The sequence below is a fragment of the Xiphias gladius genome, chromosome 3 (assembly GCF_016859285.1).
Source record: "Xiphias gladius isolate SHS-SW01 ecotype Sanya breed wild chromosome 3, ASM1685928v1, whole genome shotgun sequence".
Lineage (NCBI taxonomy): Eukaryota > Metazoa > Chordata > Actinopteri > Istiophoriformes > Xiphiidae > Xiphias > Xiphias gladius.
In genome coordinates, this window is record NC_053402.1 from 18,707,387 (window position 1) to 18,768,334 (window position 60,948).

General features: G+C 40.5%; 3 protein-coding genes and 9 non-coding genes across 15 annotated transcripts; 6 read left to right on the forward strand and 6 right to left on the reverse strand.

The window, feature by feature from the left end:
• Positions 1-4,680: 4,680 nt before the first annotated feature.
• trnac-gca lies at positions 4,681-4,752 on the forward strand. The gene has a single exon. It is a non-coding gene; the product is annotated as a tRNA-Cys (tRNA).
• Positions 4,753-5,439: 687 nt separating this feature from the next.
• On the forward strand, positions 5,440-5,511 carry trnac-gca. Its single transcript has one exon. It is a non-coding gene; the product is annotated as a tRNA-Cys (tRNA).
• A 1,589-nt stretch (positions 5,512-7,100) lies between these two features.
• trnac-gca lies at positions 7,101-7,172 on the forward strand. Its single transcript has one exon. It is a non-coding gene; the product is annotated as a tRNA-Cys (tRNA).
• Positions 7,173-7,869: 697 nt separating this feature from the next.
• Positions 7,870-7,941, forward strand: trnac-gca. The gene has a single exon. It is a non-coding gene; the product is annotated as a tRNA-Cys (tRNA).
• Positions 7,942-9,312: 1,371 nt separating this feature from the next.
• On the reverse strand, positions 9,313-9,384 carry trnac-gca. Its single transcript has one exon. It is a non-coding gene; the product is annotated as a tRNA-Cys (tRNA).
• A 770-nt stretch (positions 9,385-10,154) lies between these two features.
• Positions 10,155-10,226, forward strand: trnac-gca. The gene has a single exon. It is a non-coding gene; the product is annotated as a tRNA-Cys (tRNA).
• Positions 10,227-38,564: 28,338 nt separating this feature from the next.
• Positions 38,565-41,197, reverse strand: rps11 (ribosomal protein S11). The gene is made up of 5 exons (XM_040124228.1): positions 41,065-41,197; positions 40,414-40,554; positions 40,094-40,169; positions 39,285-39,414; positions 38,565-38,765 (listed from the first exon to the last, which is right to left on the reverse strand). The coding sequence occupies exons 1-5, from the start codon at positions 41,077-41,079 to the stop codon at positions 38,642-38,644; spliced, it is 486 nt and encodes a 161-aa protein (XP_039980162.1). The 5' UTR covers positions 41,080-41,197; the 3' UTR covers positions 38,565-38,641.
• On the reverse strand, positions 38,871-38,955 carry LOC120788506. The gene has a single exon (XR_005707245.1). It is a non-coding gene; the product is annotated as a small nucleolar RNA SNORD35 (small nucleolar RNA).
• Positions 39,551-39,635, reverse strand: LOC120788504. Its single transcript, XR_005707243.1, has one exon. It is a non-coding gene; the product is annotated as a small nucleolar RNA SNORD35 (small nucleolar RNA).
• Positions 40,258-40,342, reverse strand: LOC120788505. Its single transcript, XR_005707244.1, has one exon. It is a non-coding gene; the product is annotated as a small nucleolar RNA SNORD35 (small nucleolar RNA).
• Positions 41,198-41,408: 211 nt separating the features above from the next.
• On the forward strand, positions 41,409-44,951 carry LOC120788415 (apoptosis regulator BAX-like). The gene is made up of 6 exons (XM_040124227.1): positions 41,409-41,545; positions 42,246-42,294; positions 42,385-42,543; positions 42,671-42,806; positions 43,314-43,418; positions 43,535-44,951. The coding sequence occupies exons 1-6, from the start codon at positions 41,515-41,517 to the stop codon at positions 43,631-43,633; spliced, it is 579 nt and encodes a 192-aa protein (XP_039980161.1). The 5' UTR covers positions 41,409-41,514; the 3' UTR covers positions 43,634-44,951.
• A 936-nt stretch (positions 44,952-45,887) lies between these two features.
• Positions 45,888-59,544, reverse strand: map3k14a (mitogen-activated protein kinase kinase kinase 14a). 4 transcript variants are annotated; one of them, XM_040124224.1, is made up of 17 exons: positions 54,883-54,995; positions 54,663-54,749; positions 52,607-52,873; positions 52,426-52,507; positions 52,030-52,252; positions 51,301-51,690; positions 51,073-51,207; positions 50,844-50,973; positions 50,287-50,415; positions 48,513-48,617; positions 48,257-48,414; positions 47,995-48,145; positions 47,295-47,618; positions 47,097-47,206; positions 46,695-46,833; positions 46,497-46,597; positions 45,888-46,374 (listed from the first exon to the last, which is right to left on the reverse strand). In XM_040124224.1, exons 3-17 carry the CDS (start codon positions 52,857-52,859, stop codon positions 46,213-46,215), a joined length of 2,592 nt encoding a protein of 863 aa, XP_039980158.1. In that variant the 5' UTR covers positions 52,860-52,873; positions 54,663-54,749; positions 54,883-54,995; the 3' UTR covers positions 45,888-46,212. The 4 variants fall into 4 exon arrangements, with proteins under 4 accessions (XP_039980158.1, XP_039980155.1, XP_039980159.1 ...); XM_040124221.1 differs by lacking the exons at positions 54,663-54,749; positions 54,883-54,995 and adding an exon at positions 59,495-59,544; XM_040124225.1 differs by lacking the exons at positions 54,663-54,749; positions 54,883-54,995 and adding an exon at positions 59,174-59,452.
• Between the last annotated feature and the right edge of the window lie 1,404 nt (positions 59,545-60,948).

A 60,948-nucleotide genomic window follows, 5' to 3' on the forward strand; every position in this document is an offset into this window, starting at 1 on the left:
TTTCACATTATGATCTGCGGTGCTGCTGAACGAGGTCCTAGATCTCCTGCACACCAAACTCAGTATCTTGGATTGTGTTCATAAAAACGTCTTTTTCCCTGTTAATAACTTTCATACACGCAGATCTCATTCCGTCATAGGGTCACGTGAATGTTTCAGGGCAGCAGCCTGAGTGTAAAAGTTATTGTAACGCTACTGTAAAACATCAAACAGGAATTTAGTGAAATCAACCCATCTTTTCATCGTTAACGTAATGTAAATATGCACGTTTTTGCTAACACTTTACGTGTCCCTATTTAGCATTTAAAAACACTACACAAACTTTTAATAAATGATGTATAACATGCTACAGTGTAGTTATAGGCTGATATTAATGTTTACTAATGTGCAATATAACTTCCCCCATGAAAAGAGTACGTACTATATTGTCATTCATCATCTATTTATACACCAGCCTCCACTTACGGATGTACACTGGTGGAATTACAGTTGTTGAAAACTATTTAAAAAACATCTTGTTTGTTTTCTTCAAACTACAAAAAAGTAGTTTGAAGAAAACAAACACGATCGACTCTTGTTGGGTGTCTTTGATACGTGTTAAGATAAGTCGTGGTCGTTTCTTTTTATAATAATGAAAGCAATGCTAACAATGATGAAGGTTAGTATTGGATACCACTTTTCAAATGTGGACGAGCTATAAAAAAGTACCTATGGAATAAGACTACACTCTGAGGATCCGTGGATGAGAGCCGGCCGGTGGGATCTGTCCTCGGCTGTGTTTATTTTCCCATCATGGACACACTAGCTCTGATGGGATTACAGGTCACACCAGAAGTGAGGGCCAGGGGACCGGGCGTCCTCCCCAGAACTCGGCTTCAGTTTCCCTCCTCATGCAACAGTAGAGGAAAGTCTCCAAGGACCACAGCTGAGAATGCTTCAGCTGCTGGAGAAACAAATAAATACAACCCATTTTTATTGATCCGCAGAGAGCGTTCCCACAGGTCTGAGTGGACCTCCTTCAGGTAAACACAATGAACTGGTAAACTAGGTTATGAGACCAAATCTTCTTTTTTCTGCCTTGAATATCGGTGCTGCCACGATATTCTATGGCATCATGCTATGGTGGAGGAGGTCTTCAGATACTTCAATAAAAGTAGCAATACTGCCATTAAGAAAATACTAATTACCAGCAAAATTGATTTATCAGCAAAATGTATCACAAGAAAAAGTGTTCGGAAATAAAAAAAAAACGTTCGCCCTTGTGAGTGTTATACTATATATATTATATAATTGGTTTATTATTATGTATGCATATATGTGTAAGCAGCAGTGTAGTGGAATAGAAGCATGAAGTAGAATGAAATGGAAATATCTCAAATTTGTATTTAAGTACAGTAGTAAGTTACTTTCCACCGCTGGTATCATGACCATTAAAACACTTATGCAACAGTAACAGAATCTCAACAACAATAACAACAATCAACAATAAATATAAAATGTTTTTTATGTCAAATTTGCTGAAATTTTTATTTTTGATTGTTTTCGAAAAAGTGAACGATTTTTCCTTCGTGCGTTGAGAAAAATGCCCCGCATTCGTGCATGCTTAAAAATATCGCAAAGCTGGAAACAGGGCTGAATGTTTCGGAGACACGTGGTTTTCACAGGTTGACAATGAAATGTAGACATGTGAATATAAATGTAAATTTCTGCCATCGTATGTGTGCTGTTTTAATTAATTTATTTATTTATGTTTATTTTTTTATTTTTGCCAAAGCAGCTGGATTCTGTCAAACCGTAAATGGTCAACCAGAAGCTAACATGTCAGGTTACATGTCGAACATAATATCGTCTGCTCAGCCAATACAATCTCTAAACCGTCTTTTATTCTGTGATCGTATGTGAGTCACTCAGAAATATCAGCCTTGTTAAATCGGATCAGTTTTTGTCATATACCAAACTCATTTGTTCAACAACAGTTTGGACTTCTCTACGCTGTAAAAAACCTACTCATTGTAACTGGAAGCTACATATTCACTGGAGACCCTTCAGGTTTATATTTCCATCAAGAGCTCAATAAATTCATGGGAAAAATATTCAACTCAAGCGACCCATAAAGGTTTTGAGTTATTTCCATATCATAATGTAGATGTCAAAAAGGAGGAGGGTGGTGGTTGTATGACCTAAAAAAAAAAAAAAAAGCCATTTTCCCAAACATTCTTTTTTTATCTGAGGCCTGTAGCTACCTTTCGGGGACGTCTAATGGGAGGTCCAGCATACAAAGAAAAGACAGTGGAGTCATTGAAGTACTTCTAAATATTTGCCGTGCCCTCTGATCAGCCTCTTTCTCATCTAAATATGTCAAATGTGTGAGCCGTTGCAGAGGTGGTGTGCATAATGCGATTTGTTTTTCTCTGTAATCACAGGACTTATTCATAAAGAGTAAAATCCGCACGTCAGATTTAGTTTACTTTAGATTTTTTTAGAGGACGCATTGGTAGCGATAAAGTTTAATCTTAATTTCTTGGCTAAATAAACAAACTCTGTGCTTTGAGGCAAGGGAGATTTTTGCTGCGGAGGAGAAAGACACAACACTGCAGATCCAATGAAAACAGGAAACTCACGGCTGGTGGCTGATGTCCTATTTTAAGCCCCCCCCCCCTCCAGTGGTCATAATTGTTCCTTTTCACTCTCCTCTTCATAACCAGGCAAACACAAGCTATTTGCATAACTGTTCAGACCTGCTCGTCACCCCCTGCTCCTGGCCTACTTCCACTCTGTCAGCCTAATAGTTCCCAGCACTCTCTCTTTGTGCCAGCTCTTGCTGTTGTGGGAACATCAAATGACTGACACATTAAATTGGGAGGACTCTAGTCTAGTCTAGTCTTTACACCCTCACAACTGTGGCTCCAAACAGAAAAAAAAAAAAAGAAAAAAGGATTGGACAGCCTGAATTATGAATGACGGGGGAGATTGGCATAGTATCCTATTTGTTGCCTCCTTTCTCACCAGTGCTACAGGGAAGGCTTTCTGTTGTCGAACATGAAGAGGTGCAGAGATACGATCTTTGTGTGTATTACGGTGGAAGAATCGGGCTGTGGGATCTGATACTGTGAAAATGACAGAGCAGTCTGATATGTCAGACTCTCATGGGACGGCAGGCAGAGGGGAGCTGCAGTGAGAGAGACTGTGGTGGGAAACTGCTGAGGTTACACTCCAGAGTTGTGTGGTTATGGGTGTTATGTGGGTGTTACACACATTTTGTAATTTCCTTTTTTTTTCCAGAAGGATATCTATGGAGGACTATTTCTGTCAGTAATGGGAAAAAAAAGATGAAAAATTATTAAATATTTTCATGGTTTGACAAAATTTTGAGATAAAAAATCAAAATCGTTACTCTTGTCTTATGTAGTAATCAAGAATTTAGAGAAACAGCTTCATAAGAAAGGTGTTAAAAAGTAGGAATCATTGAGCTGGGTTATTCTGGAAATATTCAGGAACTAGATAATGTGCTCAGTGGAGCGTAGAACTCCGCCAATGTCAAACAACAAACACCAGAATTCAGGAGGAAAAAAATCATAATACGTGTGACAGCTATAAGTACAGGTGTGAATGCACCCAAGATGCATTGAGATCTGATCATTTGGAGCCAGCCTGGGCTGCATATGGCCACATTCTTTTAGCAGTGTGTAAGCAAACTTGTCCTGATTTTCGTACTCATTCACAAACAAATACAAGTCGTACAAATTGCATAAATGGCCTTATCCACGATGTCCGGAAATTTGAAAAACCCAATAGCGCTATATTACGAGTACGTCAAACATCTTGGGCAATTTGGTTTGTCTGCAACAGGCCAAAGATTGGAACCAATTTGTATTGTTCTGATTTCTTCTTCTTCTTTTAATTTCTGGCAGACTAGGGAGGGGAAGTGCATTGCTAGCCCCCCCATCGGTTAAAAACAACAACACATCTGTCCAAACGGAATTGATGTACATGTTTATTTGCATATAGAGCGAGGAGGTGAGATCCAATCATACGTGGCCACTCAACACGCATCTTAATGCCAGGTATGAACTGACGTAGTTCTTTTAGCAGTGTGTAAGCAAACTTGTCGTGGGCCACAATGAAGGATGCTTACTCAGCTGACGTCTTCTGTGTAAGCGGATTTTCGTTCTCATTCATAAACAAATAAAAGTCGTACAAATTGCATCCTTGATGTGGATGCAATTTGATGTATCTATGTTGTCTGAAAATTTCAAAAACCCAATAGTGATTTATTACAGGTGCTTCAAACATCTTGGGTGATTTGGTTTGTCTGGAACAGGCCAAGGATTGGAACCAATTTGTATTGTTTTGATTTCTTCTTCTTCTTCTCCTTCTTATTTTAATTTCTGGCAGACTAGGCACGGGAAATACATTGCTAGTCCTCCCACCGGTTAAAAACAACAACACATCTGTCCAAACGGAATTGATGTACATGTTTATTTGCATATAGAGCGAGGAGGTGAGATCCAATCATACGTGGCCATTCAACAGGCATCCTAATGCCAGGTATGAGCTGACGTATTTAAAGCTATCTACTTGTGATCAGGTCACCCAGCATGCAGGTTCATGCCTGGTCTGAATAGGGCCTTAGCATCCCCATGTCGTTTGTTTGAATAATCTTAGAACAAAATGTTATAAGGGGGTATAGCTCAGTGGTAGAGCATTTGACTGCAGATCAAGAGGTCTCTGGTTCAACTCCAGATGCCCCCTTGTCTTATGCAGTAGTCAAACATTTGCAGAAACAGCTTCATCAGAAAGGTGTTACAAAGTAGGAATCATTGAGCTGGGTTGTTATGAAAATATTTGGAAAACTAGAAAATGTGCTCAGTAGAGTGTAGACCTCTGTCAAGGCCGATGGCAAACACCAGACTTCAGGGGAAAAGAAGGCATAGTACAGGTGTGAATGCACCCAGGATGCATTGAGATCTGATCACTTGGAGCCAGTCTGGGGTGCATATGGCCACGTTATTTTAGCAGTGTGTAAGCAAACTTGTCCTGGGCCACAATGAAGGATGCCTACTCAACTGACGTCTTCTGTGTAAGTGGATTTTCGTACTCATTCACAAACAAATACAAGTCGTACAAATTGCGTAAACTGGCCTTATCCACGATGTCTGAAAATTTGAAAAACCCAATAGCGATATATTACGAGTACATCAAACCTCTCGGGCAATTTGGTTTGTCTGCAACAGGCCAAAGATTGGAACCAATTTTTATTGTTTTGATTTCTTCTTCTTCTCCTTCTTATTTTAATTTCTGGCAGACTAGGGAGGGGAAATACATTGCTAGTCCCCCCATCGGTTAAAAACAACATTTGATCTTTGCAAACGGAATTTATGTACATGTTTATTTGCATATAGAGAGTTTCTCTGAATAGCCTGAGTGAAGCAAAAGTCAGGGGGTATAGCTCAGTGGTAGAGCATTTGACTGCAGATCAAGAGGTCTCTGGTTCAAATCCAGATGCCCCCTTGTCCTATAGAATAATCAAAAATTTAGACAAACAGCATCATCAGAAAGGTGTTAAAAAGTAGGAATCATTGAGCTGGGTGTTATGAAAATATTTGGAAAACTAGAAAATGTGCTCAGTGGAGTGTAGACCTCTGTCAAGGCCAATGGTAAACACCAGACTTCAGGGCAAAAGAAGGCATAGTACAGGTGTGAATGCACCAAGGATGCATTGAGATCTGATCACTTGGAGCCAGTCTGGGGTGCATATGGCCACATTCTTTTAGCAGGCGATTTGGTTTGTCTGCAACAGGCCAAAGATTAGAGCCAATTTGTATTGTTCTGATTTCTTCTTCTTCTCCTTCTCTTTTAATTTCTGGCAGACTAGGGAGGGGAAGTGCATTGCTAGCCCCCCCATCGGTTAAAAACAACAACACATCTGTCCAAACGGAATTGATGTACATGTTTATTTGCATATAGAGCGAGGAGGTGAGATCCAATCATACGTGGCCACTCAACACGCATCCTAATGCCAGGTATGAACTGACGTATTTAAAGCTCTCTACTTGTGATCGGATAACCCAAGATGCAAGTTAATGCCCGGTCTGAACAGGGCCTTAGCATCCCTATGTGGTTTCTCTGAATTGCATGAGTAAAGTAAAAGTCAGGGGGTATAGCTCAGTGCTCAAAAAAATCAAAATCGTTACATTTTATCACATAATTTTTCATTTTTATCTCATAATTTGACTTGTTAGTGCAACATTTTTACTTAATGAGTAATTTTTATTTAATAAAATTAAAAAGCAATTCAGGTAATTTAAGAATCATCAGTAACAAAATGGAAACGGGCTTCCATAGAGATCTGAGTGTATACAGAATTGTGGGTTTAGTGGAAAAAGCCTCAGTGAAAATAACTGATTTTTCGAATATTTACTGACTGAAATAAGGGCAGATGTTAAATGCAAAAGGACTATCACAATGGCTTAACATCCCCATGTGGTTTCTGTGTATAATCTGCTCCTTTACAAAACTTTTGAGGGTTTCGCTCAGTTGTACAGCATTTCACTGCAGATCAAAAGGTCTCCAGTTCAAATCCATATGCCCCTTTGTTTTATGCAGTAGTCAGACTACACTCAGAGGCAGTCTGGGCCACATATGGCCATGTTCTTTTAGCAGTGTGTAAGCAAACTTATCGTGGGCCACAATGAAGGATGCTTACTCAGCTGACGTCTTCTGTGTAAGCGGATTTTCGTTCTCATTCATAAACAAATAAAAGTCGTACAAATTGCATCCTTGATGTGGATGCAATTTGATGTATCTATGTTGTCTGAAAATTTCAAAAACCCATTAGCGATTTATTACAAGTGCTTCAAACATCTTGGGTGATTTGGTTTGTGTGGAACAGGCCAAGGATTGGAACCAATTTGTATTGTTTTGATTTCTTCTTCTTCTTCTCCTTCTTATTTTAATTTCTGGCAGACTAGGCACGGGAAATACATTGCTAGTCCCCCCACCGGTTAAAAACAACATTTGATCTTTGCAAACGGAATTGATGTACATGTTTATTTGCATATAGAGAGTTTCTCTGAATAGCCTGAGTGAAGTAAAAGTCAGGGGGTATAGCTCAGTGGTAGAGCATTTGACTGCAGATCAAGAGGTCTCTGGTTCAAATCCAGATGCCCCCTTGTCCTATAGAATAATGAAATATTTGCTGAAACAGCTTTATCAGAAAGGTGTTAAAAAGTAGGAATCATTGAGCTGGGTTGTTCTGGAAATTTTCAGGAACCAGATAATGTGCTCAGTGGAGCGTAAAACTCTGCCAATGTCAAACAACATACACCAGAATTCAGGAGGAAAGAAGTCATAGTACGTGTGACAGCTATAAGTACAGGTGTGAATGCACCCAAGATACATTGAGATCTGATCACTTGGAGCCAGTCTGGGCTGCATATGGCCACGTTTTTTTAGCAGTGTGTAAGCAAACTTGTCCTGATTCAGGCGATTTGGTTTGTCTGCAACAGACCAAAGATTAGACCCAATTTGTATTGTTCTGATTTCTTCTTCTTCTCCTTCTCTTTTAATTTCTGGCATACTAGGGAGGGGAAGTGCATTGCTAGCCCCCCCATCGGTTAAAAACAACAACACATCTGTCCAAACGGAATTGATGTACATGTTTATTTGCATATAGAGCGAGGAGGTGAGATCCAATCATACGTGGCCACTCAACAGGCATCCTAATGCCAGGTATGAACTGACGTATTTAAAGCTATCTACTTGTGATCGGATCACCCAGCATGCAGGGTGCAGGTTAATGCCCGGTCTGAACAGGGCCTTAGCATCCCTATGTGGTTTCTCTGAATAGTCTGGGTGGAGTAAAAGTCAGGGGGTATAGCTCAGTGGTAGAGCATTTGACTGCAGATCAAGAGGTCTCTGGTTCAACTCCGGATGCCCCCTTGTCTTATGCAGTAGTCAAACATTTGCAGAAACAGCTTTATAGAAATGTGTTACAAAGTAGGAATCATTGAGCTGGGTTGTTATGAAAATATTTGGAAAACTAGAAAATGTGCTCAGTAGAGTGTAGACCTCTGTCAAGGCCAATGGCAAACAACATACACCAGACTTCAGGGGAAAAGAAGGCATAGTACAGGTGTGAATGCACCCAGGATGCAGAATCAGAACAATACAAATTGGGTCTAATCTTTGGCCTGTTGCAGACAAACCAAATTGCCCGAGATGTTTGACGTACTCGTAATATATCGCTATTGGGTTTTTCAAATTTTTGGACATCGTGGATAAGGCCAGTTTACGCAATTTGTACGACTTGTATTTGTTTGTGAATGAGTACGAAAATCAGGACAAGTTTGCTTACACACTGCTAAAATAATGTGGCCATATGCACCCCAGACTGGCTCCAAGTGATCAGATCTCAATGCATCCTGGGTGCATTCACACCTGTACTATGCCTTCTTTTCCCCTGAAGTCTGGTTCCAGACAAACCAAATGTTGTTTGCCATTGGCCTTGACAGAGGTCTACACTCTACTGAGCACATTTTCTAGTTTTTTTCATTTTTTTTTCATAACAACCCACAACAATGATTCCTTTGTAACAACACATTTCTATAAACTGTTTCTGCAATGTTGTTTGACTACTGCAGCATAAGGCAAGGCATCGAGTTGAACCCAGAGACAGTTGACCTCTTGATCTGCAGTCAAACCACTGACACTGACCCCTGAGACTTCTTTCCCCACACTATTCAGAGAAACACACACAGGGGATGCTAAGGCCCTGTTCAGACCGGCATTGCATCTCTTGTTATATCCGATCACAAGTAGAGAGCTTTAAATACGTCAGTTCATACCTGGCATTAGGATGCGTGTTGAGTGGCCACGTATGATTGGATCTCACCTCCTCGCTCTATATGCAAATAAACATGTACATCAATTCCGTTTGGACAGATGTGTTGTTGTTTTTAACTGATGGGGGGGCTAGCAATGCACTTCCCCTCCCTAGTCTGCCAGAAATTAAAAGAGAAGGAGAAGAAGAAGAAATCAGAACAATACAAATTGGGTCTAATCTTTGGCCTGTTGCAGACAAACCAAGTCGCCTGCTAAAATAATGTGGCTATATGCTCCCCAGACTGGCTCCAAGTGATCAGATCTCAATGCATCCTTGGTGCATCCACACCTGTACTATGCCTTCTTTTGCCCTGAAGTCTGGTGTTTACCATTGGCCTTGACAGAGGTCTACACTCCACTGAGCACATTTTCTAGTGTAGATTCCTACATACAGCTGTTTGTCTACATTTTTGATTATTCTATAGGACAAGGGGGCATCTGGACTTGAACCAGAGACCTCTTGATCTGCAGTCAAATGCTCTACCACTGAGCTATACCCCCTGACTTTTTACTTCACTCAGGCTATTCAGATAAACTCTCTATATGCAAATAAACATGTACATCAATTCCGTTTGCAAAGATCAAATGTTGTTTTTAACCGGTGGGGGGACTAGCAATGTATTTCCCGTGCCTAGTCTGCCAGAAATTAAAATAAGAAGGAGAAGAAGAAGAAATCAAAACAATACAAATTGGTTCCAATCCTTGGCCTGTTCCACACAAACCAAATCACCCAAGATGTTTGAAGCACTTGTAATAAATCGCTAATGGGTTTTTGAAATTTTCAGACAACATAGATACATCAAATTGCATCCACATCAAGGATGCAATTTGTACGACTTTTATTTGTTTATGAATGAGAACGAAAATCCGCTTACACAGAAGACGTCAGCTGAGTAAGCATCCTTCATTGTGGCCCACGATAAGTTTGCTTACACACTGCTAAAAGAACGTGGCCATATGTGGCCCAGACTGCCTCTGAGTGTAGTCTGACTACTGCATAAAACAAAGGGGCATATGGATTTGAACTGGAGACCTTTTGATCTGCAGTGAAATGCTGTACAACTGAGCGAAACCCTCAAAAGTTTTGTAAAGGAGCAGATTATACACAGAAACCACATGGGGATGTTAAGCCATTGTGATAGTCCTTTTGCATTTAACATCTGCCCTTATTTCAGTCAGTAAATATTCGAAAAATCAGTTATTTTCACTGAGGCTTTTTCCACTAAACCCACAATTGTGTATACACACATAATCTTGTACAAAAGTCATGAGGGGGTATAGCTCAGTGGTAGAGCATTTGACTGCAGATCAAGAGGTCTCTGGTTCAAATCCAGATGTCCCCTTGTCTTATGCACTAATCAAAAATTTAGAGAAACAGCTTCATAAGAAAGGTGTTAAAAAGTAGGAATCGTTGTTCTGGAAATATTCAGGAACTAGAGAATGTGTTCAGTGGAACGTGGAACGTAGAACTCCGCCGTTGTCAAACAACAAACACCAGAATTCAGGGGGAAAAAAAAGATATTACAAAGCAAAATCATTGAGCTGCATTGTTATAAAAATATAACAGAAACAAAGAGCGAGTGAAGCAAAGATAACCCATGTTCATCCTGGTAAGACTCGAAACACTTAGACGTGAGGCTAAAAGGTGAAGACATGAGGGGGTTTGGCTGAGTAGTGGAAAATAGCTAAGTACTAGTCAAATACTGTACTTAAGTTCAGTTTTGAGGTACTTGTACTCTACATGAGTACTTCCATTTTGTGATACTTGTATTTGACTACATGTCAGAGGGAAATTTGTACATTTCACCACACAACAGTTAACTACAGTAATAGCTTGAGTTACCTTGTAGATTAACACCTTGAATAGTGAAAACACTGCAAAACTTTTCATCTAACGTTTTTTTTTTTATCGTATTGTTTTTTTTTTCTTTTCTTTTATTGAGTCTTAAATGCTGTTATAGTTTCTTATAACAAGTTATTGGTACTATTACTCATAATGTACTTTATGTCATTTTCTGTTTTTTGACCTTTGGATACTGTGGTTCTATATAGATGTTGCTGTAATGTTTTATGCATGATAACACTGTGTGTTTTTCTTTATTAATTGGCATTTTGCCCTTGTGTCATTTTCTAATCCTTTTCTAATCTTTAGTAAAAAGTTTTCTTCACTTACTAACCTAGATGTCAGTGTGTCTGCATTTGCTCAAGGTGTTTCATTCACTAGTTGAACTAATTTCCATGGGCCTCCGATTGGATAATATGGAAATACTGAGAGCCTTGTCCATATACCTGATGAGGACTGAAACGTTGTAAATTGATAAATATTCCAGCAGTAAGGGACACAAAGTAAAAGTAAAAGAAGGAGTACAAGAGGAGAGGTGAACAAAGCAGAAATAATCCTATAAAGGCAAACTGGTTGAATGCCAAAGCTGTGAAAAAGTAAAAATACACGGTGTGATCTCCAATTCTTGTCACATACAACTTATTGATCATACACAAAGCAAATTGTGCTTTTGTAAAAGCTCCCGCAGAAAGAATTTTGTGATTCCTTCATTTTACATTACTATTGGCTGTGTGACCACAGGTAAAAAGGTGACGGGACTCCTTTGGGTCTCACACTTCAGGGCGTCCTGTTACTCGATCTGTTTAGAAATGACCAAACGTTTGTGGTGTCTCCCAACGGGCAGAAAGGAAACTACCGCAAACATTCCCCATCAGGAAAGGGCCCAATATGTCAGAGATGTTTGTTGCCCCCCTGAGCTTCATCACAATACTCTCCTCTGATACTGCAATATAGGTTAACCATCCCTGCAGTATATACTACATCACATCTGTTGCTATTTAGGATTTTAATGAATGTTTGCTCCGCATCCAGAGGTCTATTACTGGAAAGATTAATTACCCCGTCTCAGTTTCACAGTCTACAAGATTTCAACCTTTTACTTGTTGTTTTTACGACTCATGAGGATTTCAGTTCATGTTTTTGTAATGCGGAGTGGCAAAGTTCAGTCATGGCTTATTGTTTACCAAGTGGGATACAGGGCAACACGATAGGCCAGACAAATTAAGGAGCCATGACAATGAAAAGCAGATGTGACTGTGGCAGATGTGGCAGATGTGTCAGCTAAATGACTTTACTCCCATGTGAAAACAGTGAGAGATAATATAGCTAATCCTGGCTAATTATCGAAGACACTCTGGTAAATGGTCGAACATACAATGGTTAATATAATTTTTTTACCTTCAGGTTCAAATTAGCATCAAATTCTTAATTTTTCTGTTATCCCTAAAGCAATCATTTGAAATTTTGAGAGATACACTTATTCACTTTCTTGCCAAGTTCGGTGAGAAAATCGTTACCACTCTCACGTCTGTACGATAAATATGAAGCTACCACCAGTTTAGCTTAGCCTAGCTTAGCATGATGGTGGCAAACAGAGGGAAATAGCTAGCCTTTGCTCTGTCCAAAGGTACCAAAATCCGCCAACCAGAACCTCTAAGTCTGACTTATTAATAGGTTGAGTACCGTATGAATATTTGTTGCCTTTTAATTTCGACTTGAATTGCTTTTTGTATTTTCTTATTTAATTGTGTTTTACTTTTCCTCTATTAATCTGTACTTTCGTCTCTGTAGTTGTGCTGCTGCAACATCATAATATTCCCCCCTGCAGATCAATAAAGCCTTATGTTTTCTCATTTTTTCTTACCTTATATTTTGTTTGTTTCTTCCGTACAAAAACGAAAGCGTAAAAAGGAAAAATTTGACATTTTTGAGGAACTTAGTGGTCATGTCCAACAAATACTCCATTCTCAAACCCCACTGTTTACACTTCAGTTTCAGGATTACACAAAATAAATATAAAATGTTAATTATTGAGCTTTAGACGTGCTGTGGGTTTCCCCCTGTTTACCTGTCTTTGTGCTAAGCTAAGCTAACCAGCTGCTGGTTCCAGCAACATATTTAATGTACAGATATAGGAGTTGTATGGATCTTCTCCAACTCTTGACATGAAAGTGAATACGCCTCTTTCCCAAAATGTTGAACTATTCCTTTAAAGTCACAAAACTATCTAGCTTTACATTGTAAACCTAGGAGGTTTTTAAAAAAAAAGCAATTTCTGTGATCTCTCATTATTTTTCAGACACTGAAAGCTGTCATTTATCTTCATGATCCGTTAATTGCTATTAAAATCAGGGAAACTGGTGTTAAATAATAGCAGAAGGACTCCGTATTAAAGGATGAAGGCCAAGCAGGGGTTCCCACATGGCGTTTATTCAACATACCACCTGTCAGGAAATCCTGCATCATTACAGACTCCACAAGCACACACATAAACGCAGACACCTTTTTTTCCCAGACTGTCGAACCTGGTCACCTGAGGGAATCCGTTCTGTTTGTTACCGGGATTAATTTTCTGGCACCGGCCTTGGCCCAGCTCCAGCCGGGGAACAAGAGCAGCTTCCATCCCACAGAGAAGCGGTTTATCCCTTGTGGTGGGTCCAACTGGGCTGATCCTCTCATATTAAACGGATTAGCAGAGTCCTTGTTCTACTGTCAGGAGCTCATTAAAAGAATAGGGATTTAGCATGTTGGCATCTTTTCTGACTAAATTTCAAACTGTAAACTTAAAATCAGAAGTGCTCCTAACCTGTTCACGCAGGTAATTCTAAAATGAGGGAATCGTAAAGATTTTTTTCTAAAGTATTTCTGCAGACTAGTGCCAGAAACGGGATTCCTGGCTGACCTCTCTGCGTTTCAGCCCCTTTTAGCTCCTGTAGTATCCGTGGGAAACTGTAGCATTAGCACCGCTTACAAGCCTTTTGATTTCTCATGGGAGACATCCATGACAGTGGCAGGTTAGGGTGGGATTCGAATGCTGCATGGCATGACTGGGATAGAAGAGATTGTGTTACAGATATCAGGAAAAATCACATGAAGACTGGAAGGTTCGCCCTGAACATTGACTACACGCCAGACTGCATTTATTCTCAGACGTTTCAAACTGGAACTTCACTCTTCCTGTTTTCTGTTCTTCATGATCATGAACCCAGAATTTATCAAGTGATTAAATGGCAATTCCACTTCTGGAAGACTGCACTTCAAACTGAGTTAGTGTTAGATCTCATGGTTTGCCGGTCTTTGAGTAGACGGATGGCAGGTGCGCCTCCCTGACCGCGCTCTTGTATTAATCTCCTTCAGAAGGCAGCCGACCTCTCATCCTCACAGGCCTCCATACGGGCGCCACACTAATCACACTGTTTAATGGGAGGCCATCTGTGGCCGAGCCCTCACACTGCACACAGATGTGCTGAGATCATACTGGGCACAAACAGACCTGACCCCGGATCAGTCCCCTGTCCCCGCTCCAGGACCAGGCCTTGCACTGTTAAGCTTGTGTTAGTCTGTTTCTGGCCACCAGCCATAGCATGGATCCTCATGCTGATGATGTTGATGCAATCGGGAACATGTACTCAGTTGACTGTAGGCAGAAAGTCTATGATTAATATGTTATTCTTGATTTGGCCTTATTACTGTGATTTATTGTTGCTTTCCCATCAAAAATCTGTTTTTCCTCATTGATATTTCTCTGTGCAGAATTATGTGTGTGTGAGTTTGACACTAGGAGGATGTTTTCAAATTCATCTGTTGGAGGGGGGGAAGTTTCTCTTTGCTCACCTTAAATCTCATTTCAAGACATGTCCGTCACCACAACTGGTTTTTCTTTTTAAAAAGCAAGATAAAAAGTTCTTTATGCGAAGACATAAATGCAAGAAAACACCAGATTAAAGTGGAATAAAAACACAGTAGCACAGTAATGTGTGAGGTTAAAATATAATTGCACACACACACACACACACAAAAGTAAATTCAAGAGAATGGCATTAAAAAAAATGCATTTTTAAGACATTTAAAAGAAGATCTCCCCTGGGGTATGGTTTATATTCAGTTAAAATAGTCAAGTCAATATTATCATAGTCAGAGTCAGAGCTCATAGAAGAGGTCAACGTGTACGCAGGCGCAGCTGTGTGTGTTTGTGTGTGTATGTGCATATTTGTGCGTTTATGCATATGTGAATGTGTTTTTTGGGGATGGGCTTGGAAGTTAGGTTACATGTCTGTGTAAAAACACACACACACACACACACACACACACACACACACACACACACACACACACACACACACACACACACACGTGATTACAGTCTGTCGGTCCCATCATGTTTCTGACGATCATGGTCATGTGATCTACAGTGAGTCCCGGAACCTCCTCCCACCGCCTCAGCTTGCGTCGGCCCTTTATCATTAAGGTCTGTGTAGTCCATTCACTCACCCCGTTTAAGGCCGCGCCTACCCACTGGCCCTTTCCCACAACCTCCAGGCACCTTGGAAGAAGTCATCCATGCATAACCGTGCTCCTTAATCAAAGGCTGAATGTAGAGGTTGTCCCGGAGGTTGGCTGCTGCAAGTGCAGCATTAGCAAAGCACATGCTCTCCTTTCACAGAGAAACAATGCCGTCCATTGTGTCCGGCCACAAGTGTCTATTTTGATGTAAAAGGGATCTCACAAGCAGATAGACAATGACAAGGGAATGCCAGGAGTAACACACAGGATACGTCGAGGACTGCACAACACCAGAAAATTATCCAGCCCTACAGCGTGTCAGCAGTTCCTCGAGACGGAGTGACACCGCATTCTTTACTGCAACATTAAAAAACAAAGAAAAACAACCACACTCTCACACAACTGATATCAAAGAAGTTAAGATATCATCAGCTGCCTGAGCTGCACAGTCATTCCCTCTGTAACTTATTTGACAGGAATTTATCTCTGTTTTTAACTGATGTAACTCGCTCTATCGGGACCCCTTAGAGATGTCAAAGCGGAGAGCTTAGTATGACAAATGAACGAGGCCGCCAGATCCTGATATCGGCATTAGACTAGTCGTTAGTGAGAGACAAACTGACGTACAAAGCAGCCACGCAGGCCTGTTGCATGTCATGAAGTCCCCTTAAAATAGTGTTGAATGTACAAGAATAAAGTAGGCATATCCTGAAAAGACAGCGTGAAATGTTGTCTTCACTCTCCATCCCACCTCCTCTGGCCTCTTCACTGGTTTATAAATAGCAGTGACCCATCTTTAAATAGGACATTGTAATGTCTATTGTCTTTCCATCCCCGTGCTGTCCTGATCACTGATGCTGAAACACTGCGGTAAACATCCTCTGACCCTCCTAACCCTCCACTCCCATGGATGAAACTCTATATTCTTAATCCTCCGTTACACTATCCAGTCTTCGCTGTTTTAAACGTGGCCAAAATTGCTGCCTTAAACATAAACTCTTGGCAATAGAAGTCTAAAGTTGAGTGTATAAAATTTGTGTTTTGCTAAAATACTAAAGAATAAGGACATAGAGTTGAACTTGTCCACTAAATTCGTTTGTACGCTTGGCTGTGGTGGAAAAGTTGCTAAAACGTGAGATTGTAATGGAAGCGGACTTAGTGAGTAAGCTAACAAGCAGACAAAAAAAACTTCAGATGTGTGTAGCGTACATCAAATTAATACATGAAACAAGCATAAATGACATCTTTTCACCATGATTTCCACATCGTTTTTGTTTGTTTGAGGTTTGGCTGGTGCTCAGCTCCCAGTTTTCGCAGAGCAGTATAGTGGATGGAAAAACATATTATTTCTGATTTTCTTTTGCCGTTTTTTTGAGGAATTTAAAAAAAAAATTTGAATGGAAACTTTCTTTACTTGTTGATACGTTAAAGGAAAAAAGCACCCGCTTTAGAGGCGGGAATAAAAACTTGCTAAGACATGGTTTCTCATTTCAACATGATTAGGCACAGCATCAGACTGTTTAAGAGGGGCCCTATAAAAAGATGTTTAGGGGCTTGGAGCAGGGGGTGTGCTGGAGTGGTGGCTCCCCATTCTTCACATTATCCGGCTTTCCACTTTCATTGGAACGAAGGCCATCTATCAGGAGCCCCTATAGGTCCTTTCAGAGCCGAATAAAAGGATCAGTGTGAACAGACCTGTCTGTGGGTTGCTCAGACATGGGAGGCAACAGATGTGTTAAACATAGCCAGCTCCCTCACAAAAAGCCCGGAGAGCAGGGGCTGCATGCTCTCTAATGGAGAGGCAGCTTTATGTTAATTGCTGAATGGAGTCAGTCGGGGCTGCTGCGAGCTTTTGGTGAAAGCGCGCTCAGGGAATCCCACATCATAAAGAGGACTTCACTTCCCTCCACTTTCAGGAAAGGAAGAGAGCTCCGAAAAAAAGGGCGATAAAATTGTTACAAGACCTTTAACCAAACTGCATCTTTAGATCCCACAAAGACCCACTGTGTAACTTTATCTGGGTGTAAAACGACAACTGAACTTTGTTGTAGTCCTGTTTTGAGTATTGATAATATAACCTCGGATTGATAACAAAAAATTGATCCGCTACAGATCACTCTGCTTAGTTCATGCACCTAATGCATTGACTCAGCAATAACCTCGTTAGTTCAGAGAATTCAGACAATAAACATTTGTTATTTTCTATGAAACACTGCTATCCATATCAGTGATTCTGGCCCTGGTATTACTTGGTATTGGATTGAAACCACATTTTGAGCTATCGCCCATCCTCGCTTCAAATGTATTTTTATCTGCTTCTTAAAAATTTCTTTATTTTCACTCAGCGTTTCTTGGTTGCAGACAACAAAAGAAAACATGGCTCCCAGTATGATAGCAAGCTGTGAGACCCTGTTGCTGTTTGCCTTCTGGGGCCAAGCTTACGTCCTCTATTCCTATGGGAATCGGGATAATCCGGAGAGATCACAGCTTTTTGTCACAGCACAAATATTTCGTTTTATTGGACCACTGCATTTTACATCAGAGTTGAATGTCCTTATAGATTCAGCAACATGCAGCGCAGCTTATATTAAAACATACGTGAAATATCAGATACTTTGTTTATTTCATCACATTCAGAGTGGCTGGATTCAACTTCTGCACCCCAGTATCCTCTTGTGACACCGAAGGAGGAGGAGCTAAGGTCCCTGCATCAAACCCCGGAGCCCAAACAATGGGCGCTTGGCGTGGATAGCCCAAGGCGAGGCCATCTGCTGCCGAGAGAGTGGAGTCCCTTTGTCAGCTATTGTGGAATGTGGGGGCAGATTGATGAGGGCCGGGTGATTCCTTTAGGGCCCGGGGAGGCAGCAGGCAGCACAGCGAGCCCGAATAGACACCACAGGGAACTCCCACTTTTCCTGTCTTCACACTCAGCAGTCACGTGACGCAGCAGCCAGACGCTACAAGCTGGGAACATGACGAGGGAAAGTGTTTTGAGAAGCTGATGTAACGTTTTATAAAATCCAGGTCACTCTTGCTCTCAGCAGACATTCAGATAAAAAGACTTCGATATTTTTCATCGATAGCCTGAAGCAGGATGAGAGGGATTCATTTTCTTTCCCCCTCATCTTTCTTAGAAAGAATGACTAGTCCTCCTTTACTATGTTGCATGAAAGTCTGATGCAGGCTGAAGTCCTGTCGGGTCATGGTAGTGAGTCTCTGCTTGGATGATGACCTCTAAACCTTCTCAGCAGGTATGTGTGGCTGGCCTTTATTCAGAAGAGCCAGTACAGAGGCTCTCAGGCTTTTGGAGTGGGTGGGTAAGAAGGAGGGGGGGGGGGGCAGATGTTGTATGTGAAATCCCCCAGGGAAAGTGTGCCGCTACAGAGGGAAGGGGTCGGGGTCAAAGGGCGGATCTCTGACACAACCAACACAACAGACAACTTTGGTTTCCATGGCAGCTTGCTGCATCACTAAGCTGTCTGTTCTCTGGGACATAAAATAGGACTTTAGGCTCTGGGATCACTGAAAAACGTGGCTTTATTCAGCTACTGATGGCAAACGAACTTACACAATCTGATTCAGAATCAGAGCCAGGATCAGATTTACTTTTGAGTATGTTTGCAGGTACAAGAAATTTGACTTTTTAAGATGTTTGCGGTTCAAGTTAAACAGACAAACAAGCAGCAATGAAAGTGCACCAACAGTGGGAAGTAAGTACATTTACTTGAGTACCCTACTTAAGTACAGTTTTGACGTACTAATACTTCTATTTCACTACATTTCTTGGGGCAAATGTACTTTTTACTGCATTACAGTTGTTTGGGAGCTACAGTTATTAGTTACTATCCAGATTAAGATTTTGCTTTAAAAAACACAAAAAATACAACACACTGTTAAAGATTAACACAGTATTTCCCAGTCTTTTTGGCTTGTAAACCATTATATTACCGGTTTGGGCTCCTTGTCACTTGATTCCGATGTCTGTGAGTTTGTAGCTTGCTTCACCAAAGAGACATCATGCTCGAGGCCCAGAGAGGTAAAATTATCAAATATTTAACAAAAAACCCCCAAAGATTAGAGAAAAGTCCAAAAACTGAAAACACATTTGTGTATCGTAACTTCTCATGAGAGCTCAGATTTATATTGTGACCCTTTGGAGGGGCTCGACCCCTAGTTCGGGAATCACTGGGCTAAACTACCTAACTGTATATGAAGTTGTTAAAATCTTTTATGTATATAATAATATATCAGTAAAGAGCCAAAACAAGTACTTTTACTGTTGATACCTTGAATATCGGATAAAACATCTGTATTTTTACTTGAGTAGGATTTTGAATGCAGGGCTTTTACTTGTAATAGAGTGCTTTTACATCGTTATACTGGCACTTTTACGTAAGTGAAGGCTCTGAATATTTCTTCTACCACTGAAGTGCACACACATTAAATTGGTAAGTTTTTAAAAGTTTAAAGAGTTCATCTTTGCAGTCCCCATATTCCAGTCCACTATCTCATCATATTTTTTTTTTATGGATACAAAGTCCATGTGTATACTAGACGCATAAAACAAAAGTGGACAGTGGTGGATGAGGTATTCAGATAAATTACATAGGTGAAAAGTAGGTGAAAGTACCAAAATTCAAAAATATTCCATTACAAGTCAAAGTACTGCATTTAGAATTATATTTAAGAATTATCAGCAAGATATACTTAAGGAAAATGGCCTCTGTCAGTGTTTTAGCTGGTTAAACAGGAGTTAATTTAACTATGCTACATGTAAAACCTCAATCTGCAAAGTAACTAGTAACTATAGCTGTCAAGTAAATGTAGTGCAGTAGAAGTATAAAGTAACATAAAACCGAGATACTGAAGTAGTTAAGTATAGTACTTGAGTAAATGTACTTAGTTACCTTCCACCATTGACAGCGTCTTATGATGGCACAGTATATTTTAAGAACAATATTTGTTCATCCGTCTCATCATTGCTTCCCTGCAGTGTTTTTCTGGTTTATTTTTTTTCTGCAGACAAGACAAACACAATACTAAATCTTGAGCAATGCACAGTGACTATAAATAGAAGCTTTAATGTTATGGGGACGGTTTCAGCTGCGGAGCCTCAAAGCCACAGGGGGCAGCAGAAATAAGACAGAGACACAGCTTGTTGTTGTGACTGTTTACTGTAGCTGGACGGTGACTCATTTCCTTTGAGGTGACGGCGGCAGAGGAATGTAACTTTCTGCCGACGTCTTTGATCAGACCCTGCCTTCATCAGGTTATCTCAGTATGCACTAAATAGGCAATAAACATTCACTTCAGTCAACTGTAAGAAGATTACTCTAGTAAGATGGTCCCTTATCCTTATTGCAATAACATTTCAGGAGGACATGAAGGAAGGTTTTTATCCAATATACTGCTGAAGTCCTTGCTGCACAGGATTATATGTCACTGCTGTCATCGCGTTATGATAACACAACCCTGTCTAGATTCTTAACGACAATTTACCACCCAGAGCTTTACACAGTTACAACTTTTCAATATCTGACCTTGAACATCAAAGCTTACAGTATGAGTGGCCATAAAGGGTATGTGATAAATCTTTAAACTCTTGTAATGTTAGGATTAATAAACCACACTGCACTGCGACAGAAAGAACTTTGTTCCTCTTAAATTTTGCTCAATGGGGGAGCCGGCTTGAGCAATGATTGGCTTTAGGGAAACAATAGAGATTTCGAAACGTTCTGTAGATTAACTTTAAAGATGAGTTTGAAAGCAGAAACATTGCCTCACAGTCTTGGTGTTTTTTTTCTGCCTGACCTTGTCCGTAAAACCCCAATTGTTCATTTTTCCAGAGGTCTCTGTCCATCCACAAAGGGCCCTCTGACAATGCTCGCAGGCCAAATGCTTGCCTCTTACGCGGGAGCTGTCGGTCCTGTGACACATGACATTTGTCTAACATTAACGGGGTCACAGCCCACGGTCAAGACGATCAGGGTGAGTGAAAGAAAGTGGTTCACGGCTCTGGACAAATCTTCAACTTCAGCCGGCATGAAGAAAGCACAGGTCAGATCATACTTAGATATGCCTCTTCAGCCAGTGCTGGGCCATAATGTTTGAAAAGAACTCCTCAAATTCCTGGTCAACTTTCCATAGTGCTATTGTTGAGGAACAGCTCAAGAGGACAAAAAGAGTTTCATATCATATCAGTATGTTCTATCCATCAAAGGATTCACAAGACTGTGAATGTTCTCATAAATACTGAATGAATTAATTCAAAGCTCTTCTTTCTTTTTGTGCCATGAAGATACAGACTAGGTTTGGACTTCTCTCTCAAGTTTTCTTTTGTTTCATTCTTTACACAATGATTTCCGTCACTTTTCATGTTTAAAACTGAGTGGGACACTATTAATACCTTCCAGAAGACACTTTGTTAAAATAGGGTTGTGTTCAGAGGAGCTATTAAAACTCAGGTTTTAAGCTAAATGTTATCGTCAGCATGCTAACGTGCTTTCAATGACAATGCTAACATGCTGAGATTTAGCTAGTATAATGGTATGCTAACATTTGCTAATTAGCAATAAGGCACAGTTGAGGCTAATGGGAATACCGTTAGTTCTGCAGGCATTTAGTCATAAATGATAGAAAGGATCGTCAAAGTTTTTACAATTTGTCCTGCAGGGAACATAAATATTTTCAACCAAACTTGAGGTCAAACTAATAGTTGTTAAGATATTTCACTCAAAACCACAAATGTCAAACTCAAAAAGGTCAGAAAATCACCAAAGTCAGTAGGATTCATCCTCTGGGGACTATGAATGTTTATGGAAAATTTTATGCCGATCCATCCTGTAGTTATTGAAATATTTCTGTCTGGATCAAAGTGGTGGACTGACCGACTGACTGACATTGCCATCCCTAGAGCCATCTGCTAGTGTGATTAAAAAGGAAAACACATGAGAGGAGATGACATGGAAACTGGTACATTTTGGCCTGGATTGCTTGTATAAATGGAGTTTAGCTGTGGTTTACAAGAACTTTGCTAATGGATTATATTATACAAGAATGTGGGCAAAACAATGTGAAGGGAAACTAAATAATTACAGTACTCTTTATACTTTGACAACCATTTGAGTACCATTCCTAAACAAGTCAGACATCACCTACAGAAAGGAAATTTACTCAAAATGTAGGGGATGATAAACAAACTTGACTCATGAAGCTTTCCAGTTCTTCTTTTCCATTCAAAGCCAGAAGATAAGTCTGTGTATATATCCCTATCTTCTGCCAGAAATAATACAGGTACCTTCATACCGCCGCAAGCCAACACAAACAGGGAAACCTCATCACTCCCTGAGCAGCGGTGGAGGGAGGAGTCCTTTCCTCTCCGCGAATCTCCCTCTGATTAGCAGGAAAGGGTCATCGTCCTTTGACATCTCTTTGTCTCTGTAGTATTGACGGAAGAGATCCTGATTTCCCAGTTCATTGCCACTGCTGCTTCGCTGGTCTTTGCCAAAGACTGCCTGACCTCCTCACCATGACCTCGGCCGAGACAACGTGAACATTGTCACATCTCCAGGAAGAATCCTCATTGTGATTTTGCCTTTGTAGTGTGCATGTCATGAATACCATCCTGGATATTTTTTCCTGCAATATCACCAAAATACTTTAGACATACGATGACATTTAAGCGTGGCATTGGCTTTTTAGGAAACAACAAATCAAATAGTTGGTGTCAACAGTCAATATGATAAAGACCTGACCAATCTCACTCACTGTATATGATGTTCTTTAACTATCTTGTCCTGTCCCAAGAAGGCACTGTTTAAGAGATCTGCCCAGATATATTTAACATCTGAGAATAGTCTTTCCCTGTTTACGCCATGTAAAAAAACTTACATCAGCCACCTTTAGCTTCTGCAATCCAAATTCAGCAGCAGCCTGGAAATAAAACAATAAAAGGCCTGCAAATAAACCATGGAGGGAAATTATATATGTAAATGATGAACATCAGTTGGAGGGTCTTCAAAGCCTTCGAGGACAATACAGTTGCCAATTCAAGCTTTCATGTTGCATCTGGCGTCCTTTGTAGATGACAAATGGCAGTTTAGAACAAAAATCTTTCTAATTATACTGCTTTATGAGAATTTTATAAGAGTTCACGGCAAGTTTACCCCAATGACTGCATTTTACAACTCTTAGTAAAATCCTGCGGCTTTGTAAGTGCCATTTCTTGCTTTCATGTTCATGAGTCAGTTGTGTTGACTGTAAAAATCTCCTGTGGAGCAGAGGTTTAAACAAAATGGTTTTTTGAGATGATTCCCTGAACAGTATCCCTGATCAGGATCCTGTCTGTGTGTCGGCGGAGATTGGAACAAATAGTGAGTAGGATGTGAGCCACCCAACTCTGACCTCCATCTGTACAGCTTCCTCTGCAGTCTCCCAGGGTGGGACTCCCCCCAGCCCGCTAAAACTCACACATATCTACTATTCCCCAATCATGTCTCCAATTATGCTGTGCTATGGCTCTTTGTACTGACTGTAGTGTTTCTCAGGGTGCTGAGGTTAGGGACCCTCGTAATCAACGGTTTGTTGCATTTGGGCCGCAGCCACCAGAGATATTAATCTGCAGTCATGGGGCAGGAAATCAAAAATAAGCTGTAGAAGACACTGAATTAGTGGAAACAGCTAGTTAATCCACTTTCTCCAGAACAATAAATTAACAGACATGTTTCTCAGAAAACATCTTAGTGCTGAGCTCATCTATAAGAGAGGAAAATCATCTTAACGCAAGACATTGTGGGAAACTGAGACATGTCTGTGTTTTATTATTTGTTTGATTTTAAGCTGAAACTGAAAATTTCCCAAGACAGTAATGCTTGAATAAGAGTTCATAGCCATGCTACTTAGGCACAGCAGTGTGTTGTGTTAACATGCTCACAATAATAATGCTAGCATGTTGATATTTAGCAGTATAATTTATAAGTATAATGTTTAACCTTGGTAACAATCGTAGTTTAGTGTGTTAGGGGACCATGAATGTATGAAATGTATCAAATTTCATGGCCATCCATCCCTGCAGTGGCTGAGCTGATTTCAGTCTGGACCAAAGTGATTGATCGACCAGCCAACATACCACACCAGCCCTTCTGCTAACATAGCTAAAAAGGCTAAATACATGGGAGTAAATAACATAGAAACAGGAATACTTAAGATCGGATTGATACAATAATAACAATACTAGCATGTTGATGTTTAGCAGGGATAATGTTACATCATCGTCACAATCTTGGTTTAGTGTGTTAGCACACTAACATTTGCTAATTAGCATTAAACACAAAGGACAGCTGTAGCTATTGAAAATTTCATCCGATAGTTGTTTAGATATTTCTTCGGAAAAACAAAAAGGTCAACCCAATGGTTACACTAGAGGAAGAGTCGGGGGAGTCATTACAATAATATGGAAGCCAAGAACGGTTGTGCTTGCAATTATTTATTTAATGCTGTAATGAATTAATCAGTTCAATATCTTGAGATAGCAAAGCTCGTTTTCTCATTATAATGAGTTAACTATTTTGTTATCTTGAGATAACGTTTTTTTTCTCATGACGACAGGTTAATTTCTCTTGTTATCTCGAAAAATTAGCTTTTGTTATTTAGGAAAAAGGAAATAATTAACCCAGGGCTTAACTTGTGGCAGATCCTGCCAGAACAGGATCCAGGACCGCCCATACTGGGACTGATTGGATCTGATGCCTCTTGTGTCACTACCAAAATCTGTAAATAAATTATGTGTAATATTTAACAAAATCTGTTCTGTCATTCTTTTATTTCCCATTGAAGTTACTTGTAAATTTTTGGAAGCACTTTAAAGAGAGAGAAAAAGAGAGAGATGCAATTACTCAGGTCAGGCAGTTTGCTATCTTAGCCCTCTTGCTTTTCACGGTTGTTAATAGAACTTCCGGCTCTAATTCCCCCCAATTTGTAGCAATCCACAGAGAGAAAGGAAAACGGCAGGGAATTGAAGGGACAGTCAACTGACAGACAGAGAAAGAGAGACAGAGCCAGAGAGCTGCAAGCCGTAAACAGCTGTTTCCACGCGCCTCCCCCTGCTAAATTTGACTGATTACTGTGAACGCTCTGCTGATTGAATGTATATAAATAATGCTTTGTTTGTGTGTAAGTTTTGTTTAGTTTTAACAGCTAGCACCTAGGCGTTGTCAGTTGCACACCAGGCACTGTGGATTTTCTGAATAAACGAGCTATGTTAATTATACCTAACGAATTATTAACTTGTGATCTCGAGGCAACAGCATTGAAAAAAAAAATTCAAGTATAGCTGTTCTTGGCTGACATAGGATACATCATCTGTGAACTATGGATGTTTATCGAAAATTTGTGAAAATCCTTCGAATAGATGTTGAGAATTTTCACTGAATAAGAGAACATTTTGACCTGTGGGTGGTGCTAGACAAAAAGTCAGAGGATCATCGAAGTCATTAGAATTTATCCTCTACGTACCTTGAATATCTGCAGCAAATTTCATGGCAGTCCACGCGATAGATGTTGAGATATTTCAGTCTGGACCAAAGTCGCGGACTGACCCACTGACGGACCTGCATTGCCATATCGGCAACAAAATCTTTTTATTATTCAAAAAAAGAAGCTGGAATTTCTGAACACATTCAGTATTTATTTCACGAGGCTTGCCCCGATAAAACGACCACACGGGTTTTTACCTACAGCAACATGAGAACAGGGAGACAAGCGAGCTCAGCATGTGGCTTGAATTTTCTTGGTCGGCCCATTTGCTTGTCGGGTGAAACACTTCCAGCCTTTATGGAGAACAGGGTTCAGTTTGATGCATCGCTCAATCCCCTCAGGAAGTGTGTGCACCAGTGCAAGCAGAGGAAGTTTACTCTGCTGCTCAACAGATCACTGTTTACATTGGGGCCACTTCGCAAGGATGCAGAGTAGCTTTGGCTTTTTTTTTTTTTTTCTTTTTTTTTTCTGTGTCATTAAATGAGTCACTTTTTTCCACATGATAAGTGAAAAGAAAACAAATAGATTCTGTTGTTATTGATGGAGCGGAGGATGTGCCTCTTGGATAAACCACTGAGGAAGGTTTGATGGAGTGTAATCCTCCTCTGTTACTTCAGCGTTGTCACATAATGGTGTTGAGGCAATTTGTTTTCATTACCGCAGAGATACACTGATACTCTGAGTCTGGACAGTTGGTCAGCTTGTGTAGCAAGGGGACTGCCACTGAATATCCACTGTGCACGCTAAAACGTTAGCATACAGCACACCATCTATCATTAGTTTGAGAAAGAGCATAAATAGTTTTGAACCAGGTCTTGTCACACTTCATTCAGTTAGTCACTCGTTCTCTGCCTGTTTTGCCACGATTCAATAACTTGTCATTGTAGACATGGTCACTACCACCTGCCCTGCAGTAACCCCAGCCCTTCCCACCTCTCCAGTCACCTGATTGCCCCACGCTCACCTGTTCCCCATTCCCTCATTAGCTCCCTAGTATACATAGCGGTCCACTTGGCTGTTGTGTCATCCCAGCTGTAATAGTCCAGTTTTTTGTTTGTTTGTTTGTTGTCTGCATGTTTTTGGACTTTGCCTGCCCCCTTTTAGATTTGTGTTCCTGCCTGCCCGCTGGCTTCGACCGTCGCCTTACAAGCTCTGTCCTGCACTACCTTTTAATAAAGGCGAACTGTTCGAACTTTTCCTCGGTGTCTGTGAGTTGTGCATCAGCTGGAGTTGACCAGGGAATTTTTCTAATTAACATAAAATTTGACAAAACAAATGCATTTTCCAGTGTTGGATCAGATAGATATCCTGAAAGTTAAAATGCTGTTTCACTCATGATGAAGGCTGATTTTTGTTATAAAAAAAATCTTAAATTGCTAAAATTATTTTCTACTTTGGAAAACATCGACTCCCTACAATTGAACTTTAATTCACTCAACCCCTACTATGAACAACAATTGTGCAATCATAGCTTAGCAAACATAATAAGGCAGGTCTGTTAAGTTTTGGATTTCTCCACATCAAGCTGGTGTTTGTGAGGCTGTAGTAAGAGTGAAACTCTGTAAAGTGTCTTTAGCATTTCCAAAACCAAAGACGCAAGAGCAAATGTGTAAGGAATTACGCGGCGTGTTTATCTGCTTTAACGTAAGCTGCAAACGTTAGAATGTCCGGCCGATTAACATACTACCTACAGTAATAACGTAACCCAGCTTTACTTCCAAGGCCAGGGGCATTTCTTAGTACACCACTTTAAATCACCTGGAATCACAAAATGCCTTGCAAATCAATTCACTCATGTGCCACAGAAAATGAATGGTGGTGCACTTTAGTGGACCTTTCCAGGCATGTCAGTGTGTACAGGTAACCATCAAATGCTAAACTAAGACCCGTTTTACAGGCTTCTTGTTTCAAAGCCAGCTCGAAAACTATAATAAGTCATCTGAAAACAGTGTTGACAAATTGCCGCTCACAAAATGAGAAGCCTGTTTTTGTCTGCCCCGTGTCTGAAATCAAGAACCCACTGTTTCAAGAACGTATATGGATTTTGTGTGGTGAATCAGCCTGTCATCACTGTAAACTCCATATGTGCAGAGTGGGAATGGAAAGCTAGCTGTAGCGACACTGGCTTGGGAGGCGCAGGGCCTAGATTATTTTGGAGCCAACCCTCTTGTCAGATGGTGGCGAAGGCGGGTCAAAGAGTATTTTTTTAGGGTAGATTTTGATTTGTCCCTTGAGAGCGCGTTTTGTCCACTGCATTAATCTCAAGGCTTTCTTTTGGTCAAGAGACGCTGAATTTGGTCAATCCTTGCGTTGTGTATGGCAAATAAAAAGGAGAAACGTATGTCACGGTGGGAAGATAAATCAGCAGAGTACTTAGAAGTCTAATTTTGGGTTTCAAAATCTTTCACTGTTTGAATTAGCCTGCATATGATTGATAAAGTGGTTTACATTTATGAAGCAGTTCATAGGAATTTGGGATTTTCCATAAATGACATTTGTTTAGGCCATATTAAGTCTGTAAACCCATACACACATCAGTCTGCTCTCTCTTTTAACAAAGTATATTTTCATATAAGTTACGAAATTCCATTTTTGTCCTCAGAGACATAACATTACGAAATATCTGAGTTTCCTCTCTTTGAATTGTGGTGGTCTCACAAACGCAATTTATCTTAAGATAAGGAGATTTGGTGTTTGTTTTAGTGGTAAAAAATGTAGGATTTGTTTTTTCTTTTGAGGAATGTTTGGGATTTGTTGTTATCTCCATCGTGTTTTACAAACTGCAGTGCAACAGAGATGCTCTGGCAGCCAGGCACACAATAGCACAGGGTTATCAGCAGTTTCACTTCAGTCTCTCTCGCAGTGAAACCCTGCTCTGTTTCTCAGGGAGGGGGTCTTGCTCCACAGTTTGTTTTGCCTGCAGAATAGGCATGTCAACCAGGGCCATAACTTCCCCTGAGGACATGAAGGTCATGATCTCTGGATGTTTTTGAAGAGAAATGTTAATTTCCACTTTTCATGCAAAGACACCATTAAAATAAGTCCTCTCAAGTTCTTGGATACAGACTTCTAATGGAGCTTTGCGACTTCAAATTACCCGTAACTGCATAATGTCTCCCGCAATAAGAAAATATCACAAATGTCATGTCTACAAGTGTACCAACCTACGTAAACAACTTTTTCCCATATCTACAAATAAGTGAACTGGATTAAAAACTATGATGTCATAAAGAGGAAACTTTCCATTGGCAGTGTTTTGGTGTGTTTTCTTCCAGAGTTAATTGTCATAAAGCAGAAAATCCAACTTTGTTTCTGTGATGCCTGTCACTACATTTCCATTCCCCTGTTTCTCTCAGTGGAAAAGTTGCAGGATTTACTTGACATCAAAGCATTCTCTGTTTTCTTAATTTAGTCAAGCCTACATTTGAGCCTTGTCCAAACTGAAAAATCTTCATAATCTCGTGATTACAGACAGAATTTTAACATGACACATAACATATGTGCATTTGATTTGGAGTGTGCTGTTGTGCCAAGCTACAAAGGATTTCCTGAACTATGAATCACGAAGTTCATACATTGAAACCGAAAGTTTGCCATGATGTTAAACTGTAGTGGATTAACTCCACAACGGCTCATATCCTCCTTCGTAAAGCCTACTGGAGGGGAAACGTTGACTGTATAGCGACCTTTCATTAGGCCAAATCTGTGGGAGATCGTGCGCTGTTCTTCCTTTTGCATTTTCTGAGACCTAAAGAACGCCGTTTTCCTTTCTCTTGGTTACATATTGATTGCATGACTACAAAGGCAACACGGTTTTGGTCGCTCCGACAGCAATTGGGTGTGCTCTTTCCATTTGATCTCTTTTGTTCTCTCTTCAGCTGCAGTTTACTGGAGCAAGGAGATACTCTTTTCTTCTGTTCATATAGAAACCGGTAATGAAACAGGGTCATTGTGAAACTCCCATCACATCCTCTCCTTTATGTTTACAGCACACAAGCACAACAGGACTTGAAATAAATCCTCATTAAACTAGACTGTCAGGGATGTGAGGCTACACATAGGATACGTAACCTATATATCTTTTACTGCACATATAGCACACAGGTATAGGTACAGCAAAGATTTTGACTGCCGTCAGGTCTTTTATTTATTTATTCAATCATTTATTTTTGGTCCTATATTGTTAAGCATGTTTTAACAGACTTACCGCCAACACCTACAAGTTTTTACTTTCTTTAAAAGGGCGCGCTACCACTTTTACACATGAAGTTCAGGTGGGGGGGTTTTAAAAGACACGGGTATTCGAGAGGCAAGGAGGCTCTAATGAAAGTCGCTAAGTGTTTTTGGAGCCATACGAGGGACTAAAAGTCAGGATATCTCGTCCTCCGTTGCTTCGGTTTTTACCAGTCTTTTTAAAATCCTCTTTCTTGTGAGTTCCCCAACTTTATGGAAGGGCAACATCAAATAGTTGGACAATGTCATATAGCTGGACAAACCAGGGGTAATGTTACATTAACGACAAGTCCGATAATGCTTTTTTTTTTTTTTATTGCCAACACATTCCATGTAAAGACCAAAACCAACAGTAAATTGCTTTTACTTAAAAGTGTTGTCGAGTTGTCAAGAGCCTGGTAGAGCTTATTTCTCTGTGCCATAGACCTCAACTGTGGTCCAAAGACTATTAAAAACACTGTGAATGTGCCACACTGTTGCATTTTCCTTTATTACCATGAACACGGTCACGGGATTTTTTTTTTTTCTTTTGTCTTTGAGGTAACCTCACAAACATCTTCCTAGTGCCATAACGCTCGCTATCACGCGAATTCTACAGCAAAAAAATTAATCACAACAAATACGCTATTGATTTCTGTTTGAGTACAGTTTGCCAGAAGTAGAGTGCCTAGCTGTTTTATCTGATTATTTAGGAGGTGGATTATGTAAGAGGCGAGATAATTACCCTTGTATGAGTGTCAGAACCTCGAAATAACACAGAATAAGATGGAGCGCTGTTATTAATGAAAATGACCCTCTTTGCCGTGCAGGTTTATGCAGGTAGCATGTATATCACTGCTCTTGGACTAGAAACATGTTCAATGTTTCTGTTTTGCCAGAATCTTCCTATGTGCAGATTGAACCTGTTGTCTTCTGGGTCTATGCTTAACATGCAAGTACAGTAAATACAGCATGAAACTTGGCTCCAGAATTGGTTATCTGAATATATGTTGAACAGTGAATGGCTAGGAAGAAGTGCAGTGGAACTGAGTCTTCTTCTGAAATAAGTATACTACATTTCGCCACGGCAGGTCACTTTCCCAACCATAGTGTGATCTACTACCCATTCAAGATGAAGCAATGAAAGTCTAATTAATGATCCAGCGGAGCTCAATGAGAACCGGGCCACTTGTGACAATATCTGACTGGGATGGTGGGAACCAAGCTCACACAGGAACTGGATGGTGTTTTCTCAGGGAAAATAATTGAGTGAAAATAAAAACAGTTGAGAGCGATTTAAAAAAGAAAACAACAACAGCAAGATTCTCCACAACACTGTGGTTTGGTTAAGTAGGTTGTGAGATTTGGGATTTCAAGATGCAACCGACTGTGGTTACCCAAGCTAGCAAATTTATGGTCTGGCAGTTCATGAACTCGTTGTGGTAGAGTGAAAATGTTCTCCCGTTGTAAAACTAAAATGTAAAATGGCAAAACTTCAGAACATGACTAAACAAATGAAATGTTGATTTCAAATTGTTGATGTGGATCCCAGATTTTTCTGAATATCAAAGAAATCTCTGCCTTAAACACAAACATCACAGTAGCTGTCTGCAGGTCACGATAAGAAACAAGATCCACCAGAGGAGGCAAGATGGAGAGATCGATTACTCTGAGGTTTCCCATGATCCTGCCTCTCTCCAGGGAGAACGAACTACTGCGTGGGTCTCTCAACTGTCATTATCACCGATGGGAGCCACAATAGGTCAAGGAGATGAGATAACATTGTGAGCGGCGGAGCAGCAGGTGAGAGGCTCAACAGGGCACGATTAGATATCCGGGTCCCAGGGTGTAGCATTGCCTGGGGCCTCGGGGGCCTCGGCCCCGCCATCTGCCGGGGTGAATTCCTCCTGCTGCAGAGGAACCACTCAATAGCAGTACAAACTGTTGCTGCGGGGCGTTGCTTTGAGTTTCTCCTGTTACCTTTTATAGAGAGAAGTGTTACACTTTACAGCTCTTTTGTTACAGTCTCAAAGAATGCAGCAAACCCATGCACACAAAGGTCTGAAACTTCTCATATTTGTGTTGTAATTCTTTGTTGTTTTTTGCCTTCAGTAACAATTATCTGGTTTATCTGTTGGGCTTTTTAAGTTCTGCTTTTTGTAACTAGAACAGAGCACGTCTGTGTATAAAAATGCATTACATCTCCAGACCCAGGACACCTGGTATCATACAGCACTAATAATAGTACTTGTTAGATGTGCAATCCAGATCCCGCTTGCCTTCTGGACTGCAAGTTTCAGGGCTCCAGTGTGAGGCCATCACTCAGCGAGAGCACACCCCAGGGATGCTCTGATGAAAGCCATGCTGGATGGTTCACACATGACCCGAGAGCACTGCTGCACGCAACACCCTGTCCTGTGACCTGCTAGCACCAGCCCCCCACTTTGATCTGACAACTTCTCGTAAAACCGGAGATGCCCACCGTACTCACGCATACCAGACATGCAGTCTGTCTGACGGGCAGGCACGAACACGGCCAAACATGAGAATATTGAATTAGGAGCCGTCGTGCCATCAAATCTAGGATGTGGTTGTACGGCTCTCGTCTTACCAGGCAGCCCGGATGAGTGACGATCAATCGAGGTTTTGTAATTGATACACTTTGATATGGAGCTGTGCGGGAGTCAACCAGCAGGATTGAAACTTTACCCATCCGGTCATTTTCACATGTAAATAGGAATCAGCAGTATAAATTACCAATGTTTTCATAAGGCACTGACAGACACATTTTTTTTAGACACACCGCTCTGCAGTCTTGACGGGGCGGAAGAAGTGAGCAAGTGACGAGCCACATCTGTTAAATCGCTTGAAATCAGTTAAGAAGCTCGCGGTGCTGTTGTAGATATTAGTCACTCATACCTGTGACCAGCACCTCTAACCTGAAAGTAATAGATCTTGACATGCTCATCATCCAGCATATCTACTTTCACTGAGACTAACCCCAGTGGACGGTAGACCATCCCAACCCAGTTTTAATATGTTTAAGTACAGTTGTGGCCCATACACACTACAATTTGTTTACTGCGGAATGTAATGATGCATATTTTTAGCAATAGGATGTGGTCGGACACAGGTCTATCTTTGGTCCAAGAACATTGACACATTGAGGAACACTGAGGTCTTTGTGAGGATCTTGAGGGCTGATGACATGTCCAGATGCGGAGGGTGACCCTGTGCTGACCCTTGGCGGAACCCACAGCGCTCCTGTTGTGCACCCAGACAGTGAGCGGCTGGACACTGGGGGGGGTTTAATGGTTGCAATATAATATTGCAGTGAAAAAACTAGCAAGACAAGCAAGAGAAAAGTCAATGGTAAACACACAATAAGACTGCACCTCAAAAGGTACCGTAGATTCAGATATATTAGTTTTACAGTCATATTTCACCTGTATGCACCACTTTTGACATGTAATGAATTGTACAGAGAATTGTAAAGAGCTGCTCATGTCGGCTTAGTATTTGTAATCGAATCATTTTTTACTTTCATGCTAAGATATCCAGTCACATCAGAGATTTGTTAAAAATCATTAGTTAAATACATGAATCAGTCAGCAGCTGGGAAAGGTAACAGTAGAAGTACATATGCTTAGGTACAATGTTGAGGTACCTGTACTTGAGTAATTCCATTTTGTGTTACTTTACAATTCTACCATATTGCACTTTTTACTCCACTACATTTGCCTTCTTGACAGCTGTAGTTACTAGCCGCTTTGTAGATACTGATTATTAATGCAGAATTTAATCAACACAAGAATTAAGTTGTATTATCATAGCGTAAGCTACCCAGCACTAAAGAAGGTCATTAAAACTACCGCCACCTTTACCGGCTGCAACGTTAACGTGATGTTTAAACATTTATCCCACAATAATTTGTTTTTCTGTGGTATTGCAACTTTTTCTTGAGTAAAAGTAGATCTTAATACTTCCTTCCACCACTGTCAGCCAGTCAGTTAATCAATTCATTCACTTTATTTCAGACCATTAGTCAATATATAGTAGGAGAAATTAGATACAATTAAAAAGTAAATGAAAACAAAAGCCAAGTCCTGTATCTAACAAAGCCGAAGATGAGGCCTGTTGTTCAGTGTTGACAGAACAGTCCAGAGGATGAAGGGCTTTATCTGTTACAGCCTCGGCTCCACCACATAACATGGTCTCCATCTGTTCAGCCCATCAGGCCTGGTCTACTGCTGCTGTTTCTGCTTGAAAACAGTTTGGGTGCTACTGACAGCCTCCAAACAATCCAGAACAACCCCCCCCCTCCCTAAAAACCTCCTGCCCAAACCTCCTGCCCAAACCTCCTGCTGATCCACCAGAAGGCCTCTGTTTTGATAGAGGCCATTACCCTCATTGGGTTGACCCTCTGAGCTAACATCCCTGCCATTAGATACACAAGTAAGCACGACTGCAAGTATGCTCCGTGACACTGGGTAAACATGTTGGCAAACTGGAGGCATGTGAAGTGAGACAGTTGGAAAGAGTGTGTGTTCTGCTGCCACAGACGGAAAAGAGACGTCCACACAGAGTTACTATAATGTTTAGCGACTGTTGTTGAACAGGGAAGTGTGTTAGATGTAAAGATGAAAGGTCCTGCTGTGCCTCTTGCAAAAAATGGAGTCTGTGTCTGGATTCATTCTCTCTTTATGAAATAAATTTGGTGTGTAGACACGCAGAGGGTGATCTTCTCTGACCTTTCCGGCCTGGATGCGTCGCCAGCCTCTGACGGATGTAGCACTAAATCTCCATCTACATAGTTCCCCTTCACCTTTTGGCGAGGCCTCCAAATGGAGAACTGAGAGTTGTTTAGCAGAAGCACGGGATGGGACGAGACTGGCTTCTCCATCACTGAAACCTTCATCACCACTTGGAGAACTACATGTGTTTGTCTCTCAAGATGTGAGGGTGACAGTGTACTGTTTGAATAGCTTTCTGGTCGTCATTTATTTGTCTTCAGATCCAGCAAAAATGCGGTACAAAAACAGGAAATGTTTTCCTTCATCCTGTGCATCAGAAACTTTATAGAGCGTTTCTCATTTTCATGTAACACGTTGGGACCAGTCTATGTAATCTTTGATAGCATGCAATAAAACCAAGAATCTTTCCGGCAGGTGATTCATCAGAGACAGAAGAAAATCAAAAGGTTAAAATTAAAATTTAAAAGAGCCAAACGTCTGGTAACACTGGTGTTTGTGTCTGTAAACTTTAGAAAACACTGAAAATCGAACTCTTACTCTACTTTTGGAAGATTCCGTCCCATGTTCAATTTCATCAAGACAATGCGCAGATTTCTTAAACTTCAGAGGTTCAATGGTGTTATGTTGACTCTCTGATTATCAAACATTTAAAAACACACACACAGCTCAGCAGACAACCGGCAGCTATACTAACAGACATTTCTAGCAGCACATATCCATCACAGTTTAACCATGTCAGCCTGGGTTTATTATGGTTGCTCTGACTTTTTGAGGGGTCAGACCTCTGCCCTCAAACAAACACTCTGTGGGAGCATGTATGTACTCATGTGGGCTGGGTGGCCTGCTGGGCCGTCATGCTCCCTGGGGTGTCTGCTCATGAGAGGGCCTGTTATTCAGAGAACATCCTGACCCCCCCCCCCCCGCCTCCCACCCCCACCCTCCTTTAGTGTCTGTGCCTGTGGAGAAAAGGAGCTGGGAAAGCCCCAGTACAAGAGAGGACAATTTGTGGTTTGAGGCTGAGACGCTGTTGTTTAGGTAAATATTGTAGCATCGTTGGAGAGCTGGGATTTTTGTTCGTACAAGAAAAACACAAGCGAAAACAGTCATTGAGGGAAATATTTGTTTTTTCCAAATCAAACCTTCAGACTGAAGGCTGCTTATTCTGCTAATTATGAAATGATGAGACTATTTACACGGCTGAGCTCACATTAACCACTTTCCCCTCTTCACGTCATCACCATATGGTCCACATTCACTGGAGCATTGGGAAATAAAGATGTACAGCATCATTATGTTAATGGTGATGCCTCTGCCATGGCACTCAGCAGACAGAAGGCCAGGCTGAGTGGAGGATTTGGGAGGGGGGGGGGGGCTCAATGATTCCCATACAGAAAAGCTGTCATCTTCTCAAGCAGAAATAAGGACACATGCAAATGACTCAGCTGATGCAGACAGGCCATGAATGCGCTGACATCCATGCTTTTTATATTTGCATGCTTTTGTCTGGATCTCAGACACTATTGAGCATCATCCCGGCTTTAACTTTACAAAGGAAGGAGGTCAGATTATGGCGACAGCGTCATTTAGCGATGCTGAAGCCATCGGATAACAGTCATTGATCGATTTATCCGCTCTAATCAAAAGAATAATTTACAAATCATGCAACCACAAGCATAGCATTTTGTTTCTGTGATTATTATCCCTCTTCCAGCCCATAATCAAGGATGGAGGACATTTAAATGATGTTGCTGCAGCTGGTATTAAATCGAACGTGAGGATTATGTTCAAAATTAAGATGATTCAGATGGTCAGTTGCAGCTGCATTCGTTCAGGTTTCCAGCATATTCATAGTTGCAAATAATACCGTAAACCCCCACTGTGCACCCACTAAACGGGTTTGCCAAAATCCTGTTTGTGTATCTTTATTTCACTGATGCTGAGATTAAATTAATCTCACATTACTAAAAGGAAAACAGACCAGACTCACACACGCTGAATATTCAATCAGTTGATCACACTCCAGACCAAAACTTTAGTTAGCTAGGTGTTTAGATGCTTGATTATTTTTCAGGAAATCATGTCTTTTCAGTATGTGACTCATTACTATTGTAAATAGGCGACTCTCTCAGAAAACTAGCATTGTCAATGCATAAATTAAGTCATAGAATGAGATCTTTTGAACATGCATGCCTTCATTTTGAAAATTGCAACCAGAGGAGCGTATACCTCTAGTTTACAGACAAAAAGTTTAACAAATACACAAAGTAGCTCCTCTGCACATGCACCGGTGATGTGTTGGATTCAAGTATAGATTGCATAGAAAGATAAAACAGTTATCCGTTGCCCTCTGCTGGTCACATTAGTTTTAGGTAAAAAACATGATGAAAACTTTGGGAGGGGCTGCAGTGCACAGGCACGTCGATAGCTTAAAAAACAATCCTAATTAAATATCAAGGTATACGACAACGAAATGTATTAATTATGAGTAATTTTAATCCAAACTGAAACTCTGAACCTTGTTGTTGTGGGCCCCAGTGCAACCCCTACCAATATATTCAAATAGCTCTATGTACAATTTCCAACAGACAAAATCCAATTAGTGTCCTGAATGTACACCCGGGCCTTCCCTTTTATTGCACACACTGTTGAATCTCTACATCTATAAACTTACATTTATTTAAACGGCGTAGTTCTGTCATAGTGTGTCTGTCGCTCACACTGAAGTGAATGAACCTACTGTTGAATGACCTGATGTAAATTCCAATCTTTTCCAACCGTATACTCTCTCAATGTGGTGTATTAACTCTTAACCTTTATCTTATCGTGGTTTTGGTTTTGTTTATTTCTGTTAATTTTGCTCCGAGTTTGGCAAAACCATATTACACCGGGATACTGTATATCGGGTGAGGGAGCTGTTTGTTTCATTTTGATCTAATTTAATCTGGAGCAAAAAAACCAAAATCACATCCATGCTGTCTGATCTCCTGGAAGTGGTAGTGTTCATTATGTAAAAACTGATTACACAAACATCGCTAATGGATTCAGTGTATCAAGGTGAAAGAGGGTCCATTTCATTGGGTCACTATCAAATGGAAATCTAACCAGGCTGTGTGTACATGCATAAACTGTACTGAAACCACAAAGTGCATGAATAGAAGTCATTTTCTGCACTATATATACAATTTCATCTATTTAAGCGCTCTTTGCACTGTCACTCACCCTTGCACTACTGTACTGGGATACTCTTCACAGTTTAACCAGTCAGCCTAGCTGCCCCATCCCTATTGGCAAGTTTCTTCTTACTGGACTTCAGGTTCATGAGTAAAGAAACACTTTGAAACACTACACTTCCATCTTGAAGATCACATCCTGATGCCATTTCAGGTTACTTTGAAACTCAACATACGTTATTAAAATTTAAATATTTCAAATATATTGACAATTGTTGAAAGGAAAAATAACTGAATAACCTACTACTTTGTGTCAAATGTGATATGCTTCACTGAATACATTTTTCTACTTATCTAATTAAATTTTTTATTCAATGAATATTAAGACCAGATTTTAGATGCTGTAATTTATCAGCAAGTCTTAATGTGATGTTCAAAATATCCCTCCATTTAATCAAAAAGTAGATGATCTCTTTCGCATATGAGGCCATCTGTAGTCCTTACAACACATCCACTGGTAAAATGCAGTGTAACACCACAGCTATTATCAATAAAAGAAAAAAAAAAAAAAGGAGCAGATAAGTCAATGGGCATGTATTATTTAGTTGAACATTTTAGACTGAGAAAGACAAATTTTAAAAAACTTTAAAAAAAAAAAAAAAAGGCTATTTAAACAAGGGTTTCTTTATTTGACAATGAGACAAGTCAAGCCAACAGCAGCTTTCCTGTTCACAGTCACACGCCTAAAACTTCTGGAACTGCTTCTTGGCTCCAGCAGCCTTTGTCACTTTGAGGACGTTGAACCTCACGGTCTTGCTGAGTGGTCGGCACTCTCCGACGGTCACGATGTCGCCAACTGTGACGTCTCTGCAGAAAAACAACCCTCACAGATATTAACAGGTGGCTGGGTTATCTCCGTCCATTGTCAAGCAGATAAAGATTTAGCTCTGTCTGAGCAGAAGTGTGTAAAGCTGGGCTGCATCAGCGTTTGCCAAAGGCAGTGTCGTCAGAGCTTCCTGAGCTTGGAAGACCATCGTGAGAAAAAACATCATTTGCAGCAAAATATTATACACTTTTTGGTAAGATTATGGCATCAAACAGGTGTTGATTTAGTGATATTTACTTTCCTGTGAGCTGTAATAGATCAGACACACTGCTCGTTGAAAGAAAATGTAGGTTTTACACCTTTAGAAATAACATTTACCAAATTAAGCCAGAGATCAAATTTGGCTGAGGAGAAGCACATTACTGCGCTATGTCACAGACCTTGTACATATACATTTCTTGTGAACTATCGAAGTCTGAAAAACAGTACATCAATATCAGATTGTTTAATGTTTGCTATGACTGTAAGAACCTGAAATTAACATGTAAGAGGTGTAGTACCTGAAGCAAGGTGAGAGATGGACAGAGAGGTTCTTGTGCCTCTTCTCAAAGCGGTTGTACTTGCGGATGTAATGCAGGTAGTCACGTCTGATAACGATGGTCCTCTGCATCTTCATTTTGGTCACCACACCTTTAGAACAGAGTGAAAATTTGTGATTAACAGCTTCCTATGGACATTACAGCAGGCACTCAAACCAGAGGTCAAAACACCAGGAAGATCTGAGAAACTGCTCGTTCCAGTTTTATTTAAAATAATTTATTGTCACTAGACTACATCAGTGTTGCCATTAGGCATTGTCGTCAGAACCCAGAGGGCTTGGAAGACCATCGTGAGAAAAAACATCATTTGTAGGACAGTGACCAAAAAAAACACAAACTTGTCCGTATGTAGTTTGTTTTAAGTTAGCCTGCTGGTTCTGGCTTGGATTGCTTCATCTGCATCTCAAAATTGCATACCTTGTGTTAAGCTGACCTCAATACTCAACAGTACCATGGTGGATATTCTATCAAATTTAGTGCAGGAATTAAACCATTTTTGTTTCACAGTCTCAAGGCTGTGAGTCTCTAGACTGTACCATGAATAATACCAAAAAGGAACCATCCCCCACCTGATTTTGTAACATAATCCTTAATTATATATTATTTGAGTATCAATAGGCAACTTTGTGTGCAGCTTGATTGTTTTAACACAGCAGCGTTTATTGTTTAAATAATGGCAAAATCATGGACTCCATACAAACACTACTGCAGCAACCCAAGCCAGTGCCAGCGGCCTCGTGTTTAAGTTTGTTGTTAGGCATTAAACTGACCAGAGAGGATACGGCCACGGATGGAGACATTTCCAGTGAAGGGGCATTTCTTGTCAATGTAAGTGCCTTCAATAGCCTGGAGAAAACAAAAGACAGTGATGTTAGTGTGGTCGCTCTTAAACATTTTCCTCTGCAACGAAACCAGGTCATATCTATAACTCTTTGTGACTGCATCAGTTTTGCCAGAAGGCATTGTCGTCAGAACCCTGCAGGCTTGGAAGACCATCGTGAGAAAAAGCATCACTTGCAGCATACAATCAAGAACCTTAACACTTCAATTTATCTTCATTAGTCTGAAGAAGTTTCGGGACGATGAGTACCTCTCTTGGGGTCTTGAAGCCCAGCCCGACACTTTTGTGGTAGCGGGGGAGCTTTTCCTTGCCCTCCTTGCCACCATCGGTGATCAGAACACGCTTCTTGTTCTGGAAGATGGTGGGCTGCTTCTGATAAGCCCTCTCGGTCTGTGGAGCAGCAAAAAAGGTCAGCGTCGTTAAGGCCAGGCAACACCGAAACCACCCAACTCTGCCCTCCGCACTTTCGTGCACTAGTTCGACCCGTCTAGCAGATCGCTTCCCAGCCTCGCTAGCCAGTTCAGGGCTGACTTCCTCTTATGAACCAAGAAGGTCGCCTTTCGCTTACCCAACTCACTGTCAGGTAAATGAAAGGGAAAATAGTCTGCTGTGAATAGCTGCCATCGGCACTATAAATAAGGCAAGGCAATTATTTGGGAGCGTTAATAGTAGCAGGCTAGGCTAACAGCGTTAGCACCCCGGCTAGTTCAACGTTACACGAGGGTATGCAGATCGGCAACAACAAATTTCAGCTACTGAAGCCTGTGTGTGGAATGAAATGGCTTGGGTCGTGTATAATGAGCATGTATTGGTACATACTAAAATAACCTGCCTAATAAGTTGATTAAAAATGAATATATATATCGGTTTAAATTCACCACGCCGTTTTTCCGAACGTACTTGTGCATCCGCCATCTTTGCCAGCCGAGTCGTAAAGAGGCCTATGCATGCGCGCGACGGACGGAAGACCACGAGGCACGGGAAGTGACGTTTGCGAAAAGGCGAGGCTAAAAAAAAAATTAACAATTTTTTTTATTTGTTTAACAAACGTTTCCAACTGATAGACGGAGAAACAAGTTAAACACTGCTTCTTATTTATTCGTTGTTTGTTTTGAGTTCTCCGAGCTCTCCCAAGGGGTCGTCGTGTGACGCTGCGGTGAGTAGATCTCGAAATGTAGGAAACATTGAATGACCACACCGCCCCGGATGTCACGCTACGACATCACGTCGGTCCCGTTCGCCACCGTGAAGATTTATAAATCTGATAGCGTGCGGCCACAGTTCTCGCAAACAAATAAAACGTTGTCACATGATTGTACGGAAGTGGAGGTGATTTAAACAGACAACAAAATGGCATCTCATCCGGGAGGCGGCGATCAAGGTACTAGCTAGCATCAACTATATTATAACAATAAACTGACTGTGACATTGTCGACATCAGTTTGTTAGACACAGACAATGTGACACTAACAATTAACTTTTGCTCTGTGGTTGTAGCTTGTTTGCTTGCTAGCGCTAACATTAGTTGAACCACGGCTAGCCTGACGTTAGCTAGCAGTTACACTGCGATTTCGTACACTGCGTTAGCTTGATTAGCCACAACAGTGAGTTAGCACATATGTTTGAACAAAACTGAAACATAGATATTAGTAGGCGACACCCTTCACGTCGAAAATGCCAAAGTCTTTCGGCCTCTCGGAATCGGTAGATATCTAATAATATGTAGCCAAAACTTCGGAAAATTAACTTAACCTAATTCATTTAGCCAACTAGCATTGTGGATATACAACTAGCATTGTAAATATCTTTCACGGAGGTCTTTTACATACTGACACAAAGGATATAAAGAGGAAGGCACAGTAGTGAATCTGAAATCACAAATAATCAACAAAATACCATGTTTTCTTATTTAAGTGTGGCTAATCTGAGTGTAAAGTGTGACCTTAGATTTAGGATGAACTGATAGATATAAACACAGATTCTAAAGTTATTCTCTAATTTATTTCTAATATGAGATAACCTTGGTTGTAAAAAGGCTACATCAGCATCTGGGTGATTTGAAAATGACCTTTGTTTTTCAGGAAATACCAAAGATCAGATACTGGAAGTAGGAACTGTTTTGTTGAAGGAGTAAGTATATACTGTAAACCTTACCTCCTCTTTACTGACCTGGGCAAACAGTCAAATCATACATATTATTGTGTATCTGTGTCTGTCTAGTTTCATCTATGAGCGGGTTCGGAGGCATGGAGACAGCAATACTGTAGTGACCAGGGCACAGCTGGGTGGAGGAGAGCTGTGTGACCCAAACCACAAGAAGCTCGCCCAGTGCCTGCAGCAGATTGGAGATGAGCTGGATGGAAATGTAGAGCTCCAAAGGTAGGCTACTTGTCTGTCTCTCTGTTCCATTAAAGTCAAGGCAAAAAATTATTATGAATTACAAGATTTTACCAATAATAAGTGTATAATTAGCCTGTCCCTAATTACTAAATGTTGGTATTCCCAGGATGATAAATGACTCTTCACTCAGTCCCACAAAAGACATGTTTATGAGAGTTGCCATTGAGATCTTTTCGGATGGAAAATTCAACTGGGGCAGGGTGGTTGCACTGTTCTACTTTGCCTGTCGTCTCGTCATCAAAGTAAGTGAGGTACAGACGGGCGACAACTTAAAGAAAAATCTGAAAAATTAGCGGGCAGACAGGGTGACAATGCCCCTAATTATAGGACACACAGCATCACTGAAATGTTTGAGTATGAAAATGATGTGAATCATATGCTCTGGCCTTCGGAGTCACCAGATCTCAACCCAATTGAACACCTATGAGAGATTGTGGACCAGCGCTCTGCGCCACCATCATCAAAACACCAAATGAGGGAATATCTTTTGGATGAATAGTGGTCATCCCTCCAGTAGAATTCAGGAGACTTGCAGAATCAATGCCAGGGCGTATTTAAGCCTTTCTTGGGGCATGAGGTGTCCCAACACCTTACTAAGACACTTTTAGTTTTTCCTTTGATTTGTCACTCGTCTGTAGCTTTATTGTACTTCAGTTCAATATGGAACAAAACAAAGAAGACATATCTGTATTATTGAATCATTGTTGAATAACAAAGATCTAAAGATTCTTCCCTTTACACCTTCTCAGGCTCTTGTGACCCAAGTTCCTGACATCATCAGAACCATTATCAGCTGGACCATGGACTACCTCCGGGATAATGTGATCAACTGGATCCGGGACCAAGGTGGCTGGGTAAGGAGCTAACTTAACAAACGCATTTCAAACACATCCTTGATCGGTCACTGAGCCTCTGCTCCTGATTTCTTGTAAGACATATGTTAATATTCATGTCTGTTTATGATTTTTAGGAGGGTATTCGTTCCTACTTTGGCACTCCTACATGGCAGACAGTGGGGGTTTTCTTGGCTGGTGTTCTCACCACTGTTCTAGTTATTCGCAAGATGTGAGGGGCATGTGAAGAGCAGACCGGAGCAAGACAGGAAGAACTGCGACTGAGGGAAATGGGGACAGGAACAAAAACATGAAAGAACATCAGAGGGACAAAGGAAAGGAGTTATGGCAAAGTGAACAAGTTGAACAGGAAGAGCTTGTATTTGGACAAGGAGGACCACTTCTGCCTCCCATCCATGTCTAAGGATTGGGAGATTGACTGAACACGCTGTCATACCCATGATCCCTATGCCACTGAGGAAGTGAGCTTTGCATGATTACATGCACAAAATGCGGTGGGTGGAGAGGTTGTCAGACTTGAACAGGGAATGCATTTTAATTAATTTATTTTTTATTTGGTACAGAGTTAAGAAAAAAGAAAAAAAAAAGTCACTGCATTCTGTTTTCTGCCCTTAAAAGATATATGGACTGAAATTTTCTCACGAAGTTCAGAGTTTCATTGTAGTTTTATTTTTGTTCCACCAAACTTGCTTTTCTAATTTTCCTACTCTCTCCATCCATCTCATTACGGTGTCTGTATACTACAAATTCCATCTTCATATGTATTTGTGAGTGTTTACTGGTGTAAATCTGTAACGATCTGCTGGCAGTGAACGTGTCGGAGGGTCACATCCCTTCAGGTTAAGAAGAGATACTTTTGCAAACAATTATCAGATTTAGCAAAACTATGATATAGATATAGAGTAATGACATCTCTGATGATAATTTGGTTTTAAAAAACCCAAGTAATCTCTCCCTTTTCTTCCTGTAAATGCACAACTCAGCCGTATTTCAGTGGGTAACAAAAGTGCCACAGCAAGGACTTTTGTAAAAAAGTCCTTTCATTTTAGCAAAAGTGACAGACAACTGAATCTAAATTCCTGCTGTGTGTAACAATCAGTGATACGCTGTCTTTTGGAGATTTTGCGACTCCCAGTAAGATAAATCTTGACAATTATTTTTGACTGTTGTGAATGGAGCCACAAGTCTTGATCTGATGCTTCCTCTAGTCTATGGGAGAAGTTGCACTGCAGACACAGAAAGCACTGGATTGCTCACAGATGCTTACCTCACTTTACACATGTTCAAAGTACTGTATTTTTACCTGAGTCATTCAGAGTTCAATCTTATCAACACAGCAAAAGGCTTTTTATACATTTTTCTTGTTTGTCAGTGCCTTGGTGTTTTTTTTACTCTGAAGTCACTTTGATATTCTCAAATTTTCACTGTTTTCTATCGCATTTGTAAAGCTGAAATTAGTTTGAAGTCTCCCTTAAAATCTTTTTGCAGTGACCCTGTATGTTATAATACGAAAAATAAATCTTTTAACTGTTACTGTGGATATGGAAATGCATTAATTACTTGAGGAATGAGGATTATTTATTTTTATGGTGGTACAGCAGTACCATTAGACTCCCAGGGGGTTGCGAGATTCATCACATACTCAAGATTTTATTATTCAAATATTTGTATTAAATTGTCACAATAAAAGTGTGTGTGTGTTGGAGGGGTTTGCTTCAAGATTTGCTATTTATTATTAGAAAAAAGTTTATTCCTTGGCAGCTAGATTATAAATTGGTTCGTTTTCTGTTATATATTATAAGATATTCTGACCTGTAGGTAAGTTTTTTTTTTTTTTTTTTTTTTGAGTGTCCAAAATGGACAGGGTTCATACTATGAGGAGCCTGAATGTTTTTTTTAGGGAATTATATGGTAATCTGTTCATTTGATTTCGATACCGCTCGTGCAAAGGTAGAAATTTTTGCCTGATAACGGTGGTGGAGGACAGGTCAATATGGCCACCCATGACCACTGAGATTCAACCTGTGGGGTCGTGGATATCCATAGCACATGTCATGGAAATCCAGGGTTAAAGTACTTCAGGTAACTTCAAGTAAGACTTTTCAACCTTTTAAGACTGTAGTGGGCCAAATTGTTCAAGGTGAAATTTTAATGAGTAAAGCTGAGGAATTAGTTTGGCCAAACAAGATTAGCCTGACAAATAAGTGACTACTTAATATTTTTTTGTGGGCATAATTTTGATTTGAGGCACGGAGCCTAAAAAGAAAGACTGAAACAACATCCAAACAGCATTTAAAGCCTAGAAATGGCGATTATGCTTGACTTCATGTGATATTATTTGGACACAAAGTAAATCCCAGACATGGTAATTAGAATACAACTGGAATTTTGATGCTAACTCTGTGGATTGTGAACTAATTAATCAATGAATGCAGTTTATAAGTGAGATCAATAATGTATCACACTGCATAGTTCAGTGTACTGTTTACTGACTCCCATGTTAACATGTTATAAGAACAAGCAACAAAGAAACATCACAGTATGCTCAGCACCCTGAGTTGTGGGTACTTAGAAGACAAAAAGCTACGTAACAACTCCCATTATAGCATTTAAAAACATGAGGCAGTTCTGCTAAAAAGGCTTTTCAAGTGGATTTTTTTTTTTTTTACCCTTCATGAATGCATTGCACAGTAAGACAAATGAAAGGCACATCTTTAAAGCAGTTCAACACGAGGCGATATGATCAAACGGCTAAGATGACTCTGCGGCTGATGGAAGGAGAGACTTGTCGGGTCTATCTCGTCTCCAGTACTCCGTCTCTGATCCTCCACTTCCAGGCGAGGCTGAAGTCTGGAGCAGGAACACAGCAGAGCTCCAGACCAGACTCCTGCACCTCCTCATCGTGAGCAATCTGGTGGCCCTGCTGGGTCTCCAGAGTAAAAACTCTCTCAGAGATCTAAAACGGAGAAACACACGTGAGCATTTAAACGACTAAAACCTTGCCCTTTACAAACACTGAAACGGACCAGCATGAATTGCTGCCTTCACACATGAGCGTGTGATGCTGCTAGCCCTCACCTGATCACTGATTCCAGTGGCGATGTGGCCCACCTTCACCCGGCGGGTCTCTCTGATCCGGATGCTTCTCCTGCTGAAGTCTCTGATGCAGACATCCACCCCTGAGCCATTCGCATATTGGAGAGGAACACGATGTGAGGGAAATGGTCTCACATGTTACAATTAAAAGAAGAGAAATGTTAATGTTTCTCATCTCACCTTCAAAACAACAGGGTGGTGGTATCTGTGTGTGACCCAGCAGATCCATACTGAAGACCTGCACATCTGGCTGACTGTTGTAGGAGAAGACACCAGAGCTGAAATCGTCTCCTGGGCTCAGGGACCAGCGGCCAGAGTCCTGGGATACATTAAAAGAAAAACAGAGACACAAGCCAAACAATAAGTCTGTTAATACTTCAGCCAAAAGGGATGAATACTAAAGAAGCTAAAGAATTTCAGGAGTATTTTCATATTGAATTATACTGAATTTTGCATCTATGTGTAGCAAGACGATGGTAGCTCAGATCCTTATTTCCCAGTAATCAATCTCACTCCAACCATTTATCTTCTGCATACTGTGAAGTAAATTAGAGCTGCACTCAGTTGTGTATTTTGGGTTACCTTTTTGTCCCACGGTTCCCAATTCGTATAAGCTTCACTGCTGAGACAAGACAAGAGCTGCACCTGCATCTCAGCAGACTGAGGCTGGGACAGACTGCTCAGGTAGAAATCTGCAAAAGAAAAACGTGAGAACCGTGAGCAGAGTTCAGACGAACACTTGACTGGACACAGGAAGCAGAAGACTGAGAGGTACCCCACCTCGCTCCAGTTTACGCAGCTCAAGTTCAGACACAGTGGTTATCTTGTTGCTCCTCTTGTGGTTTGGCTCAGGGATCAGCATTTGTGGACAGAACGGCGAGCCCCTCTTTGACTCGTTAGAATCAGCCTCCTTCCCTTCCTCCTCATCATCTAGTTCCTCCGTCCTCCTCCCTGCTCTGATCACTTTCTCAACAGACTCTCGGTGGTCCACCTCATCGTCATAGTCAACACTGCTATTGATGAGTTGCAGGGAGTCAGGCGGTTCGTTGGCAATGCACAGGGGCTCGGTGTAGGGTCCCTTCACTGGGCTGGTGAGTCCTCCAACTGCAGTCAAACAAACACAGTACATTAACTCTTAACAAACTGCTCGTGATGATGCATTCAAGGGCGAAATTTCCACTCGGGCTAGGTCCCTACACTTTTTTTTTTTTTGGTCTCCCTCACTTTTAAAGTCTCAAGGTAATTTTCTTACTGCAGTTCCTCTCAACGTTCTTCTCCGTCACCATGTTCCAGATGAGTCAAGATTTAAGTTGATAAAAATGTTGAGATGACCTTCAACTATTACCATAATGAGCTCAAAGAAATAAGCTAATGAGCAGCAGCAAGTGATGCGGTGAGCGGTTAGTTATTAGTTATTTGCTATTAACCTGTTATTATCCTCTCAGGCAGGGTTTTCGCTTCTCAGTGCAAGCTTAGTTACCTTCACTCAGAGCTCTGTCAGTTTTTTCTTTGAGGACAGACGCTGATGCTCTCTTGGCTGGATCCTTCTGGAGTCCTGCCTTAAGAACTTCAGCTGTGAGGGGGCTACAGTCAGGTGGGATCTCTCTCAGAGGCGGAGGCTTGTTAGCAATCTGTAACCGTCACAAAAAGGTGGACTGGGTCATGGTTGGATATGAATACCGTGAGGAGCAGGCTGAACATCTGGGTTGAAACAGCAGGGTGTGGCTTCGTGTAAAGGATACCTTCAGGTAAAGTATACAGGTGTAGTATCTCGTCCAAGGTTGACACCCGTTGAGCATGTGCAGTAACATACAGCAGCTGCTCCACACATCTGCTTTGGCTCCGCGGGGTTCCCCTTTAACGATCTCAGGGGACATGTGGGTCTCCGTGCCCTTCAGATCTGCATTGAATTACATTGGGAAAACAATGGATTAAGACCCGGAAGCGGATAAATTACACATCTTCCTAACTGAATTGCTGCCGTTTCACAGTGTTTACCGTTGGACACACTGAGGCTCTGTCCCTGATTGTCGAGTCTCTCTGCGTGTCCGAAGTCGCACAAGAAGGTGTCTCTACCGTCCTCCGACAGCAGCACATTGTCAGCTGTGGGAAACAAACAGAGGCAGTCATCCACTGCATTAATCTGCATTAATCTGCTTGGGTCAACATTTGTTGTTTTTAAATGTGCTCTATAAATAAACTGACTTGACTTGACTAATCTTGACACTGCTCATTGCTCTCAGTGACAATTGGCTGATTTCCATGACTTGTGCTGTGTAGTTTAGAGTATCGATGACATAATTGGAAACTGGGCAGCTGCACAAACATAAAACGGCCTACAGACAAAGGAGCCAACTAAAAGGGAAATATGAAATCACTGATGGACAGCTGCGGTCGAAAAAAGCTTTAATGTGGAATGAATGTGGAGACTAGTAAACAGGCAGGAGATAAAGAGATTTTGACGTTACTGCCTTGTTTTTCCTGAGGCATTACAGACACCAGGTGGCGCCTGAGCTGCGACAGCACAATCACGCTTTTTGTCTGCCCTTCAGTTTTTGTCTGTTTTTTTTTTTGTTCCTCTAACGTAGTTCCCTGTTTTCTTTTCCTTTTTTTAATACCTTTTAGTTATACCATACCATTTTAGTTTCATCCTCTGCCTTCTCTCTGTCCTTGTACTTTTTCTCCTGTTGTTCTCTCTCTAACTACTTCCTGCCCCCCCCTCCGTTTCGATCGCTCCCTTTTTTTTCTTGCTCTCCTGATTCTGTGCACATGCGCCGTTTCTAAAGAGCAGCGGTGAGTCACACTGTGGGAAATTCCCAGCTCGTCTTTTTCTCTGTGGTAATCTGGTTTCACAACACAGGTGCTGAAGATCAAATCTAGACTGTGTGACACTTGTGTTCCACACAACAGCTGCACAAGGGCACAGAATCCTCTGATGAGAACTTATTAAAAATCAGACTTGATCTCTCTGTATGTTTTTGTTTTTCACTAGGTACCACAAGTAAAAGTCAAGCTGACGAATTTAGTTTTGCTTTGTTTTAATACTTTGAGCTGTGCAATTACTGCTGTTGAAATTAAGCTTGAAAGTGTTGATGGGCTCATTCCAACATCTGAAGTATGTGTTTCGGTGTAATCACTGTTGTTACTTTTTTTGTCTTGACACTTACAACCAAATTTTAGATAATTCCTCGATCTAGAGGCAGTGGATTGTATAAAAACAATTTTTACAAAATTATAGAGTGGCAGTATCTAGAAGGACACTGGAATGTTACTATTCATTGTTGAAATGTAGACAATAAAGACATAAAGATTCCGTTTTCACTTGTTTTGGGAAAAAGGTAACAAAATCTGCTTCTTGGTTTGCTTTTGCTTTATTTCAGAAAATCTTTTTCTGTTGTACCAGACAACAAAAATATTACATATAGGAAATACTGACAACGGTTTAAAGACTTTTGAGAGACGTATCTCTTTAGATATTGGTCTTAATTTAGTTAATTTGAGGTTACACTTTGTGGCTTCAGGACAAATTGAAATAAAAGTCCTTTTTATGTCTGTAGATCTTTATAATAGTGTTGGAGGGATTTCAGATATAACTTATATGTCAATCAGTAATTATGAGGCTAAAGGATACACCTTCAAGAGATCAAATCAGTTTTCATAATGGCACAATCACCATTCGTGTTTTGACTTTTTAGAATAACTCAGACGAGACTTGAACATTAGTTTAACTGTTGTATATCTGTGAAAAAGCAATCTGTTTGGTATAACGTACCTTTAATATCTAGGTGGACCACTTTTTTCTTCACCAAGTACTCCAGCGCTGTTAAGACTTGTGAGTGGTAGTGGAGACTTAAATCCTCTGGCAGCCTGCCACGCTCGGCTATCAGCTGGCCCAGAGAGCCTGGAATTAATAACAGATAAGGTCAAATCAGGACAAGGACTATGTCTTGTTAAAATTTACCAATGCACGGTATCTGATTCAAATCTTCCTTCTGCTATTATGGCCTGTGAAGAAACATTTGAAGCAGAAGCAGAGTTTGCTGACAAAGGAAAAAACTGTGAGGTTTGTCATTGTGTTTATCGAGCCTGCATCTCCCATTACAGATGTTTGGTGTAATTTTGCTTCAAGGAAGCTCAGTAGTCATATCTAGCATCCCAGAACCACCCACTTCCACATCTCGACAGCGATCACATCCCTATTTCTGTACTCTCGAACTTTGTTATCCTCACAGTACACCTACTGAACTACTTTCATCCTCCTTCTCCATTGGAACAGCAGCAGTGAGTCTTGTCAGAATGTGCTTTGTGTAAAAGGGAAGAAATGTTTACCAGATTTGTGGTCCATGAAGAGGACAACATTGGGCCCCTCTCTGACCACTCCAAAGAGCTCCACCACGCGAGGAGATCTGAGGGCACTCCACGCACCCACCTCCTCACTGCTGAACCTCTTCAGGGCGATCTGTGATGAAACGACGGAACAGATGATTAATCAGTCGCAGAGAACACTTTTAAACCAGGCAACGGAAAAAAATAAAGAGTGGGATATGCTCTGTGTTACCTTTTTGACCGCAAATCTGAAGCCTGTGTTGACATCTTGAGCACCGTGCACTTCACCATAGGAGCCTTCCTTGATAAAATGTGAGAGGACAAACTCCCTCCCTTCCTTGTACTCAGAGTCCACAGGCTGAATTTTCTGTCAGGTAAAGAGAGAAACAAGTTAGTGTGGTTGAACCACATTTTAAACAGAAAGAAGAGCGGACGTAGACTGAAGTAAAGCAGAACGTACATCATTGTAAAAGATTATTCCCTCGTTTTGGACAGAATCAGCTGCTGAGAGCTCATCTTCCTCTTCCCTTGCATCCCTCTCCACATCTTTGAAAAAGGGCCCTGCGTAGCATGAGTCCCCCTGACTGACGCTGCCCCTGAGGCCAGCAAGGGCCAGCGAGCAGTCTCCCAAGCTGCTGAGGGAGTCCGAGTCGCTGCCCTGCCCGATGAGAGAGAGACTGGAGAAGCGGTCACAGACCTGGTCCCCCCAGTTCAGAAGAGAGCAGCTGGAGCCTGTGTTGTAAATCTGTCGGCTGTAGAGAGGAGGCCCTCTGTCCTGCTCCTCTGAGCTTTCGATGCTGCTACAGCAGGAAGAACTGAGGCGGCTTCTCCCTCCAAGAGATGACTCCTCCTACAGGAGACAAACAAAAAGCTTTGTCGATAAGACTACATGATGTTTACATTCTCATGTGTGTTTGTCCAGAGGGCTTTGTCTGAACTCAGCGATCCACCTCCACAACACAGGAAAGCTAATGTCTGCATGGGAATGTCTGGAGATCGAGCCTCCGTCTGCCAAAGAATGTTTCAATTTATCCTTGAAGATGATTCACAAGGAAAACACTGCGAGTACTCTCAGTTCTTTTAATAATACAAGGGTTTACTAGGTACCACCCTACTTCTTATTTGCAGTTTCAATAGCTTTTTCACATGTAAGTCTCAATGATATGTGAAGAATAACCACAGTTCTCACCAAGATCTGGACCAGAGAACTTCCACTCTCCTGTTCAGGGACTCCAGAAGGCATTCGATGTCTGTGCCGCTGCTTCTCCCTCCTCTTCTCCAGCCTATTCTTCCCCTTCCGCTTCTGTCTCTTCCTGTTCTTTTTTCTGGGTTTGAGCTGTGCGGATGAGCTGCTCGGCTCCTGGACGGAGGCCGTTGTTGGGCACGCCACGTTGTTGTGCTCTGAGGAAAGGCTGATGCAAAGAAAAAAATAAATAAATAATAATAAAAAAAAAAAAAAACGAATCCCATGACATCCCAGTATGACAATATGAATCCCAGACATGGCATTAAACAATTCAGTAAAACTGAGGTAAATGAATATGAAGTTTGAAATGCAGGCAATGTTGTCAAGGTAATGTCATACCTGCTGGTGAAGCAGTTGGGGGAGGCAACAAAGGATCGTTCGAAACAAGATGGACTAAACTCTTGGGAGTCCTGGGTTTCACCTGAGGGGGACACGGTGTTAATGTTAAATTCTGTCCAGGCACAGTTATTTGATGTGTTGCATTATTTTTTTTTTTTAAAAATCAAAAAGATATATTTACATTCAGCCTGGGCAATGATGGTGGAGGTCTTCAATGGCATTTTGCCTACTTGCTCTGCAGTTCCATGTGTCAAGAGCTTATTTAGTAGAGGGTTTAAATGTGGGTAGCCCATTTTGCTGTCCTTCCCCTCCTCTTCCTCCTCCTCTGTCTCCTGGTCAACGGCGGAGCAAGATGGGCATGACCCTTTCAGCTCAGTCTGGGGTGTCCCGGAGAATGGTGCTGTTGAGTTGAAAATCCTCTGCCTCACCGCCATTTCATCTGCTGGGTCTGCAAAGAGAGAATATCACAGGCAACTGATAAGTCGAGGGCTTTCTCCACGATCGCATCCTATTTTCAGATTCTGTCTTCAACTTAAATGACCAAATTAATGCCAAATAAGAAATAATTGTTATAATAACTGACCACATATGCTTAGAGCCTCTGTGTGGCTCTTTTCTGAAATCTTGGTGTAATTTTTTAGGAAACCCTCAATGTTACCGTCTCACTGAGAAAGAACTGATCAAATATGTTTGCAGATTACTGGAGTTGACTGAAGACATACAGACTGTGTTTCATGATACTTTTTAAAATGAAAACAAGTTGGGCTGCAACTAATGAGGCGGCAATTAAACTGTCAATTATTTTCTCGATTAATGGGTCTGTCTACAAAAATGCTGAAAACCCAATGATTATCATATATGTCAAAGAAAACCATCTGAAAAGCCCTTTGAGAAGCTGGAAGCAGGATACATGTATGTATAGTATTTTTGCTTTAAAAACATTTCTTGAATGGTTATTTGATTACTAAAATCACTACTGATTCATTTTTTTCTGTCCATCAGCTAATTTATTAATCAACTTATCACTGCAGCTCCAGTTTAAAATATTTTACGATGGAAATGCAACGGCAATACATTTGTCTGCTCTACAGACTGCACGTTTAATCGATTTTTACCAAAATCAAAACTGAATTAGTTGAACATGTGACACAGCACAACAACACATCCTTTCTATACAGTACATCACATGGTCCCTGCCTGAACTCATCAGTGAGTGACCTTTATAAATATTGTGAAGTTTGTGAGAACTGCTTCCCCATATTGCAACAAAGGGTTTTTTTGCTGTCGGCTAATGTGAAAAAACTGGAGAGTGACAACCTAATATATACTGGTTATTTTCAAGTTAAAAGCTCCACTAACTTTAATGTATTTGTTTGCTGGTTTTCATTGGATTCTTAATTCAGTTCTTAATATTGGTTTGTTTATTTTAAGGGGCATTCGGCTAATACCACACGGCCTAAGGCACAAGATCTTTACTCTTGTCAACAGAGATATGCACACACTGCAATGCGACAATGACAGGTTTCGTACTATGGATAAGTACATATCAATCTGCTTCTTTATAGCTTTTTAAAAAAGTTTCACAAACTCAACTGTGCCCTGTCAGTTCAGGAGCACGATGATCACTTGATGATCGAAATGACCTGAAATTTTGAAAGTTTGCGGTCGGCAGATAATACAGGAAACTCAACGCTGGCCTTGTGTTAACAGTTGCAACTGTGTTAAACGCAAGTAACTCTTTTTCAGTCAGAGGAAGAGAACTACTGCACATTAGGCACGGCCGAGCTGAATTTCCAATAGAGATTTGCATTATTGCCTGCCTGTGGCTTGGAGAAAGCAATGTAGTGTATCACTGTAAAATTGACACACTCAAACACACTGCTTTCAAGTCAGCCCTGGTGAAATACATTTGAATAAGGTTCGAAAGGCACAAAGAAAATTAGAACTAGTAGTATTAATAGTTGCAGCATGTTGCATCACTGTGTCTGCTACACTTGATCGCAGCATCATACCTGTCACTCAACTTTTAACTCTTTTTGCACATTTACATACAGATATTCGTGACAGAGGTCCTACAAGAATTAATCCTGAGATCTTGAGTAAAGCGATCGCTTGGCTGCCATAAAAATACCCCAGTAATAACTAGCAATAATAAGACAAGTAATACTAAAGAAAACCTGACATCAAACTGTTGTCAAATTTCAATTAAAGCTCTTTAAGTTCAGTAATGTCATTACCTTGTGTCCCGACTTCATGCACTGCAAGATTATCTAGTGCGAAGCAATTCAACTGTCAACTTCCTTCTTAAGACGCTGCAACCGGTGCTGTGAAAGCACGGCGCAACACCACACCCCAATGAATTTACGTGGAAAGGAAATAGAGAAAAACCCACTGCAATAAACATAACCAAAAAAACAACTCTGTGTATGTGTGAGGCCAAGGGGTGTGTAGGCGTACCGACGGATGCCAGTCTGAACTGTGATCCGCTCTCCCGCTCTGAATAACCTGTCTTCTACATTAGGAAAACTAGGTGCTCTGTGTGTCTGCCTCGTCCTTCACGGTCTGATTCTCAGCAATGTCTTGGCTCGGCCCCTGTTACTCTGCTCTCTGCTCTGCCTGATGCTGGCTCTCAGCCAACGGGGGGGGGGAGGAGCTGGCTGACAATGACTTATGGGAAATGCATCTCCACTTCCCCATATTCCCCCCTCCCTCTGTTCCCTCCACCAGGGCTGGCTTACTTGCTCTTCCCTCTGACTAGATGAAAGGATGAAATGTTTGGTTATGCTTTTGATGATCAATGTGAACTATGGACAGTGACAAAACCAGAACGTCAGCTCTCTCCAGCCCACGCCTATCAAGATATTGTCAATTTTATTTACGCTAAGAAGAAATGATGGACATCATCATTACAGAGTAGTATCAAATTCAAATTAAAAGAAGAATATGGGCGAATAAGATGTTCGCTAAAGTCAAAGTCAAAAGGTCTATGCATAACGTTAAAAGAGACACTCTGCAATTTGGGATGAGTTTCTGATCTTCTGCACACACCCACAACACTAAATGAAAGGTAAAGAGTTTTCTGACCTCTCATGAGCTCTGACATCCTAATGAGGATATTAGCCAGCTAATTAATTAATTAATACGCACACACACACACACACACACACACACACACACACACACGCACACACACACACACACACACACACACACACACACACACACTCTCCACTATATATCCTGTCATTAAAAGTAATAACAACGACAATGCAGCTTTCTTGAAACAGCAAACCACTCACTCTCTTTTTCAAAACAAATGACAATCTGATATCTGATATTATGAGGTTCTTCTTATGGAAAATATTTGCCCTCAGGAGATTTTGGAGCAAGCTTATGAGCTGTCACTTGAAATGTGAGGTGTTCTCTGTATCTATCTGCAATAATCTCGGTTGCTTTTTTTTTTTTTTTTCCCAGCAGCAAAACTACTTACATATATCACACAGAATGCAGGAAATTCAGAATACCGCTTGAGAGGCTCTGCTACAAGTCATAAACGAAAAGCTAAAGTTGCTCACTGCTTCCTTCGTGATAGGAGACTGTTTATTGTCATGACAACAATATCTCAGATTCTGGAAACTGTTGTAGCCAGTTAGGATTTTTGTTGTGCTATTCTATTAGTCGCCGGCTGATTCAAAACTTTTTCAATTTCTAGGAAAAAAAGGGAAATTGAAATGCCATGGTTCATATTTCCAGCAACAGTGATTCTTTTTGAATCAAGAGAGTAATACATGAGTAGTAGGTATTAGCTGCAATAGCCACCATGGCTGAACACAATATAGCAGTAATATGGCAGCATATAGTGAGATAATGCAATTTGGGATGCAACTAACAATTATTTTTTATTATTGATTAGTCTGCCAAATATCCTCTCAATTAATCCTTTTATCTATACCTGAAACAATTTCTCGGTTAGTAGATAGATTTATCTGCAACTATTTTCATTATAGATTCATAATTTAAGTAATTTTATGAGCAAAAATCCATCAGGTTAAGCCTCTTGAATGTGAACATGTCCTGGTTTTCTTCTTTGATAGTAAACTGAATATCTTTGAGTTTGAGACTGTTGGTTGGAAATAACAAGACAATTTTAAGATGTTACCTTGTGCACTGGAAAATTGTGATGGGCATGTTGTGCTATCTGCTGACTTTCTATACACAAATTGATTAAATGAAAAAACAATGGGTAGATTAGTCGATAACTAAAATAATCATTTGTTGCAGTTTTAGTTTGGTATTCAGTTTATAGTGATAGAAAACAGACATGAAAAAAAAAACAGACGAGTAATTTATTATCAAAATAGTAATTACTTTTCTGTAAATTGAACACAATCCAATACAACACTACCACTAACTGCTGCCTTCAAATCTGCAATCAAGCTGAATCAACACTTCTCTAACAGTGTCAACAAAAACCCGAACACTATAAGCTTCACAGAGATAAGCAATAAGAGCTATTGCAAGGCTTTTGCATTGGTTTACATCGGAATGTACATATTTACCTAATTAACTTGCAGCTGAGATTAAACACACAATGACCTTAAGCCTTAAATACAAGCGGGTGCAATCCATTATAATCTAGTTTTGCAGAGAAACCCTGAGCTTACCGCCACATACAGTCGGTTGCTCTACTGAGCCGACTTCTGCTGTACACCCACACAGATTAATGAAATTCCAAAGCTTTTAGTAAGGACACTGAAAAGGGACTCAACCTGAAGTTGGCCACAGAGCACACACAGCTGAGCATTCCGCGAGGGAAACGCCGGCTGCTTCATAGGAAAATGTCCTGCACCACACATGTCCAGGGCATTTACAAAAGCTGCACACTTTGATTGCATAAACAGGTTAAAGTGCTACTCACAGGATTTAGTCACACCTTTTTCTGTCTCTTAACAACTTCCCCTTATGTCCTCACTGTTTACTACAATGAAAAAATAGGTTTTATTTCGGTAAATAACCCAAAAACGATTCTATGGCATGTCATTCAGTATGGACGGTTACATCATGGAGTCATCTCTGCCCTCTGAAGATGTTCTGTAAATGAATTGTGGGATTTTAAAAAAAACAAAAACAAAGATCATTTTCATTGACAATTCTGGATTAGGTAAGAAAATGTAAGGAGACATTAAGATCTCATCTTGTTAATTAATATTGCTGTTTGTCTGAATACCTCTGGGTTTTGAACTGTTGGTCAGACAAAACATGAAATCTGAAGACGTGTCCTTAAACTTTGGGAAATTATATTGAGCATCTTTCACTATTTTCTGACAGTTTATAGACAAAAAGATGGATTGATTTATCTAAAAAATAATGTGATAATCTAATAATGAAAATAATTATTAGTTTCAGCCCTACATTCAACATACAAATGTGAAAATTGATCAAAAGCGCACATCCCCTTCCATATCACTAATAATAATGGAAAAAGGTCCAAAACGCATAAACTGAACATAAATGGAGAGAAAATTCTCATAAAACTAAATTAGATGAGTGTAAGGCTACAATTGATGATTATTTTCATTATCAATTAATCTGCCCTTTATTTTCTCCATTAATCGCTACAGAAAACACTGAGAAACGTCCTTTATTATTTCCCACAGCCCAAGGTGGTATCTTAAAATGCTTTGTTTTGCCTGAACATAACCCAGAGACATTCAGTTTACTGTCACGTACGACAAAAAAAAAACGCATCAAATCTTCACGTTTGGGTAGCTGTAACCAGCAAATGTTTGGCATTTTTTATTAAAATTTGACCAAAATAAAGCGATTTATTGTAGCAGCTCTACATGAGTGGTGGTATTATGTACATTGTATTCTAACACAGCTGTGCAGTCGAACTCCTGTACAGTGTCAAAGGGTAAAGGAATGGCAGCCTACTTTTTTTTTTATTTGGATGATGTATGTAGTGAACAGATTTTATACAAATAATTTCCTGCACTTTCTCTCTATTTTGCAGATGAAAGGATAATAGGACATTTGCGCTAACAGGACACCACTAGTTTCTCCTTCAAAAAAAGGACCCGGGCCAGGGCTGCTTGGCTGTAAATGCAGGCCAGGTATTTGACTCTGGGCCAAAACTGGTCCAGTACGTATGTGTGCCATGCAAAGAAGCAGCACCAGAACTTGCTCTCAACTTACAGCACAATACCTGTGAGGGATGACTGATGTAAACCATTAAATCTGGCATATATGAGCTAATGATGGCTTAATTAAGCAGATAGGAGCTGACAGTGGCATAACTTTAAACAGATCAATACTGGACAACATGAAATGAACATTATAACTTCTATTATGAGGACTCCTAGCTACAGTTGGTAAATAGTGAGGTAAGAATAGTCAGAAATCACATCTTTTCCCCGTTTTCTAATGTATTACATGTGTATCATGTCTCCGAATGTACTTTTTGCATCCACTGGCATTCTTCTTTTATGTTTATTTTCGGATTATCATAAATGGTATTTCTTTTTTCTTAGAAGTGAGACAAAGAGGTCATGTCAGAAGGCTTCCTTTAAAAACAAAAGCGTCCCGCCATAGCCGGTACTACTTCAAAAACTACAAGCGGGGGAAAAGGAAAAAAAAAAGAGTTGTTTTAATCAGAGACATCTGGCTTCAATAGGCGTATGTGCGGTTTTAAAAGAGTTTGGTGACCTGTACTGACAAACTTACAGTAACAGCAGCCTATCTAACCCACCTTTTTGTGGTGCCGATCGTTGTTTTTATCGTTTTTTCCCCATGTAACATCCATAGAAATCTAACCTATATCTCGCATTATGCTTTTACTTCTTCCGAGGCTATACAAGCGCTCTCAGAGAGCTAAAATATTAACTTCCTTCTCACCGCCATTCCACATAAAACTTCGCTCGAAATGTTTCTGCTATTCGCTCAGCAGTCAAAGATTTGACATAAGAAGTCGTTGTCTCGACTTAAAGCGGGAAAGACTGAGGTCACAAAATTGTTTACCTGGCTAAACAAATTCATTTTATGGTAATTATACAGTGTATTCTTCACTTACCGTGCTTCCAAATAGTAGGCGTCGGCCGATGGCGATCATCAGATCGATGTCTAGCTAGAATAGTGGCTTCCGGTTAAATTTCAAAGTAGAAAATATGATCCTTTCATTTTACAATAACAGTATTAAAAGGAAGGAAAAATAATCATTAATATTATTATTTTTCACTTACTGAACTGACACATTTTTACTGTTGCTCGGGGTCTGAGTAATATTTTTGCACGATTTTTTGTAAGTGACATTATGCTTTTAATTTGACGCAAAAGCCTCAGTACTTCCTGTATGCGCCTGTTTTTAATTTGACAGTTCCTGAAGCTAGAGAGAAAGGAAGGGCTTATGAGGTGTGAAAAAACTGAGCAGTGACCGCAAAAAAAAAAAAAAAAAAATGTTGTTGGGCCCCTACTGACCCCCACTAAACATTGTTTCATTATTTCCCCAGGCACCCAGAAACAAACCAGAACTCTAGACCTAAAATGATTAGCCTAGTTGATTAATCAATTGGCAGAGTGTTAAATGGAAATAATTCTGATAATTCATTAACTGTCTAAGTTATTTTCAGTCTGTAAAGCAAAAAAATGTCAAACATTCACTGCTACCAGCTTCTCTATGCTAGTTTACTATGGGTGTCTGACTGTAAGTCAGAAAAAGTAGAACAATTACAGTATGTTAACTTGTACTTCAGGGAATAGCGATTGGGATTTTTCAATATTTTTTTAAATCTTATATGCTGAACATTGATTACTGAAGAAAATAATTGTCAGACGTATTGATAATGACAATAATTGTTGGCTGCAGCCTTACAGTTCTCCTATGATGAAGTCATACATCCTTCCCCCTAGGTTTTCTCTGTGTTAATTACTTGACACAGAAAAAGATATAGCAGTTTGATAAAACACAATTTTACAACAAATGAGCTCAATATAAACTACAATCAATTTAGGTATTAAAACTAGATAATTTTTTATAGACCCGACATGGGGGATATTGTACTTCAGAGGTACAAATTTCTACCTAATTTTTGACTAATTGTATTATGGAGGCCCAAATGATATGCAGTGAACCAGCGGCTATTGGGGCCCCTGGGCAGTGGCTGGCTTTTGCCTGCCTGGTTGGTAATCCAGCCTTGGCAAAAGTGTTGACAATCAGACACTCAACTCCATAGATCAAATGTTATCCAACCATGAAAATGAAAGAATCACACTCATTATGTCAAAAATTCAGTCATGATTAACACCTACTAAAACAAGTCTCCGTGTCTTGCAACCTTTAATCACACAATTTTAAAAAATTGCTTAAAGTCATATCTAAAATCTCCTACTTCTATTTGGCATATAATCCCATATTATATTTTTTTGGAGACTGGACACCTAAAATTTATCTTACTCCATCATTACAATATTGACAGGCTGTGTAAAACTGTATGCAGTAGATACAGTACACTTATTCTAAATAGGATT

Coding starts and splice junctions, on each gene's coding strand:
- rps11 (XM_040124228.1), bottom strand. Junction 40,170..40,413: donor GCTTCAAGACCCCAAGAGAG/GTACTCATCGTC, acceptor TGTTTTCTCCAG/GCTATTGAAGGCACTTACAT. Junction 39,415..40,093: donor CCGTGGCCGTATCCTCTCTG/GTCAGTTTAATG, acceptor TCTGTTCTAAAG/GTGTGGTGACCAAAATGAAG.
- LOC120788415 (XM_040124227.1), top strand. CDS start 41,515: ATGGCATCTCATCCGGGAGGCGGCGATCAAG. Junction 42,295..42,384: donor GGAACTGTTTTGTTGAAGGA/GTAAGTATATAC, acceptor GTGTCTGTCTAG/TTTCATCTATGAGCGGGTTC. Junction 42,544..42,670: donor GGAAATGTAGAGCTCCAAAG/GTAGGCTACTTG, acceptor TGGTATTCCCAG/GATGATAAATGACTCTTCAC.
- map3k14a (XM_040124221.1), bottom strand. CDS start 52,859: ATGGCGGTGAGGCAGAGGATTTTCAACTCAACAGCACCATTCTCCGGG. Junction 48,415..48,512: donor GAGCCTCAGTGTGTCCAACG/GTAAACACTGTG, acceptor AATTCAATGCAG/ATCTGAAGGGCACGGAGACC. Junction 46,834..47,096: donor GGGAACCGTGGGACAAAAAG/GTAACCCAAAAT, acceptor AATGTATCCCAG/GACTCTGGCCGCTGGTCCCT.